Source organism: Esox lucius, chromosome 19 (assembly GCF_011004845.1).
Source record: "Esox lucius isolate fEsoLuc1 chromosome 19, fEsoLuc1.pri, whole genome shotgun sequence".
Taxonomy (NCBI): domain Eukaryota; kingdom Metazoa; phylum Chordata; class Actinopteri; order Esociformes; family Esocidae; genus Esox; species Esox lucius.
In genome coordinates, this window is record NC_047587.1 from 36,265,305 (window position 1) to 36,323,809 (window position 58,505).

Consider the following 58,505-nt stretch of genomic DNA (forward strand, 5'->3'; position numbering starts at 1 on the left):
CTATTGTATTCCTTTTTAAATGTTTCCAGAGTTGTATTTTGTGTAATTCATTTGTGACAGAAACAACCAAATTACTGTGTTTTCGGTAATGAACAGTTCTTTAGTATTTTGTCAAAAGGAGTAATTTGAATGAACTATACACACTATACACACACACAAAAACCGCCCAGGTCAGTTATTTGGTAACCCAATTCAGGTTAAATAGTTGACAGAAGACATGGTGTTTTTTGACCCAGCAAGTTGGTAAATAACCCAGCATGTTGGTTGGTTAGGATAAGAAAAGATGTGTTAATATAACCATCGGTGGTGTTACCCAGCAACCTGGTATTATGCACTTATTCAACAGGTTGTTTTCAGGGTGCAAGACCCAGTAGGGTTGGCTTCAGATTAATGACATCGACCACCAATGATTAAAACAAAGCAATTCTTATTCAATTTTGTAGAGTGAAAATTTAAATTGTCTCTGAAATATTTGCATAACATATCCTAATTAAAAATTAATATCCTTGTTTGCATATCCCAACATTCAGATATGATGTTAGGCTATTAATTATTTAAATTTCACATCCCTGAGACACAATGTTGGGATATGTATTAATTACATTCGAAGTGCCTTGTCATGCTGAGACAAGTTAGTGTCTATCCATAACAGCAATACAACTGAACAAAGGAACCAGAATGTTATTTACTCTCATGAGAAGCCAAAGTGCCCAAAAGCAAACCCCTACAATCTTTCAGTTTGACATTCCAAAATCTTCAAAATCCACCATCAATAACAAACCAACTGGAACATCTTAACATCTGCATATATCTTTTTTTTTTGTAGATATGTTTTAGTTATATATGCCTTTACTCTAGTATCTGTAAGTCAAATGGTTAATATGTAAGCCCTGCAAAAAAACTCAACCCGAAGGGTTGGGAATGCCCTGCCCAGAGGAACATTGCCCCTTGATAAGCCAGCTGGTGTGGAGTCTTTGGACACGAAACTGGACAATTACAGTTGTACTCGTAATGTCAGTTTGACTGGGCACACATCATGGCAGGAACACACTGTGACTGAACACTGTAGCGCATCGCGTGCCTTGGTTGGACAACACAGTTGGCATTTAATACTCCTAGTTGGTCGAAACATCACTTTCTACTGAACCAGATTAGGCTTAATACTTCTGACCAGGTATCAGACCCTGACCATCCTGAGCCGTTACCCTGTTAAGTCGTCATGGAGGCTGGAGCCCGGGTTCAACTTCTGCACCTAGATGTGTATGTGGACGAGAAGACGCCTTGCGGCGGAGTCCTACAGCTCCTTGGGAGACTAAGGCCCCAGTGGAAACCAAAGGACATCAAAATGAAGGCAAGTGACCAGTATAAAGGTATCATGGCACATTCAACGCATCAGTGTCCCAGTGGACAGAAACTGACAAAACATGTACAATTATATCATAGCAGTTAAATTTCAAGCAGGGCTTGCTGTTTAAGAAAATGTCAACTACAAACTGAAGGTGAAAAGTATTTCTATTTTGAAGAGCAACATTCTACCTTGGTTTTCTGATCTTGGGCATTGAACCTTGTACATTTTTAACTGACATTCCCTTTAAACCTCAACCAGATACTCAGAAGTAGTATCTTCTGCCGGAAGTTTGCACATCAAAGAAACCATACATATCATATTACAAAAAAACGTCTGTCCTCGGCTATCCTAGTTTCTCTTAAGAACATCACTCCATTCGTGCAAACAGTGGGCCAATCTCCCAGAGAAATAGGGTCTGTGTTTGTCAGAGTCACAATGGAGAGGCACAGTGACCTCTCTAAGCACACAATTACTGAGAGGTGATGGCTTACCCCCAGAGTTCCCAATCACATATTGTCTGTGTCTTTGGGTTTCTAGGGACTTCTAAAAAAAAGATAGACAATCTTTGTTTATATTGACAAAACTAGGAAAAAGGGTATACATACAGTATCTCACAAAAGTGAGTACACCCCTCATATTTTTGCTAATATTTTATTATACCTTTAAATGTGACAACACTGAAGAAATCACACTTTGCTACAATGTAAAGTAGTTAGTGTACAGCTTGTATAACAGTGCAAATTTAGTGTCCCCTTAAAATAACACAACACAGCCATTAATGACTAAACCGCTGGCAACAAAAGTGAGTACACCCCTAAGTGAAAATGTCCAAATTGGGCCCAAAGTGTCAATATTTTGTGTGGTCACTATTATTTTCCAGCACTGCCTTAACCCTCTTGGGTATGGAGTTCACCAGAGCTTCACAGGTTGCCACTGGAGTCCTCTTCAACTCCTCCACCTTCCTATTGAGGATGGCCCCCAAATGCTCAATAGGGTTTAGGTCTGGAGACTTGCTTGGCCAGTCCATCACCTTTACCCTCATCTTCTTTAGTAAGGCAGTGGTCGTCTTGGAGGTGTGTTTGGGGTCATTATCATGTTGGAATACTGCCCTGCGGCCCAGTCTTCGGAGGGGATCATGCTCTGCTTCAGTATGTCACAGTACATGTAGGCATTCATGGTTCCCTCAATGAACTGTAGCTCCCCAGTGCCGGCAGCACTCATTCAGCCCCAGACCATGACACTCCCACCACCATGCTTGACTGTATGCAAGACACATTTGTCTTTGTACTCCTCACCTGGTTGCCGCCAAACACGCTTGACACCATCTGAATCAAATAGGTTTATCTTGGTCTCATCAGACCACAGGACATGGTTCCAGTAATCCATGTCCTTAGTCTGCTTGTGTTCAGCAAACTGTTTGCGGGCTTTCTTGTCCATTATCTTCAGAAGAGGCTTCCTTCTGGTACGGCAGCCAAGGAGACCAATATGATTCAGTGTGTGGCACATAGTCTGAGCACTGACAGGCTGACCCCCCACCTCTTCAACCTCTGCAGCAATGCTGGCAGCACTCATACATCTATTTCCAAAAGACAACCTCTGGATATGACGATGAGTACATGCACTCAACTTCTTTGGTCGACCATGGCAAGGCCTGTTCTGAGTGGAACCTTTCCTGTTAAACCACTGTTTGGTCTTGGCCACCAAGCTGCAGCTCAGTTTCAAGGTGTTGGCAATCTTCTTATAGCCTAGGCCATCTTTATGTATAGCAACAATTCTTTTTTCCGATCCTCAGAGAGTTCTTTGCCATGAGGTGCAATGTTGAATTTCCAGTGACCAGTATGAGGGAGTATGAGAGAGATAACACTAAATTGAACACACCTGCTCCCCATTCACACCTGAGACCTTGTAACACTAATGAGTCACATGACACCGGGGAGGGAAAATGGCTAATTGGGCCCAATTTGGAAATTTTCACTTAGGGGTGTACTCGTTGTAGTTGCCAGCGGTTTAGACATTAATGGCTGTGTGTTGAGTTATTTTGAGGGGACAGCAAATTTACACTGTTATACAAGCTGTACACTCACTACTTTACATTGTAGCAAAGTGTCATTTCTTCAGTATTTGCACAAATGTGAGGGGTGTTCTCACTTTTGTGAGATATTGTTTATCACATGGATGTCTGAAAACACCTCAAACTGAAAACTTCCTCAAGTTTCTTTGCTGTGACTCGCTGACCAACATGTTTCAGCATAATTCTGAGGATGAGTTGAATATATACAGTTAGGTTCGGAAAGATATTGCACACTGAAACAAGTTTTGTTATTTTGTCTGTTTACCAAAATATATTCAAGTTACAATTAACAACACCGATCAGCCATAACATTATGACCACTGACATGTGAAGTGAAAAACATGGGCGGCCAAGGCTCATTGATGCACTTGGGGAGCAAAGGCTGGCCTGTGTGGTCTGATCCAACAGACGAGATACGGTAGCTCAAATTGCTGAAAAAGTGAATGCTGGTACTGCAGACAGGTTTCAGAAAACACAGTGCATCGCAGTTTGTTACGTATGGGGCTACGTACCTGCAGACCGGTCAGGGTGCCAATGCTGACCCATTCACTCCTGAAAGCGCCTACAATGGGCACGTGAGCATCAGAACTGGACCACGGAGCAATGGAAGAAGGTGGCCTGGTCTGATGAATCACATTTCCACCAGGATGCTCTATGGGAAGGAGGCAAGCCGACGGAGGCAGTGTGATGCTTTGGGCAATGTTCTGCTGGGAAACTTTGGGTCCGGATATCATGTGGATGTTACTTTGACACGTACAAACTTCCAACGCATTGTTGCAGACAATGTGCACCATTTCATGGCAATGGTATTCCCTGATGACATTGGCCTCTTTCAGCAGGATAATGCACCCTGCCACAAAGCAAAAATGGTTCAGGAATGGTTTGAGGAACACAACAATGAGTTCAAGGTGTTGACCTGACCTCCAAATTCCCCAGATCTCAATCCAATCAAGCATCTGTGGGATGGGCTGAACACACAAGTACGATCCATGGAGGACCCACCTCGCAACTTACAGGACTTGAAGGATCTGCTGCTAATGTCTTGGTGCCAGATACCACAGCACACCTTCAGAGGTCTAGTGAAGTCCATGCCTTTACGGGTCAGGGCTGTTTTGGCGGCAACAAGGGGACCTACATAATATTAGGCAAGTGGTCATGATGTTATGGCTGATCGGTGTATGTTCATAATCTGTAAGTAGAATCACTGTCATATCTCAGTTAGCCATGAAACTTCAAGATTGAATACAAATATTTTTGATGACAAGGGGTCCGTATTGGCACATACATGATGTATACAAATTTAGGGGACCAGTTTTGGCTTAACAGCAAATGCATCTATAAACTATTAGATAGCGACAGCTATCTTTGACTGACTCAATGGACGGTGGAACCCCATTCTGCATTTACCCAATTCATGTTAAAATATAAAATGGTTACAATAAGGATTGACTATTAACTTTTGTTAAAGGTCATTGCAGAGCATATCTATTATGTCAAAAGCCTCTTCTAGACTGTGTTTTGTGAACAGAAATACATGTTTCGCCCAATTGGCGTAGTGACAGTCACTGCCTTTCAGTTAGATGCGTCATTGCAAGACCAGGGTTTGAATACTGTTCCAGCCCAGAGGTTCTGTGTAGGGAGGTGCAATTGGCCAACACTCTCCAGTTCTGGGAGGTTAGCAACCAAATATGTTTCCTTGCCTTGTCGCGCTCTACTTGTGGCCTTTTGGATGGTTGTTATCTCAGTCGAGGCTCAAAGAGTTCAATCCTTCACATAAGATTCCATTCTAAACTTTCTGGTTGAATGAGCAGCATGATAAAGACCAGAACAGCATTGGATGTGCTTCTGAAGGCTCATACAGTGCCTTGCCGAAGTATTCCATCCCCAACTCTCTTATATTACAAATAGTAATACAAGTAATACAAATGCATAGATTAGATATAGATGTTTTATATCCACGTTTTTGGATATCCCAGTGTGCATAAAATCTGATTAAGAAGTGGAAAATTCATCAATACACAGTTACTGCCAAAAAGGCAGTCCATCAAAATTCAACATTCATACAAGGAGAAGCAAACAGTCACTTTGAAGAAGCTACAGAGTTCAGTGGAAGGCAAGTAGCATAAGAGTGCTCTAGTCAACCATAACAAGACCTTTGCATACGGCTGGTTTGTATGGGACGATGGGCAAGAGAAAAGGTGTTCCCCATGTTCGCAAGAATGCAACAGTTTGAATGCACATCAGATGGGATCAAGATAGAGCATTTTGGCAAAAACTCTAGGTGCTATGTGTCAAGCAAAACAAACAATGCCCATGCGTCAACACACAATGTCCCTATAGTGAAGTTTGGTAATGGCGGCATCATGCTGTGGAAATTGTCACCAGCAGGAATTGAGAATTTTGTTAAAATTTAAGCAAGAATAGACAGAGAAAAATAGATGGAAATACTGCTTCACTCTAAAGAACTGATGCTTGGAAGGAAATTCACAAGATAATGATCCTAAGCACAAGGCCAAAGTAACACTAGTTTCTGATGGACAAAAAACTCTATCAGTGGCCCAGACAATATCTTGATCTCAATACCATTGAGAATCTGTGGCATTATTTGAAAATGTCCATCTACAAGCATTGTCCCACCAACCAGAAAAACCTGGAGTAAATTTGCCAAGAACAATGGGCAGAAATCCCTCCAACACTATCTGCAAAGCTGGTACATACCATCCAAAAAATACTTAAAGCAGTAATTGCAGCAAAAGGTGGCTCTACCAAATATTAATGTGTGGGGTTGAATGTGTTACCTTTGCACATTGTTCTTACAAATATTTCCCAACAAAAGGTCACTTTACAAGAATTGAGTTTGAGTTTCAGTGTTTTCAAATAAAATATCAAATAGAAAAAATGGCAGTGCACCATTTGAAATTCAGTATATGAGAGAATTGGGCAGGGGTTTCAATACTTTTGGAAGGCAATGTATTTGCCCATCAACAGTCCAAAGCCTGATAATTGGACATGACAAAAATTTGTTAAATATTTAATATAATAAATAACACTGATTGTGAGCCCACAAAAGGTTGATTCTAACTAATATACCACCTCACACAGAGGCTTTGTGAATGCATGTTCCATGGCTTTATAGTGAACAAAATAGGTTACAACTTTGATTTCCTGCTCAGACATACCAGGCCAGTCTGATGACAAAAGCCTGTCGAATTTGACCCAAATATCTTGTGTTAGCTGTGGTGTGTTTGTTTAAGTGGCTTTCAATTCAGCACTATGAATACTTCATCAAATGTCAAGACAACCATGTTTGTTCTCTGCCGCTCTCGATTAAACATTGTGTTACATGCAGCCCCTTCTGGGTTTGAACAGACCATAAGGGACACTGGGAGTAAGACAATGCTGAGCAGGGAGTGAATAGAAACAAACTTGGAATGATGATCCCTTGCTACAGTAGCAAACACGGCCATTGCAGACTAGTCTGAAGACTTGAGTTCTGTGTGGAGGTTCAGATATCACTGACTGTGTCATCCAAAATAAAGGCAATGTCAGTTATGCAATTGCTTTTAAAGAGAATGTATGACAATGTTAGGATAAACATGTATGTTCTATTAAATCCCCCAGAACATGACAGGGCAGTAGCAATATGTGGTTGCGAGTCAAGATTGTTTCGACTCGTCTACTCCATTATCGCTATCCTGTCGCTGTTGTCTTGTGTTAAGATGTTCACTGAGGGCATCACCAACCAGCTGGTGGGCTGTTACGTGGGCTCGCTCCAGGAGTCGGAGATTGTGCTGGTACGTGTGTACGGGAAGATGACTGAGCTCTACGTGGACCGGGACAGAGAGGTAGAGATGTTCAAGATACTGCACGCTCACGACTGTGGCCCACAGATCTACTGCAGCTTTCAGAATGGCATCTGCTACGAGTTTGTGAGGGGGACCACATTGGAAGACTCGCTGCTCACACAACCATCCATCTATAGGTATCTGTCGAAAGTTATAGCTGTAAACATTCATAGATCAGGAAGGAAACATAAACCGAATTAGAAAAAATACACTTTATGTAAAGGCCATATGCATAACACATTATATAGCATTATGCATGTACCCATATTGCAATATAATACAGTAATAATGCAGTATAAGCATTATAGACACTCGTAAAATCTCATGAAGACTTGTAATGCTCTATACAAATACTCATAATGCATATGTTTAATTATGTACAGAAACAGTTCTTCACCGTTACTGGGAAATCATTCCTCAACGATCATACAGCAATAATAATCAACACTGTGATTGATGTAAAAGATGGGGTCAATGAGCAGCAAATCCCTATTAGTGCATCATAATCTTTTTCATTGTGTGTTATGGCATTCTTATAAGCCACTATTAATTCATCTTTGATTGCTTCAGGTATAGTGATGAAATCTCTAATCATACAAACATAATACACCATATGACATTACTATAACATTATAAAGTTGTCATTGTCTGCATTCAGTAAAGTGAAATGTTCTGCACATTTTATATTGACACAACACAAAATCTTTCATACTCTACTTTATTCTACAAGTTGAATAACAAAACATTAATTGCCACACAGTCCAACAGCTAGTAATTTAGCACTTCAAATACATTTACAACAATTGTCCAAAAAAGAAAGAATGCAAATATGAAGACCTGCAAGTCTGTTTTATCCAAAACAATGTAACATACATTGTGTAAGGATCTACATTAGCAACAGAGGACCACAAGTCAATCGTATTTATAGAAAATATATGTTATTTAGCTCGCTGTATCCCAAAACATTAAAAGGTCTTACATTTGATGCTGTAAACCAAGTGTACGTTTTGTTGTTGCTTGATTGAAAGTACTGCACAAAACCCCTATTGAACAAGAGGCAATCAAACAGTCAGTAAGTCGCTCTTCTAGGCCGGCTCCACTTATGTGGTGCAGCAAAAAACGGATATGAAGGTAAAACACAAATTTCTCAGCACAGAGGTTGAAACATTTATAACCAATTGCCACTAGATGGACATAAAAATAATTTTACCATCTTGACAAAGAACAGAACGTCTATGTTGCACAGTAAGATAGGAGTTCTTAATATCTCTATCTCTCAAAACAATGGATATTTTGCATCCGGAACCTCATTTTCCAAGTCTATAGCAATGAAATGAGGTTACTAGACCGGAAACAAACTTTGTAAAATACATATAGCATTAATGAAAATATATGAAAATGCATTATAAAAATATTATTTTCTGATTCTGACATCCTTAGCTAGTAAACAAATTTTCACTTGAATGGACACTCCGAAACAGGCCTTTTCATGCAGTTTAGACCAGCAGAGAAGGCCTTGCTGCCCCTTTGAACCACTCTAGACTTTTCAAGTTCTGAACTAACTTTGTTTGAATTGGGTCAATTTCAACTGATTCTGTGTGCAGTTATATATCAACCTCCGAAATACAATAAGAACTTAATCTTTGACTTTTCTGAATTCCTGTCTGAAATGACGCCGAAATATGACTGGATTTCAATCTTAGGAGACATGAACATCCATGCATGTTGTCCTGCAAATCAACGGGCAAATGACTTTTTAAGTCTTATTGATGGTTTTAACCTTTCACAGTGTGTATCTGGTCCCACACACATCCATGGTCATACATTAGACCTTGTTTTATTGTGCGTTGTACCGGTTTTTAACGTAGATACATACAATGCTGTTTTCTCTGATCATGCACCTGTTTTATTTGATGTTTCCCTTCCCTGTCATACTGTAACGCAATACGCTCCACCTCGTATCTGCAGGATGACTAAAACCGCCATTGCTATTCAATTCTCTGATGCTTTTAATATTGCTAGGGAGACTATTGGATCCTCTCCTTGTCAAAATACAGCAGAGTTAGCCTCTTCTTTTATATCCACAAGCCACTACATTCTTGACACCGTTGTGCAACATAAATCCATGCACTCCAAACCTAAATCTGAACCGTGGATAAATGACTTAACTCGTGCTGAGTGTAGGAAAGCTGAGCGCAAATGGAAGAAAGACAACCTTATAAAATGGAAGAAAGTTGTCTTATAACATTCTTAAAGAAAGTTGGCACAATTATCAGAGAATTGTTAAAGCTGAGAAGACTCAGTACCTCTCAAATATTTATTTTTTTAAACTCTCACAAACCTCATGTTCTTTTCAGTATTATTAACACTGTTCTTAATACTCTCGAATCCACTTATCATGAACTCATCTCCTAAGGCATGTGAAAAATTTCTCCATGTTTTCGTGGACAAGATTGCCACCATTAGAGCAAGCATCTCACCTCCCGTTTTTGACCCCTCCATTTCCATAGAATGTACAGCTGTTTTCACCCAGTTTGAACTTCTCTTTTTCTACTTTTAAAAATATTGTTGGACAAACAAAACCCTCAGGTTCTCCCACTGACATTGTCCCACCTATCCTTGAGGTGTTCCATTCTGGTTTTAAAGCATTTAATAGCACAGAATCTGCACTTTTAAGAGTTTTTAACAATCTTTTAATCTCAACTGACTCTAGAGATTTGGCGATCCTTGTGCTTTGAGATCTCACTGTTGCGTTTGACACAGCTGACCACAATGTCCTCATTTCTCACCTAGAGCACGACGTGGGGATTAAGGGCACTGCTTTAGAATGGTTTAGATAATATCTGTCTGAGAGGGATTTAGGACTCAGCATTGGTGGCTCTACTTCACTCTCTTTGTCCCTCACTTGTGGAGTTCCCCAAGGTTTGATTCTAGGGCCAATTCTTTTTGCCCTCCTTTTGCTTCCCCTTGGATCCATCTTGAAAAGACACAACGTCAGCTTCCATTTTTACACAGAGGACTCTCAAATCTACTTGCCTATTAAAAGAAATGGTAGCTCCTTATAAAGATTGCTTGACTGTTTTAATGACATCAAAGCCTGGATGGCCTTACATTTTTAAAACTTTAATAAGAGCAAAACTGATGTCATGATATGTAGACTCAGAGGTGCTTCTGTTGCCTTTCAAATGGAACCCTATGTTAAGTCTGTTGCAAGAAACCTTGGCGAAAAATTGACTGTTATTATAAACTGGAGAAACAGATTAATTCTGTTGTGAAAGCTGGCTTCTTTCAACTTAAGTTTCTTACTAAGCCACTTTTATCCTTCACACATTTTGAGAGGGCTATACATGCTTTTATCACAACACGCCTCGTTAGCCAGTCTCCCTCTCTCGACTACAATTGGTTAAAAATGTTGCCGCTCGTCTCTTTACAGGAACTCGTAAGCGAGACCACATCTCCCCTGTTCTGACTGGCATCCAGCCTTCCTGTTTTGGCTTTTAACTCAGTATGAGAGTTGTATATTGCTTTTTAGTGATTGATTGTTTTATTTATTTATGTATTCATTTTCGTTTTTTCATGTGAATATACAGCACTTTGGTCAACCTGGTTGTTTTTAAATGTGCTTTATAAATAAAGTTGGATTGGATTGACATTTGACAACAACATACATATCACCCAGCAATCATCACTCCATATCTGTATTAAAAAAATATCAATATCAAATTATTAATTTAGTTAAATAGTTATTTATAGTTTATGTAGAATAAGCATATCATTTTGTTATAGATTGCTAGTGACTATTTTACCCAAGGAAATGAAAACCATGTTAGAAAAGGGTTTACCATTTGAGGGCATATATAGCAAATGGCTTCATATTCAATTTTATGTGAGTCCTTTTTTTAATATAGGCATATTTCTGAAGTAATAATCCATAATCCCACACACTCTATGGGCACTAGTGCGACTACACTGCCTGAATTGCCTATATTTACGCCTCTGTTCTAATAACCCTTTCTCTTAGTATTATAGTATTGTGTAGATTGATGACGAAAAAAACTAAGTATGTAATAATAAGGTTGAAATGTGCAGAATGTTTCCCTTTACTGAATGCAGACTATGACCACTTTATAATGTAATAGTAATGTCAGATGGTCTTTACTGAATGCAGACAATGACCATTTTATAATGTAATCGTAATGTCAGATGGTCTATACTGAATGCAGACAATGGCCACTTTATAATGTAATAGTAATGTCAGATGGCCTTTACTGAATGCAGACAATGGCCACTTTATAATGTAATAGTAATGTCAGATGGTCTTTACTGAATGCAGACAATGGCCACTTTATAATGTAATAGTAATGTCAGATGGTCTTTACTGAATGCAGACAATGACCACTTTATAATGTAATATTAATGTCAGATGGTCTTTACTGAATGCAGACAATGACCACTTTATAATGCTATAGTGATGTCATATAGTGTATTATGTTTGTGTGATTAAACATTTCAATTTACCTAAAGCAATCAAAGATGAATTAATAGTGGCTTATAAGTATGCTATAACACACCATGAAAAAGATTATGATGCACTATTAGTGATTGGCTGCTCATTCACACCATCTTTTAGATAAATCACAGTGTTGATAATTATTGCTGCATGATCCTTGAAGAAAGATTTCCCAATAATTGTGAAGCACTATGTTTCTGTACATAATTAAACATATGCATTATGAGTATTTGTATACAGTATCGTAAGTCTTCATGAGTCTTTACGATTGTCTATAACTATGCTTATACTGCATTTTTGCTATATAATATTGTAATATGAGTACATGTATAGTGCTGCATAATGTGTTATGCATATGGCCTTTAAATGAGTGTTATTAAATATATTTCCTAACACAGACTAAAACAAAGTAAAGTTTCCTACAAAAATCCATAATTATTGAAGCCCACTCATTGTGATATATGGGATAATATACTGTTGATTTGATACATTTAATATGCAGAACTGCAATTTTAGCTTTTCTGAAATCACTGGCAAGACAGGTGACTCATTTTAGAAAAGCTACAGAGGAAACAGCATGGAGCCATGTTCTTCTTTTGCTAGATAAGCCAGCATCATGACATGCTGTTTGTAATGTTTGATTTTCCATACACAAGTAATGGAAATGTCAATGACGCTGTAATTATTTAATGTCTGGATGTAGATATAGAGTTGGGTCATGTTCCCATTCATTTAATGAATAAAATAATGCAATGAGAAATTACATTTTGATCATTTACTGGGATGAGGATGATTTGTGGTTGAGTAGCGTTCAAAAACCATGTAAATCCTACAATTCACCAAAGCATGACTAGAATATCTGCAACCTGTTTATGTCTGACCTTAGACATGTGAACCATAATCTGAGTGAGACTGCTCTACAGGAGTGCAACAGACCCAACACAGATAACAATATAACATACAGTCATTACATTCATATACTGTACAGTTTGGTCCAGAAATATTTGGACACTGACAAAGTTTTCATAATTTTGGCTCTGTTCACCACCACAAGGGATTGAAACAACTGAGATGCAACTGAAGCGCAGACTTTCAGCTTTAATTCTAGGAATTGAACAGAAATATAGTATGAAACAATTAGGAATTGCAACCATTTTCATACACAGTTACTTTATTTCAGGGCCTCAAATGTAAGTGGACAAATCATTACACAATCATAAATAAAATGTTAATTTTTAATTATTTGTAGAAAATCCTTTGCAATCGGTTTGCAATGCATTTACTGCAGCTGTCTTCGTTTGGCTTTGGTTCGTGGGTCTTTCTGCCTTAAGTTTTATCTTCAGCTAGTGAAATGCATGCTCGATCAAGTTGAGATCAGGTGAAGAATATAACACTTCTTTGCCTTTAAAAACTCCTGGGTTGCTTTCACAGTGTGGTTTGAATCATTGTCCTTCTGTAAAGTGAAGCGCTGTCCAACCAACTTTGCTGAATTTGGCTGAATCTGAGCAGATAATCCCTATAAACCTCAGAATGTATCCGGCTGTGACTCAGTGCCATTGGAAGCCATGCATGGCCATGCCATCACATTGCCTCTACCGTGTTTTACAGATGATGTGGTATGCCGTTCCAAACCTTCTCCATACTTTTTCTTCCAATCATTCTGGTACAGGTTGTTCTTAGTTGTATCTGTCCAAAGAATGTTGTTCCAGAACTGGGATGGCTTTTTAAGATGTTTTTTGGCAAACTCTAAGCTGGCCTGTCTATTGAGGCTTATGAATGGTTTGCACCTTGTGGTGAACCTTCTGTATTTGCTCTTGTGAAATCTTCCCTTTATGGTAGACTTGGATAATGATATGCCTAGCTCCTGGAGAGTGTTGTTCACTTGGCTGATTGTTGTGAAGGGGTTTTTCTTTACCGTGGAGAGGATCCTTCAATCATCCACCACTGTTGTCTTCTGTGGACATGCCATTTTGTGTTGCAGAGCTCGCCAGTGTGTTCTTTTTTTTTTCAAATGGACCAAACTGTTGATTTGGCCACCCCTAACGTTCCTGCTATCTCTCTGCTGATTTTTTTTTTTTGCAGCCTGAAGATGGCCTATTTCACTTGCATTGACAGCTCCATTGACCGCCAGTTGGGGGTTCACAGAAACAGCTTCCAAATACGAATGCCTCAACTGGAATCAACTCAAGACCTTTTACATGCTTAATTGATGAAGAAATAAAGGAATGGCTCACACCTGACCATGAAACAGCATTTGACTCAATTGTCCAATTATTTTTGGTCCCTTGAAAAAGAGGGGGCTACATACTAAAGAGCTGTAATTCCTAAACCCTTCCTCAAGTTTGTGATTACTCTCAAATTAAAGCTGAGAGACTGCACTTTAAGCCCATATTCATAATTTAACTGTAACTTTAATATATTTTGGTATACATGTCCAATTATTTCCGGACCTAACTGTACATTCTGATTGGTCAAACTGTGCAATCAGGTTGTAATTACATATGTGGAATTCAATCATTGCCCTCAAATAATGAGTAGGCTTTACCAAATTGACTGTCTGTTTGTTGACAGAAATACTACCATATAAACTTGTTAAATGTCAAGTGAAGCTCCTTTACTATTTACAGAGTGTTCGACTGTGGAAATTAAATTTCTGTCTGACAGGGATATTTCGCAATTGACTCAAACTCTATTGACCGATCCTTTGCCCAGAATCCAGAGACGTCATCAGACTTTCAGACGTAAATGTTGCGTCATTGTTGTTTTGTTCAAACAAGGTTTGAGCTGTTGAAACAAAAAGCCCTTCAGCTCTTATTGCGCATGTTTCTGTGACACCATCCCAGCTGCCTTAAAGTGCAAGTAAAATCAACATCAAATCTTAGTAATGTTAATTACGTTTGTTTATACATCTGTGGATTGTGTCTGCATCAGGCATACACAGCAATGTATTCTTTGAAAGAAAATAATTGCGAAAACAGCTACCTTTGAACCATATATCTTTAGACATGCTGATATAATAATTTAGATGTGCTGATCATAAATCTAGAGCAGGTGATAACGGAAAACAGTCTGTAGAACAACATACCGGCCATACTTTTGATCTGTTTAAAACACATCTGCAACTAACACAAGAGTCTACCAACGTTAGGTTAATGTAGTTGGTGTCAAATCAATAACAGAGCGCTGTCTTCAAGAAAACTCATAAAGCTAGCTAGCACCTACCTACTTATAAACAGTGGCTTTCTAACTTTGGGTATATATGTTTGTTTTTGTAAGTCATGCAACGATTAGCCCAATCCCTTTCATTTTATACGAAGCAGCCAGGACTGAATTTTTGTCTTGGCAGCTTAGTACATTATGCTAGCATTCGTGACATAGTCGAACTTCCAAAAGTTCTGATCATTTATGCACAAAAAAACTTGATAGTTTAAAAATTTCAGAAAAATGAACTGCTTATCCATTTTTTAAATGTATTTCAATAACAGAGGCCATCCCTAATAAATACAAGCCAAAAGACAGACTTTTTTTAAGGGTCTTCAATGTTTTTGGGCACAAGATACTTTTTATTGCTTTTATTTAGATACATTCTACTCTTCCTTGCAGCTTTTACCTAGGTTAGTGTACAAGAGAAGTACTGCACTCCTATATTTACACATACCTGGGCAAATAAGGGTTAACTAAGACTATTAAATCCAATAATGATTTTCCCAAATATAATTTAGCAATTTTCCTAGTTCCCAGTTCTTTTTAATGATGTCTCTGTATGTATATTACTAATTAAAAGAAAAATTAATAAATGAGGTAACACTTTGTTTAGAGAGTCCAAAAGGTGTGCCTGCAGATGCTAAACAGATGGTTAAAGACATCCCAACCCTAACCATAATTCAATCCCTAACCTTAACCTTACCATGTCATTTATCCATTTGTCTCTCAGCTAATGTAGGCCTAATGTAGGCCTTCTTTTATATCTGTCGCGCAGATATACACTCACCTAAAGGATTATTAGGAATACCTGTTCAATTTCTCATTAATGCAATTATCTAATCAACAAATCACATGGCAGTTGCTTCAATGCATTTAGGGGTGTGGTCCTGGTCAAGACAATCTCCTGAACTCCAAACTGAATGTCAGAATGGGAAAGAAAGGTGATTTAAGCAATTTTGAGTGTGGCATGGTTGTTGGTGCCAGACGGATGGTCTGAGTATTTCACAATCTGCTCAGTTACTGGGATTTTCATGCATAACCATTTCTAGGGTTTACAAAGAATGGTGTGAAAAGGCAAAAAACATCCAGTATGCGGCAGTCCTGTGGGCGAAAATGGCTTGTTGATGCTAGACGTCAGAGGAGAATGGGCCGACTGATTGAAGCTGAAAGAAGAGCAACTTTGACTGAAATAACCACTCGTTACAACCGAGGTATGCAGCAAAGCATTTGTGAAGCCACAACACGCACAACCTTGAGACGGTTGGGCTACAACAGCAGTAGACCCCACCGGGTACCACCCATCTCCACTACAAATAGGAAAAAGAGGCTACAATGTGCACAAGCTAACCAAAATTGGACAGTTGAAGACTGGAAGAATGTTGCCTGGTCTGATGAGTCTCGATTTCAGAATTTGGCATAAACAGAATGAGAACATGGATCCATCATGCCTTGTTACCACTGTGCAGGCTGGTGGTGGTGGTGTAATGGTGTGGGGGATGTTTTCTTGGCACACTTTATGCCCCTTAGTGCCAATTGGGCATTGTTTAAATGCCACGGCCTACCTGAGCATTGTTTCTGACCATGTCCATCCCTTTATGACCACCATGTACCCAACCTCTGATGGCTACTTCCAGCAGGATAATGCACCATGTCACAAAGCTCGAATCATTTCAAATTGGTTTCTTGAACATGACAATGAGTTCACTGTACTGAAATGGCCCCCACAGTCACCAGATCTCAACCCAATAGAGCATCTTTGGGATGTGGTGGAACGGGAGCTTGGTGCCCTGGATGTGCATCCCACAAATCTCCATCAACTGCAAGATGCTATCCAATCAATATGGGCCAACATTTCTAAAGAATGCTTTCAGCACCTTGTTGAATCAATGCCACATAGAATTAAGGCAGTTCTGAAGGCGCAAGGGGGTCTAACACAGGATTAGTATGGTGTGAATCCTACACCTAATAACCCTTTAGGTGAGTGTATGTATCCACTTTGTCATTTCATAACTGTCAAAATACGCCCAAACATATAGTTCTGGGGAAAAAAAGCCACTGCACCTTTTTCTTTCCTTTCCAAAAAAGTTGTAAAGGAAGGTTTTGAGTGAGGAACAGATGGGTTAAAATGAAGAGACCACTGCAAATTGAACGCTTCTGTTCCTCACTCAAAACTTTCCTTTTCAACATTTTTGGAAGGGAAAGAAAAAGGTGCAGTGGTTTCTTAATTTTTTCCAGAGCTGTATGTTTAAGAGAATGATTGTGTAACATTACCTTTTATATGTGATGGTGGCAGTTGTGGTTAGTGATATTGTATTCAATTAAAAAACATTTGGTTAACCTTAACTCTATGTCATATTGTGATGGATGATAGACATTTAGTTAGTGTCAATTAATTCACTGTTAATTGGGAAATATTCTATCCCACTATCCCATTTGGAGGAGAGAGTTGTGGTCTTACAAATTGGAGAAATTTCAGTCTCAAGGTATCAATAGTTTTTTGTCAGCTTTAGTCTATACAAAATGAACAACTATTTACCCGTTTGGTTTCTAAATTAGATTTTTCTGAATTGTGTAAAAAAGAATTGATCCGATGGGCTCATGATCATGATCCTAGGACATGATCCTATGAACATGCATGGTTTTTCTACGTGTTCAGTTGTAGCAAATGGCATGTTTGTGCCAACATGAATGTACATGACATATTTTGTTTTTTAATTTTCAATGAATCAGCACACATTTCGAGTTACAAATTAACTCTATAACATTACAAAATGTAGAAAAAGTGAAGAGGTCTGTATACTTTTAGACAGCACTGCATGCCATGACTAAGTACATAATTAGAATTTAATATTTGTCATATGAAGGAAATTGTAGGAGGAGTCAGCTAGAAATTACACTGAAAAACAGAAATGTCTTATAATTGGGTTTAATTATGGACATGTATTCATAACATATAATTTAAAAGTAGTTTAGGAGAGAGAAAAATGTCCCTAATTGAAAGCAAAAAAGTCGCTTATGGGGTATGATAAATAACATTTAATTTTTCTCCAAATTTCTTATGTCCTAAAAATGTTAGACATTCCAGGGTTAGAAGCACTGTTGTTTCTATCTGACTGTGGGACCCAAGGCATTAAAAAAATTATGAAAAAAGTAAAACTTATTTTGATTTCAACTAATGTCTCTATCCCAAATCGAGGGATTCATCTATTAGGGGTTGATAACTCAGCATTCCAAAGCTACAAAATCATCATAGTGCTTTTAGAGTTCATGGAAAGATAAAAAATATATTGTTTTATTTTTCTTGTCTACAATTTTTGTGAGCAATATCTTGGCTCAGACTCCTCTGTAGTTATGTAATAAAAGGATACAACTTATTTTTCTACTGTAGATTGATTGCAAAAGAAATGGGAAAAATTCACTCGATCAAGCTTGAATCTGACAACCCGGCAGACAATATTTTGTGGAAGAAGATGGCTCAATTTCTCAAACTTGTCCAGAATGCTCATGGCAACACAACAGAACCACAAAGGTGAGTGAATGCATATCCATCCACTATTTTTTTGTTAAATGTTTTTTGGTCATGAAAAGCTGTCTAGTTTTTGCCCGTCGTCAGAGTTTGTTGATGGTGAAATCTAAATCGTTCAGCCGATCTTTACTGAAGTCTGAATCATTTAGACAGTCTTTTTCTGTCGCTATTAGTGCACACTGTATTGCCATCTTGGGACAGTGAAATTAAGCAGGGATTGGCCTATGGAGGAGGAGGGGGGAGTTATGTCTGTGGGAATAACATTGTGCTATCTTTGCAGGGGTCTCAAGGTGAAAGGTTAGAGGTTACTTCCAGACACTACAAAGAAAAACAGACATTAACTCGGTTTCCTCAAACACTCTCCCTTATCAGCCAAATGTCCAACATTGTTTAAGTTTGCTGCGAGGGGTCGGAAGTCCATACAAACTAGAGTCAAACTAGAGTCACAAAGTACTGGTCTGCTTTAACTCTTCAGATTAAAAGAACATCACTAGATTAGTCTACTATGTTCTTTCTGTTCTTTGTGTTTTGAAGGAAAAAGACAAGGCAATTAGCCATGGAGTAGGTCATCCATTTAACAGAGAAGAAGGATATTGGGACCTCTGATATCTGAGATGGAGTTAGCCTGTCTCTAGCAGTTTTAAAAAAAGGAGAATTTCACTTTTTCCACTTGACAGACTTCTTCACCCTAAAATAAGTTAATGGACCTACTATAATCCATGACTTAATTTTCTAAAATATAGCCATTACAAACGGCAGCCAACTTTAGCCACTGCTCGCTAAAAACAATGGAAGTAATAATAGCATGTGAGTGTGTTTTAAAGGCATACAATTAAATCTGTAGTTTTTCCATTCACTTAAAGGTGATTTGGCCAGTAAAAAATAAACATGTTTACACAGTCCCATTACTTTCATTTATTAGTAGCTAGCAGTCTAAAGTTAAAGTGTCTAAAGTTAGTTGGTTTATAAAGGCTCTTTAAATATAACTGAAGAATGGATTACAGTTTCCTGGCCAGTAAACTCCAGGGTGAGGAGCCATCCAATATCAAGTAATTAAAAGTGGTTATCTCTTTTAACATTGCTGAGAGGACAGAGCCAATCAACCTTCTGTCCTCTTCTAATACAGCTCTATTGTTTTGTGGTGTGACATTACACAGGGAGTGATATTTCATTAGGATCATTTCATTAAATATAAGCAATATAACAATTTTAATTTATACAGAAATTATACAGCCAAGTATTTTATATATAATGGTTTATGTTTAAGTTGTAGGCAATTAAAAAATGTAAGGGATTTCTACATTTTGCAGTGTTTCATTTTGCCAGCTTTCACCACAGTTGTACCGCATTCAGGAATCCAATAGATGGGGCTATATTGTGATACAATTTTAAGCAAGATGAGATGATCCACATTAAACTGTCAAAATATGAAATTGTTTACATAAATTATTCAAAGAATATGTTTGTGCTACAGCAAGGTTACACTAACAGGGTGAACACTGTCTTTAGACGTTTAGATGTATGGATAGATATTGACTTAACGGTGTTGTATTAACGGTGCAGTATCGTCCATCCATCCAAATCTTTTATTCTAAGTCATCCCACTTATGCATGAAATGTAAATTATTTATAGAACATTAAACATAACATGTAATTGGGCAGTAATGCTAAACATTTTGAAATGGCTCTTCACTACAATATTTTGGAGTTAGAGTGAGACTGTTTTCTTTGTTATGTTTAACCCAACAGGAAAGTGACATGAATTCATGTTGTTTTAAGTTTCATCTGAAGCCTCTACCAAAACCAAACAACCTTTGATTGTTTCCATAAGATACAATGTGTGCTCCTTAACCTAGAATGGATGTCCATACAAAGTTCAAATGCAAAGTGCAAAATATAGAATAATGTTCTATATATATATATATATATATATATATATATATATATATTGTGACATGTGACATGAATGAGCTCAAGAAAGCATTTTCATTGTTGCAAGGAGAAATTGTGCCCCTGTGCACACATATATTAAACAAAGAGTACATAATTCAATGTACAAGTACATATGGTTTAAAAACTGTATTTACCATGCTACACCCATGTTCAATTCAAATTTTCCTGCCAGCAACATCACCCACTGCCACAAGAGACCACACCCACTCACCCCATGGAGGCTCAGTTTAGCCATTGTCAATTCACCCCATACCCGGGGTTAGTTGTGCCAAGAGATAACTTCTTTTGTGGAAAGAAGTTTTAAAAACTGTGATTCATTTCTATTTGTTAGAACTAATATTATCGTGACAAAGTGTCACTGAATGTAAAAATGTCTCCATGTCTCACACTCTCCTCTACCAATAATGGAAAGATTCTCATTTTTCAGGGGGGTACACTCTTTTAACCTCTGTCTCACTCTGCGTTCTGACTGAACCGAGATAATATATAGCATTTATTGTGAATGGTAATCTCTGAGAACATTGCCTTCAAAAGCCACAATGCACGTAACTGGCTTTCAGATTGAATCCAGGCCCTTGTCACTGAGTGCCAAGAATTTGGAACCAAATACCAAACTTTTAATAACACACTATAAGTGAAATGTGTCCAAATATTTATGAAAAGGGGGGACTAGATATATTAAGTGCTTTCATTTCTAAATCAGATAAGTATGAATATGCGCTCATATAAAAGGTTACATTCTCTACCATCACCTCATATAAACTATTTGCTTGACTATAGAGCCAAATAAAAAATAAAAAAATCCCTGTTCAAATACATATGTAAGGAGGGGGTGTGGTTTTGAATATGATGAAGGGAGCTACAGAGGGAGATGGTGAGAAGCCATGGACACAAAAAAGCATTAGACAGACTTTTGTACTTGCGGAATGCATAAGTGCTTGCAAGGAATTGTGTCTTCTGAGGAAATGGTGAGAGAGGAAGGGGCTGCACCTGCAGAAGAGCTCCTCAGTCAGTCAGTCACCCGCTGGGGTTGGAGGCGGGGGAGCAGAGGAAGGAAAGAGGAGAACAGGAGACAAGATACATGTGGTTTTGAGGGGAGGGGACGCCACGGCAGAACAGGAGAGGAGAAGAGGGGAGAGAAAAGGACAGAGCAGGACAGAGGAGAACACGAGGAGAGAGGAAAGCAGTGCTAGAGAGACACAGCTGCACTGCAGTTCAGAGCAGAGCGCAGAAGCCTTGGAGAGCTGCCTCCCGCACCGCTCAAAGCCCTCCCGCTAATTCTCCCATTTAACACTCAACACAAACCACAGAACACTGCCATTCTCACTGCTGCTCCACTAGAGCTGTTAATCAGATGTAAATTAGGCACATTGATAACGAGCTGCCAGAGGAGGAAATTCCTCTAATTACTGGAGCTGGTTCTCTAGAAACAGAGACGTGAGAGGAGCTGGGAGGCAAGCAGCGTACTCCACAAACCCCTGCATCTAAAAGGGAGAGTTTGGCAAGAGGAGGGGGAGTGAGCGCAGTTACCGGAGTGCCGTTGAAATGTAAAGTCCAAGTTGTTTTGGTTGTTTTAAGTAATTTGAGTTATTTTCAAGATAAAATAATTAATAGGAAGGAATATTGTGAGTCTGACCATATATTGGCCTTTGAAAAAGTATTTGTTTTCTCAAATAGTATGATATACTTCTGCAAACATACAGAAAAGTGTATGCATTTTTAAAGAGAGATGGAATTCATGAACCACATTTAATATTACATATTTTCATGAATATTGATGATATTAAGATACTAAGAAATTGGCTATCGAAAGCTAATATATGATGCTGAGGACTCCACCACAGTCAGGGTTTGGGCTTTGGTTGTGCTAATTACCGTTGTGGGCCAGGAGTCTGAGGGGAACGGTGCATAATGGCCCAGCACCAGCAGGCTGTGGGGAGGTATCGTCAGTAGATATTAACTTGACAGATCTCGCTCTAGCGGCTTCCTTAAGCGGGTCGGGAGCCTACAAGCTAAACGGAGGTGGAGCAGGCAGAGTGAAAAGAAGCAGAACAGCTAGGCCAAAGAAATAGTTTGTCTATAAGGTAAATAGGAAGAAACGTAACTTTTTATAGTGTGCTATGTCATTTTTTGAAGCAGTGCATACAGTAATATTTTTAAATATGTGGAAAAGTAAAATAAATATAATAATAATAATAATACAGATATATGAAACTGCAAAATGCTTGTTATAATAAACTATGTTGCGGCTTTTCCCAGAAGCCCAAATACCTTAATAGGGACTTAATAAAGCCTTTATGTGTTCATCTAGAGTATTTTTTTTCCCCACAACCATAACAGAAAAACAAAAAAACAATTGACCAGAGCAAAACGCGATAATCTCCCATCCAAATGAGTGTGTACTGCTCAGGTTATAAGGAGGCACTTTGGGAAGGGAACAGGAAAATCTGTCTGGATTGTAAACAAGGGCCTACGCCTCTGCTTTTATTGTGCGTTCCTCACAGACACCACTAAATTATGCCGACAACTGTGTATAATAGCAAAGCAACTGTTTGTCCCCTTGCATAAATAGGTATAACAGTGTTTAAATTACTGACGATTGAAAAGAGACATAAAAATCATTAGAACTACACAGCGCTTACACAGCGTTTCCCAGGTGCATTTTCAAGAGGCGTTCGTGAATGTAAGACCTTTTTTGATTGATGGAGCTATCTCAAGAAGGAAAAACAAGACATTGTGAAGGCATGTACTGTAACTTCACAAGATGATATGTGGAGTGGTCTCGAGTCATAAACAACTTGTGTTGCTGTAAACGCACGCTGGCCTGGAGAATGCATCTGCAGCAAGGTTTCCCAAATGTAATGGTCTGCAACACTATTTTAATATCAAAATGTTCTTGCAAGAACACCAGTTGCTGTTTTAGTTTGGGATATGAACATCTATTAACAAACAATCTGATGCAGATACAACATGGCTTATAATATTGCCAAAGATGAGATGCCATTAACAAAGTTGAAATCAGCTTCCTTCCCAATCCAACGTATGTTAAAGAAACAATATGCGGTCTGTTTACTGGAATTATAGTAAACAGCATAAAGTGCTATATGCTGCGGATCAAGCTGCCTCGTCCCCTACATACTGAGATATCTCTACCCGAACGAATGTGTGAAGCACAGATCACAAGGTATGAGAAACCTGTCAATGGCCTTATTAGTGATGTGCTCAACACACTCACAGATGTGAAACAAAACACTGCATAATGGTATCGTGGTGTATCCGCTGCTAGACTTGTTTTTAAATGCATTATTAAAAACTATTTTGTAGCTAAAGGGGGTGAACAAAATAATGAAAACACCTAACAATAAACTCTGATCAGCCATAACATTAGGACCACTGACAGGAGAAGTAAATAACACTGATAATCTCATTATCATGGCACCTGTCAGTGGGTGGGATTTATTAGGCAGCAAGTCAACATTCTGTCCTCAATGTCGATGTGTTAGAAGCAGGAGAAATGGGCAAGCGTAAGGATCTGAGTGACTTTGGCAAGGGCCAAATTGTGATGACTAGAAGACTGGGTCAAAACATCTCCAAAACTACAGCCCTTGTGGGGTGTTCCCGGTCTGCAGTGGTCAGTACCTATCAAAAGTGGTCCAAGGAAGGAAAGGCGATGCCCCTTCTTGGCCACTCTCCACTGCCGAAAGTACCTACAATGGGCACATGAGCATCAGAACTGGACCACGGAGCAATGAAAGAAGGTGACCTAGTCTGATGAATCACATTTCCTTTTACATCACGTGGATGGCTGGGTGCGTGTGCGTCTCTTATCTGAAGAACACATGGCACCAGGATGCACTATGGGAAGGAGGTCAGCCGGCGGAGGCAGTGTGTTGCTTTGGGCAATGTTCTGCTGGGAAACCTTGGGTCCTGCCATTCATGTGGATGTTACTTTGACACGTACCACCTACCTGAGCATTGTTGCAGACCATGTGCACCATTTCATGGCAACGATAGTCCCTGATGGCATTGGACTCTTTCAGCAGGATAATGCGCCCTGCCACAAAGCAAAATGGTTCAGGAATGGTTTGAGGAACACAACGAGCTCAAGGTGTTGACTTTTAATTTTGCAGTTTTTGTGATGGATGCATCTGCAATTCATGGACCAACTGTTTGGCTTCTTTGGAACTGGCAGTTACAAAGAGGTTTAATCGAGCCAATTATAAAATGTCCTCTACAATTATTCCACCCATCCTTCACAGTGGGATGAGGTACATTTCTGCATGGCTATCTTAAGTTCTACGCCAAAGCCACTTCTGGTGTTTGTTTCCAAAAAAAGCTCAATTTTGGTCACATCTGACCATAAAACTCAGTCCCATTGAAAGTTGCTGATCATTTCATTTCAGATCATTTCATGCCAAAGATAATTTCTTTGGGTGCAACCAAATCATGTGATGTGCAACTGAGTCTTTCAGTTGCTGGCACCAGCACATGATTTGGTTTGATTAAGCATGAGTATTAAATTGTTATTTCACAACTACTTTGAATGTCAGTCTATGAGAAGAACTGGACAGTATCCATAAAAACAGAGAGTGGGGCTTTAGGTGTTCTAATGTATTACAAAACGCTGACTATAGAAGCAACTTCTTATCAGCTCAAGACAAAACATGCTTGAGTATGAGGTACAGTTATAGAATATGTTCAGACAGTAGAGGAGCACTGTCAAGTAGGAATGTCAAACAAAAAGTCACTTCAGCCTGAGTCAATAACCAGAAGCTGTCCATACAAATAAAGAATAATACTGTGAATTGTATTGGTCTAGTGGGTAGTAGCAGTTTAATTCATGTTGTAATATTTAATTGCTAAATTATTTTGTAAGCCGTTATCTGAATTTCTACACCAATCAGCCATAACATTATGACCACTGACAGGTCAAGTGAGTAACACTGATAATCTCGTTATCATGGCACCTGTCAGTGGGTGGGATATATTAGGCAGCAATTGAACGTTCTGTCCTCAAAGTTGATGTGTTAGAAGCAAGAAAAATGGGCAAGCATAAGGATCTGAGGGACTTTGAAAAGGGCCAAATTGTGATGGCTAGACGACTTGGTCAGAGCATCTCCAAAACTGCAGTCCTTCTGGGGTGTTCCTGGTCTGCAGTGGTCAGTACCTATCAAAAGTGGTCCAAGGAAAGAAAAGTGGTGAACCGGGGACAGGGTCATTGGTGGCCAAGGCTCACTGATGCACATGGGGAGTGAAGGCTGGTCCGTGTGGTCCGATCCAACAGACGAGCTACTGTAGCTCAAATGGCTGAAAAAGTTAATGCTGGAACTGATGGAAAGGTGTCAGAACACACAGTGCATTGCAGTTTGTTGCGTATGGGGCTGTGTAGCCGAAAACCAGTCAGAGTGCCCATGCTGACCCCTGACCACTGATGAAAGCACATACAATGGGCATGTGAGCATCAGAACTGGACCACAGAGCAATGGAAGGAGGTGACCTGGTCTGATGAATCACATTTTATTTTGCATCACATGGATGGCTGGGTGCAAACCTGGAGAACACATGGCACCAGGATGCACTATGGGAAGAAGGCAAGCTGGCGGAGGCAGTGTGTCCACCCTGCCACAAAGCAAATATGGTTCAGGAATGGTTTGAGGAACACAACAACGAGTTCCAGGTGTTGACTTGGCCTCCAAATTCCCCAGATCTCAATCCAATCGAGCGTCTGTGGGATGTGCTGGACAAACAAGTCCAATCCATGGAGGCCCCACCTCGCAACTTACAGGACTTAAAGGATCTGCTGCTAACGTCTTGGTCCCAGATACCACAGCACACCTTTAGAGGTCTAGTGGAGTCCATGCCTTGATGGGTCAGGGCTGTTTTGGTGGCAAAAAGGGGACCTACACAATATGAGGCAGGTGGTCATTATGTTCTGGCTGATCGGTGTATATCTGTTAATTGTACTATTATGAGGTTAACTGTAATTGTGAAATGTGGCATAATAGACAGCTACAGTAACAGCACAGCAGAAATGCAACAGTTAACTACTAGAAGTCAGCAGTTACCATCCTGGAGTCTTACACTCCTCAAAACATGTATTTTATTGCAATTAAAGGTACACATTAGTATAGTGTGATATACACCGTTACCATCCAAAGATCTAAATATACCGTGTTATGGTTGTTAGGCCATGTAATCCATTTAGATAAATAGTTGTAGATAAATATAAGTAGTTGCTCTATAGTGTGAGGTTATCTGTAATAAAAGACAAGTTGATGCATTTTAAAATAAACTATTGCCACAATGATTTCAGGTTTATAGTCTAGTCAGGTAACTAAATTCCATTGGCAAGCTTAAAAATCTACAAATTATATAAGCCTAGTAATTCATGCTAACACTCCATGTATCTGCCAAACAAATATTTTAGCATGTGTATGCCTTTTTAGACCTACTTACTAACATCAATAGCTTTCCAAGCTTACCCTCTGGAAATAAAGTACCCTCTGGAATTAATGAGGAATTGGTACGAAACATGATGTCATTTTATCTAATCTATGAATAGCTAATCATTGCGTTCATAGCTCTGTTTTTGAATTTGGGAGAGGCAAATGTTCTCCAGCTGCCGCTTATAGACGTTTTGTGGTTGTTTGAATTTCCAGATTTTCTTTTGTTTTACTGCGTTTCATCGAATTTTTGACTAAATCATGTAATTTCTGGTTCAAACCCTGACCCAAGAAATGGTTTGTTATAGCAAAAAGGTATCTCAGTAGTTTGTGGTATATTGTCAATTCATAAGTTGTGTGACATGTTGTGCATAAGCCCTGTGTAGTCTCAAATGCAAACACGCAAAAAAAAGGTTATTCCCCAAACATACAATGAAATTAGACAGTACCCAAAAAAGTATGTGTATTTGTGTTTTAATTGCAAATATTTCTATAACTGGGGATCTTGTTTAAGAATGTAATTAATCATGACTTGCTTACAATTAGTTTGTATACAAAAAATCTGTGAAGATTTCATTGTGAATTGAAAAGAGTCCTTCTCTGTAACACCACTGATTAATTATAAGCCAATATGGACTTAATATGGTCCAGTTGCAACACTCTTGGCACCATTCACAACTGCACCTCCTTATATATTTCCAAACTGTCAATATTAGCCTTGGGAAAAAATAAATTATGTAAGACTACAATATAGCATAGAAATGATTATTGTAGGCTGCAGCACATGCAATTTAAACCAGCTAAATACAAATCATCTGTGGGTTCTTTGCATTTCCTGCCTACATATAACTAATTTATAAAGTGTGAGATTATTGGAAAAATGATGTTCACTATAATGGTGCTAGCAACACCTAAATGGTTTAACAGAGGGTTATGTATCAGGTAGCCTTTCAGAAATTCAACTCATCTGAATTTTTTGTCTGTGGATATTGTATAGATACAGCACACATTATTGTATGAACAACTTCCATTGAGAAAGCTTTGGAAATCAATTATATGAATAAAATTGATGGGCCAGTTCCGTAACAGCAGGTCAATTTGAATGGGATGAGACATACAGTGCCTGTAATGTGTAACAGCCATTTTTTTTTTTTTCACATAGTTCCAAAATGCTGCACAAGGTCTATAGCATCAAAACCCTGTCAGATGAAATGGAGAAGCTGGAAAGACACCTCTCTCAGATCAACTCGCCGACTGTGCTGTGTCACAATGATCTCCTGACTAAAAACATAATCTACAACCATAAAGAGGGTGGGTGAGAAGAAATAATGCATTACATTGTAAGGAATTTAGGTTGCACAACACTGACATGAAAGATTTACCAAGTAATTTATTTCTGTGGTTGAAAAGACAATGCGGCATGAAGAGTAACTGGATTCCTTAGGACTAAACTGATTGGGTATAGGATTTGTTCTGCCAATCTAATGTAATAGACCATCAGTATTGGGAAGAATACAAGATTGCTATATTTAAGACTGAATAACTTTAATGTCTCTTTAATTCCAGTTATTTCTGTGAAATGGTCCAATTGCAGTACATGTTCCATTTTAACACCTTAACAAAATGCCATTTTAAAAATGGTCACAATCCACAACATAATTTTCTTTTGCAATGTAGTCCAGTAGATAAGTTCCCAAATAAGACTATTGCATTCAATTTAGAATAAAAATGGGGCAATTGGTACACAATTTCTTTGCAATGAACAAAACCTGAAATAGTGCTGTCAACCAAATCTAGGTTTGGACTATAGTGCCCACTATAGGTTAATGGTTTACCTGCATGCATGTGTTGGGTCATGGCTTGCCTTGAATTGGGTCTACATGGTCCTAAAATAGATTAACATGTTTGTATTAGTACAGGGAAGAAAATGTCAACATCATAAATCATTTCCATTATAGTTTTAACAGAGAAGCAGGCTATTCCACATGGAAGATCCTGGATATAAAAAAGTACCTTTTCTGGCAGGCTACTGAATTTACACAAAAACATTAGCTCTCCTAGCTCTAGAGGCATGTTTGTGATTCTCTGTGTGGAAAGTAGTCAAACACAACACTGCCCCATGGAAGTACCAGCCTAAGCCAAGTTTGTGACACTTCACTCCTAAATTTGAGTACATAGGCCCAGTTCTAATCCGACCTAAATCAAGCTGTTCTGGGCTATTGGAAACTTGCTTTTGACTAGGTCATTTTAGCCTAAGAACCAGAAGGTGCTAGAAAAGTACAATCCTGTTTCCAAAGAAAAAAGAAATGTAATAAAAACAGAATGCAATGATGCGCAAATCATGTAAACCCTATATTCAATACCAAATATTACAAAGACAACTTATCAAATGTTCAAACTGACGCATTTCAAAAAAGTTAAGACAGACGTAACAAAAGACCAGAAAAGTTGTGTAATGCTAAAAAACTAAACCTGGTGGAAAATCAGACAACTAATTAGGTAAACAGGTCAGTAACATGATTGGGTATTAAAAGATCATTCCAGAGAGGATGGGTCTGTCAGAAGTGAGAATGGGGAGGGGTTCACCACTCTGTGAAAGACTGCGCAGGTAAATTGTATAAACATTTCTCACTGTAAGATTGCACATATCCAAAAATTTTGGGACGCTGCGTAAAATGGTAATAAAAACAGTCAAATGCAATGATTTGCAAATAATTAATTTCTACATTAAACTGAAAATAGTACAAAGACAACACATCAAATGTTGAACCTGAGGAATTGTGTTGTTATTTGGAAAAATACATGCCCATTCTGAATTTGATGCCAGCAACACGTTTAAAAAATGTTGGGACAGCAGCATGTCTACCACTGTGTTGCATCACCTCTTCTTATAACAATACTGAGGAGACCGACTGCTGTAGTTTTGAAAGTGAAATGGTTTCCCATTCTTGCTTGATATAGGATTGCAGCTGCTCCGCAGTTCGGGGTCTCCTTTGTCATTTTTCTCATATCATAATACGCCAAAAGTTTTCAATAGGGGACAGGTCTGGACTGCAGGCAGGCCAGTTTAGCATCCAGACTCTTTAACTGCAAAGCCATGCTATTGTGATACGTGCAGAATGTGATTTGGCATCGTCTTGCTGAAATAAGCAAGGCCTTCCCTAAAAAAGACATCGCCTGGATAGCATCTAGATGTTGTTCATCATTAATGGTGCCTTCACAGACTTGTAATCACCCATGCCATGTGCACTAATACCACCCTATACCATCATGGATGCTGGCTTTTGAATTGTGCCCTAATTACAAGCTGGATGGTCCCTCTCCTCTTTAGTCTGGAGGACGCGGCGTCCTTGATTCCCAAAAAAATTTCACATTTTGATTTGTCAGACAACAGGATTTGTCAGACAACTCCTAGTACAGGACTCCAGATCATACTTAAATCTTGGATTCAAAACAACTGATTCTGCTTACATTTAATTTGTAAAGATTTTTCTCCACAAGATCAATGATTCAACCATTACCCATCACAATTGACAGAAAATAATCTCCATAATTTCTAACCCATAACCAAAAGTGTGATCATATTCTACAATCATTGATCCAAGAAAGTAACTTTTACTGCAATTTTTTTTTGTCTAACCAATTGTAATAAATACTATCAGAAAGAAGTAAAATAAATGTCAGTGTTTAGCACCAACTACACTAATTTGCATCAATTCTGTCTTCACCATTTGGCCAAGATATCTTGTCCATGTCACAATGAATATCTTCCTTTTGCCATGTACTGCGGGAAAAATATTTTGGCACTGCAAACCCAAACGTGACACTGGTCACCAGTAATGTCATGACATGGCTTATCCATGAGCTGGAGGAGGGTGACATGCTCATGGGGATGGCGATCATACACCTTCCACCTCCATAATGAAAAGGAGATACAGTAATGGGGTCAGGTCTAGGATCAGGAATCAATGATTAGCCCACAACCATTCCTGAATCACCTCTGAATGGTGGAAACTAACATTTTCACCCACAATTTCATTGAGGAACTCAATGAGGTATGCAGCCAAAGCATTGTAGACCCAATAAGTGGCTTATCTCCTATCACCCCATCTTCAGATATGGCCACACAGGAAAATGTTTCCCCCACATCGTTCAGGCATATGGATAATTGCTCATTGGCCAATGATATTGCACCCACACTGTTGAATTTTGACTCGGTAGAAGCCTGCTTTATCAACAAAGATGTGCTTGTGATGGTTCACAGCAATTCAGTTTGTAGTTTTGACCCTGTCCAGAAGCTCTCTGATTTATTCCGCTGCCTTGTTGTCCATCCTGCTCCATGTTCATATGGTTTATATGGTTATTTGCTTACCAGTTGTGGTACTACTGTTGATGGCAATTATGTCATGTTTATGAGAGTATTGGATAGTACATAAGCAATGCAGTGGTCTTGTGGCTCACACTACCAACACCAAGGTTGTTGAATCTCACTGAGGTCATATACAAATTGAAACTAAAGCAAACAAGGGCAACTAAAATAGGGTCTATTAAATAGGGTTTGTACATTAAAAAAAAAGTCAAATGGATAGCTTCTAGTTACTGACTGCGGATAGTTTCTAGTTACTGACTGCGGATAGCTTGTAGGTACTGACTGGGGATAGCTTCTAGTTACTGACTGGGGATAGCTTCTAGTTACTGACTGGGGCAGCGATGTCTGCATCACGGCTTCATGCTTGACACCGACACTACTACTTGACAATGATCACATTCGACAACTTTCCTTACTTGCACACGTTTCATCTTGAGGTTATATGTATTACCACAACTTTCGCTTAACATACAATCATGAAAAAAGGAAACTCATATATTACATATTCATATATTTTAATCTTCATTACAATTCAATTGACAGATAAAGGTAACCTAATTTAACAAATGAGCATATCAGAGTTGCAGATATTTTCTTCTTTTCATTTACAGGTGTCACAGGTGGCAGCATACTGCTGATTTTGTAGGTTTGCCCACTGACTGGGGTTGAATACTGCATTTCACAAATGCTAATCAATTTATAATATTTTTGACATGCGTTTTTCTGGATGTTTTTGTTGTTATTCTGTCTCTCACTGTTCAAATAAACCTACCATTAAAATTATAGAGGGATCATTTCTTTGTCAGTGGGCAAATGTACAAAATCAGCAGGGGATCAAATATTTTTTTCCCTCACTGTACATATGTTACAGAAAAAAATTATTGAAGAACAAAATGTCTCTAATACATAGATGGACTAAAACATTAGTAGATTTACATACAGCTATCCTTCAGTCATCCAGAGTAACTTGCAACAAATGTTGATATTCAACCATGTTATTCTATTTTATATATTTTTTTTATTTTAATATTTTTTACAAATTATGACTTTTGACAAATCAGATCAGCCCAATCATTAGGCAACGAATTGTTGGACTTCCTGTGTAAACTAAGGTTGGTAGTTTGGGGACTTTTCTATTGGTTTATTAATCAATGCATTGTCTCTCCTTTAGGCAAGGTGAGATTCATTGACTATGAGTACGCTGATTATAACTACCAAGCCTTTGACATAGGCAATCACTTCAATGAGTTTGCAGGTAAGTTCCTTTGTTGGTTTTTACGGTTGTTACTAAGGTGTATCTAATGGAATGGAAATGATGTAGAACTCTACACTGGACTTAAAGCACATCACATTAAATGGCCATTACACATTCAAATCTTTTTGCAGATGTTCAGATTCACATGGTAATGAGTAGATCAAGCTGTATGCGTCCTCCCCAATTTCAATGAAAGATTTAAGCTAACTATGTGTTCGAGAAGTTCTCATTTGATTGTGTGTTTGAGCTATCTCCAAGGTGTGAATGACATCGACTACAGCCTATATCCCAGTCCTGAACTCCAGAAGGACTGGCTGAGAGCTTACCTGAAGAGCTATAAACACAGTGTGAAACTGGAGGCCATAGTTACAGAACAAGAGGTTCAGGATCTCTATGTTCAAGTCTGCAAGTTTTCATTGGTGAGAGTCTCTGGCACAGCATCCTTAACCCTATGGAAAACACAACTAAATGACATGAGTGTATAATTATCAGCTGACACCTATTGCCCTACAAAGGGCAAAACGGTAACTATGGAAATGATGAAACTGACAAAGATTGCTTTAAAAAAAAAATCCTTGCTAGTCAACTGTTGATAGTTTGTGACAATGCGCTGACGTATCAGCCAGGCCTGGCATCATAGGGGGGCAAAAGGGGGCATTGCCTCCCCCCCCCCCACACACACTTTTGTTTCCCCATAAACACTGCAAATGGTAAATGAATTAGATATGCCCCCTCATTTATAAGATATGCCCCCTCTGTCATTTGATTCTGCAGCCGGGCCTGGTATCAGCTTAATATGAAGTAAAACAACCTTGTCAACTGATCTGAAGTTGACCCCTAAAATGTATATACTGCACTTTGTATGATCATTTTATGGCCAAACTGCAGTATCTACACTACATGTCTTTAAATCCTACTTTCTTGTTATGTTTTTGATGGATATCTCTGACTAAAATCCAATTGTATATTTTTGTTTTCATCGTTTATTTTTTGTTCTTGTGTTTATAATGTTCTGTTGTTGTACACTTATGGCTTTTTGCCATTAGAAATAGATTACTGTAGATGGTTAGCTAATAGCTGTGTAGTACCTGTAATGAAAAAAATTACTCCAGTTACTCCATGGCTGGTTTGTTTCTTTAGAAAACAATATCAGTTGAATAGCTAACAACTACGCTATGTGAACAACGCTATGTAATTGAAATCAAGAGCAATATGTTCATTGTCGGTGCAGTTCAGTCAGTCAATCAATCACTCACTCAGTAAGAGACATTCGCTCTTCATGGCCAGATCCGCTCACGCCGTGCGGCAAAAATGAAATACAAGTGTGGTTATCCACATTTTTTGTGGATTTTCAGTTTGGGTTTATACATTTGACTTTGGAGGTCTCAGGACAAACAAGTGGTTGTCATTAATATTATAAATCAGTGCAAATATAGCGACTTATGCAATGCACAGTATTTGGCTGCATACCATACTTTTTTTCTAACCAAGTACGAGTACTTACAGCTGTGCTCAAAGGTTTGCATACCCTTGGAGAATTGGTAAAACTTGTACCATTTGTAAAGAAAAATTTAGTGAACAGGCAAAACACATGTCTTTTTTTTCTTATGGGATTCACGTTCAACTGTAGGTCATAACAGAACGGTACAATCATAAAACAAAACATGGAAACAAAGATATTTTTTTTACTGACGCCAATTCAAAAGTCTGCATACCCATAGTTCTTTATATTGTGTATTGCCCCCTTTAGCATCAATGACAGCATGCAGTCTTTTGTAATAGATGTCCATGAGGCCCCAAATTCATGCAGGTGGTATACACTCATCTAAAGGATTATTAGGAATACTGTGTTTGAACCCCCTTTCGCCTTCAGAACTGTCTTAATTCTACGTGGCATTGATTCAACAAGGTGCTGAAAGCATTCTTTAGAAATGTTGACCCATATTGATAGGATAATATCTTGCAGTTGATGGAGATTTGTGGGATGCACATCCAGGGCACGAAGCTCCTGTTCCACCACATCCCAAAGATGCTCTATTGGGTTGAGATCTGGTGACTGTGGGGGCCATTTTAGTACAGTGAACTCATTGTCATGTTCAAGAAACCAATTTGAAATGATTCAAGCTTTTTATCCTGCTGGAAGTAGCCATCAGAGGATGGGTACATGGTGGTCATAAAGGTATGGACATGGTCAGAAACAATGCTCAAGTAGGCCGTGGCATTTAAACAATGCCCAATTGGCACTAAGGGGCCTAAAGTGTGCCAAGAAAACATCCCCCACACCGTTACACCACCACCACCAGCCTGCACAGTGGTAACAAGGCATGATGGATCCATGTTCTCATTCTCTTTACGCCAAATTCTGACTCTACCATCTGAATGTCTCAACAGAAATCGAGACTCATCAGACCAGGCAACATTCTTCCAGTCTTTAACTGTCCAATTTTCGGGCAAATTGTAGCCTCTTTTTCCTATTTGTAGTGGAGATGAGTGGTACCCGGTGGGGTCTTCTGCTGTTGTAGCCCATCCACCTCAAGGTTGTGTGTGTTGTGGCTTCACAAATGCTTTGCTGCATACCTCAGTTGTAAGGAGTGGTTATTTCAGTCAAAGTTGCTCTTCTATCAGCTTGAATCAGTAGGCCCATTCTCCTCTGACCTCTAGCATCAACAAGGCATTTTCGCCTACAGGACTGCCGCATACTGGATGTTTTTCCCTTTTCATTCTTTGTAAACCCTAGAAATGGTTGTGCGTGAAAAGCCCAGTAACTGAGCAGATTGTGAAATACTCAGACCAGCACATCTGGCACCAAAACCATGCCACGCTCAAAATTGCTTAAATCACCTTTCTTTCCCATTCTGACATTCAGTTTGGAGTTCAGGAGGTTGTCTTGACCAGGACCACACCCCTAAATGCATTGAAGCAACTGCCGGTTGATTAGATAATTGCATTAATGAGAAATTGAACAGGTGTTCCTAATAATCCTTTAGGTGAGTGTAGTTGTCCATTTGTCTTGGCAAAATGCCTCCAGGTCATGCAAAGTCTTTGGCTGTCTTGAGATCTCCCCAGAGTGGCTTGATGATATTAACGTCAGGAGAATGTGATGACCACTCCAGAACCTTCACCTTTTTCTGCTGTAACCACTGGAGGGTCAACTTGGCCTCGTGCTTAGGGTCATTGTCAGGCAGGAAAGTCCAAAACGTCCCATGCACAGCTTTCGTGCAGAAGAATGCAAATTGTCAGTATTTTCTGATAACGTGCTGCATTCAACTTGCCATCAATTTTCACATTGATGGCAAGCCTTTAGAGCTCACACATCCCCAAAACATCAGTGAGCCACCACCATGCTTCACAGTGGGGGTGGTATTCTGTTCACTATAGGCCTTGTTGACCCCTCTCCAAACATAGAGCTTATGGTTGTGACCATAAAGCTCCATTTTGGTCTCATCACTCTAAATTACAGTGTGCCAGAAGCTGAGGCGTGTCAAGGTGTTGTCAGGCATATTGTAACCAGGCTTTTTTGTGGCACTGGCGCAGTAAAGGCTTCTTTCTGGCAACTCGACCCTGCAGAACATTTTTGTTAAAGTATCGTCATATTGTGCTCCTTGAAACAATCACACCGTCTTTTTCAGGAGCAGCCTGTATTTCTCCTTAGGTTACCTGTGGGTTTTTCTTTGTATTTCTTTTTACATATAAAATTATAATAGAAAATTGCCCCTGATCTATTCATCTGTAATTCCGTTCATGCATTAAAGCCATCAAAAAATATGATATTGTTGATTGAAAAACGCAAATGTTTTGTGTCCTCGGTGTGTCATTCAAGCAGCAGATCTACTTATTATTATTTGGAACTTGGGCATTTTGTGTGTGAGCCCACCGAGGGAGAGAGAGTGAGTGTACCGGTTACAGGTCTTGTCATTGTTGCCATCTGATTCTGGCAGCTCTGAATATAGGATCAGTTTTATGAATCATTATTGTAAGAGCAATATAAGAAGTGCAGCTGAAGAGTAGGGCTTCCTGATTATTTGAAATCATACTGAAATCGTGATTTCGCGGATAGCTGCGATATTGGTTTTTATTTTTACACTCAATCAAAATAATTATTCGCTATAATCATTTTCGTATTTTTATAAAATATTTTAGGAGTTGTAAGTGAACGGTACAATCTTGTCAGTCAACACATCTACACCCCTGTTAAAATGCCAGGTCCTTGTGATGTAAAAGAATGTGACAAAGATAAATCATGTCAGAACCTTTTCCACCTTTAATGTGACCTGTACGTATTATATGTTACCTAGAACAATTCAGTTGAAAAACAAACAGAAATATTTGAGGGGGAAACATTTTAAATTTTAAATTAACTCACAATAATCAGCAATTTTAAAGAGTGTAAATTGGGGAATATGAACACTATGGGTAGAGGTATTGAATATTGTAAATATAATGAGTGTACGATGCCTATGAATGGTACATTCAAAAGAATATTCTTGTGTACATTGAATGTACATGGAAAGACATCAGAGCATTTGGAATTTGAGTCTGGAAGTGCTTGCCCCGATGCTCTGGTAGCATCTACCAGACGGCAGCAGTGGGAAGAGACCATTGCCTGGGTGGCTGCAGTCTTTGATGATGTTCTGTGCTTTCCTAAGGCACTATGTATGGTAGCTGCCTTCGACAAGGAGAGATGGCAGCCAATGATGTGCTCCGCAGACTTCACCACCCACTGAAGTGACTTGTGATCAGCAGCGGAGCAGCTGCCATACAATGAAGCAATGCAGCCTGAGAGGACACTCTCAATGGTGTACCTGTAGAAGTTGGTGAGAGTTTTTTCTGACATGCCAAACATCTTGAGTCTCCTCAGGAATTTAGTCGCTTTTGGGCAGATATCACTGTCGAGTTTGCTTGCCTGGAAGTGAGGTGATCTTTGAACACACTGAGGAACCTGAAGTTGGAGACTCTCTACACATCAGCTCCAGCGATGTGTATGGGGGCATGACACCCCCCTCTGCCGCTTCCTGAAGTCCACGGTCATCTCCTTAGTCTTGCAGACGTTAAAAGAGGGGGTGTTGTCCAGGCACCATGTAGCCAGGTTCTTTACTTCCTCTCTGTAAGCGGTCTCATCATTGTTGGAGATGAGACCCAGGATGGTTGTTTTGTCCGCAAACTTAAGGATGACGTTGAAGATGTGTGTGACCATGCAGTCATGTGTGAACAGGGAGTACAGGAGGGGACGTAGTACACAGCCTTGGGGGGCTCTGGTGCTCAGGGTCAGCGCGGAGGAGTGGTTGCCCATTCTTACCCTGGGGTCTGCCCATAAGGATGTCCAGGATCCAATTGCAAAGGGACGTGCTAAGTCCCAGGGTCCTGAGCTTATGAACAAGCTCAGTGGGCACAATAGTTTTGAATGCTGAGCAGTAGTCCACGAACAGCATCCTCACGTATGTGTCTTCAGGGCGATGGCATCATTTGTAGATCGATTGGGGCAGTATGTTAATTGTAAGGGTCCCAGGTGTCAGGAAGGGTGGAGCAGATGTGGGTTCTGACCAGCCGCTCGAAGCACTTCATGATGATGGATGATGTTCACTCTTTTAAGAGCTCTCCTGACGTCAGCCGTGGTTAGGGACAGAGTGCAGCCGTCCTGATCCTCAGCTTGCCTTCCAGAAGGAATGGTGTAGGTCACCTCAAACCGAGCATAGAAGGAGTTGAACTTGTCGGGGAGGGAGGTGGCAGGCTGGGCATCATTGCTATTGCTCTTTCTCCCTTTATTGTTAATGTTGCAGTCTACACAACATACATCCCGGGTCAGAGCTGTGGTAGTTAGTCTCAACTTATCCCTGTAGCCTCTTTTTCCATCTCTGATAGCCTCTGTTGGTCATATCTAGATCTCCCCAAAGCCTCCAGGTCCCCAGAGGTATAGGCAGAGGACTGTGCTCTGAACATAATACAGACATTACCATTAACCCAGGGCTTTTTGATTGGGGAAAGTCTGAACATTTACTGCATTGTTTCAAAACAGTCCTGGTGAGTGGTAATGTATTCCTCATTCCAGCATTGAACTGCCCGAAAAAATTGTTTATCCTGTTTTAGGTATTGTCTATAGGATGGGAGCAGCAGAATCAATGTTTGATCCGCCTTACCAAAAGCTTAGCGGGGGAGGGGTTTGTAGCTTCGTATTTGTGAATAACAATGGTCAAGAGTCTGATCCCCATGGGTAGGAAAGTAAATGTGCTGGTGGTATTTTGGCAAAACTTCCCTTTTGAAGTCGTTAAAAAACAATAAAAGCCGCCTCAGGGTGTGCGTCCTCTAGTCCATTATTTACTCCATATAGGTCCTTCAGTGCAAGCGTTCTATCCGCCCTTTGGGGTATGTATTCCTGAATTCCCACGGAGGGTAGAAGGGCTGTACTTTTACAGTTAGTGGCTCCAGGTCTGGTGAACAGTGTGGTGAAAGTACTGCAACATCCAAGCCCCAGCGAGAGTTAAGCACAATGCAGACCCCTCTTTACGTTTACCTGACTCCAAAGTTCCGTCCTGCCAGTAGATGGAAAAACCAGTGGGTTACAGTATCTCGTCCAAGATCTACATAAGAGACTAGCACGTTTACCTCTCTTCTTTCTCTGTCGGCATATTGGTAAACAAATCGGCGGCAGAGCAAAGGAATCACAGCAAGCACTCTGGTACGTAATGTAAGTAGTGAGGAAGTCCGTATTCAGTGATGAATGAATTTCCAAAAGTGCTAGTCAATCATACTGTATGAGCGACGGTGCAGCATGAACAAAAATAAAAATATAAACAATGTCAACAATGCAAAATGCAGAGCCTTTGTCAGTGCGACCATTCTATACTCGGCACAGGAAGCTGGTGCATAAGGACCTAACTGCCCTTAGAACTGCTTCAATCCTTCTTGGAATTCTGTCATACAATTCCTGAACTGTGCAGAGTGAGATATTGCCCGATTCTTCAAGAAAAGCCACCAGTTCTTTGAGGGATATAGGACATGGAAATATACTCCATATTCTGCGCACCAGAACTTCCTATGATGTTCAATGATGTTCAGATCTATTGATTGGGGAGGCAATGTAAGGCGTTTGACGTCATCCTGGTGTTCATAAAACCATTCTGGAATTTGTTTAGCTGTTTGTATGGGGGCTTAATCATCCTGGAATATTAGAACATCATGAGGGAATAGTGTTGGCTCCACAGGGTGCACCTGATCCTATAAAATGGCCTCATATTCCTTGGCCGTTAAGCGATCAGAGCGATCATGTGTTTAAGAGAATCTAAGACATTATGAGGCCTTACATTTGGGACATTCTAAGGACCCACGGACACCATGCATGCAGAAACAAAGGTACTGTAGTTTGTGCAGGAGTGCCTAAATCACAACATTGTAACTAACACTGGCAAGGTTCAGAATTCCAATTTATATCCAAAAATGGCCATGTACTGGTCTAGATATCCAAAAATGGCCATGTACTGGTCTAGATATCCAAAAACTCCCACCTATTCTATATGATCGAGCTAGAATTCTACGCATTTTGACACTCCTCGTTGTGGATTTGAAGCCACTGCAAGAAAAATGACAGAAAGCAGCCAAGATGTGTTTTTTAATAAACCACAATCTTCAGTTGTTGGAGGCCCAAGTGGTGTTGGACCAGACTAATGGTGCTTTCATAAGTCAACACAATACACAGAATTGTCTTAGTTACTACTTGGGAAGTGTCAATGTCTCTCAAAATAGCCCAGAGATGATGAGAAAGCAGTTTCATTTTAAAATAACTCTGCCTCAGCCAAAACATGGAGGGAGTTAGAAAAAAAAACACGGCCTGGAAATGAATAAGAACAGTGATAACATCTTGTTGATTGAAATCAGATTTCTATGACAAACCGAGAACTCTGGCTTGGTGAAGTGGGAGAAGTCACAAACTGACAATTAATGGGGGAGTCAGGTTTCCTGTCCAAGATATTTACAAGTCTGGCGTATACTTTATGTCTATGGTGAATATGTTGTTTATCAAAAACAATCACGAGAGAAAAGCATGGCTTAGCTGTTTTTCATTTATATCTGAGGAGATAAAACTAGAACATTCCCAATATTCCTAACATACTCAGCTCTTTATTAGTTATTTGACAGGATATTTGAAGTTTGTTTGAAGTGTTTTCAGAGTACAATGTCAGTTAATAGGAGAACATAGGTCCACAGAAAGAAATCTTACGTTGTCCATTAATTACAACTAGATGCCCTATTGAACTACAGAGTCTGTTATATTTCCCATAGTCCTTTAAAGGGGAATTTTGCAACCACATGTTAGATGGATTCTCTCCATGAGAGTAGTCTATGGGCCAAGAGAAACTCTAATCCAAAGTTTAGATTTCTTTTAACTGCCATTACAAACTTCAGCTTTGTGCAGTTCTACTAGGTTTTAGGTTTTTATGTCACATTTGTTTTCAGGTGATTTTGCAATTCTTGTTCACATACCCCCATCGGTTCCATGGACTGTTAGCAAGAGGTGCCTACATTAGTTAAAGTTTGTAAAACTGAATCGTGTCAGTTTCTCTTAGCTCACTGACTACACTCAGGGGGAGGAATCATTAAGTTGTAAATTAGTGAAATTATCCTTTAATAGGGAATACGATGCTATTGCATCAATAAAGAGTGTCTCTGGCTAAGATCTTGGGAGGCAAGCTTCTCTGCTGCTCCTTCCCTTAAGCTCATACAGAGCAGTTTGAAGCACAGTAGGCTCTTCACAACTTCTCATCCTCGGCCCCTCGGGAAACCCCCTGATGTAATGAAGGGCCAAAGACTGTGACTGTAATGTCACCCCTCTATCTGGTAGTATTAGTATGTTTAATCTCTGGCTACCTGTCATTGTCATCCGCTTAGCATTAGACTAATGGCAACTTAATGGAGGGGAGTTATTAATCATAGCAAAAGAACAGACACACTCAATCTCCATCTAGTTCGGGGAGAGACGTTGCAGATGACAAATTGCCAGGAAAAAAACCGAAAGGGGAAACCACACACTGCAACAGTATTTCATTCCGTCCTTCATTTGATTATCAAATAAAAATGTGATTATATCACTCGGCCACAGAACAGAGGTCCGCCTGGAACTCGTTAAGAAATATCAGTGGTCCCACCATACAGTATTACAATTAGGGTGGATGACAGCTGAACAGTATGGAGGCGTGGAGGCCTATGAACCTATGAGAGCAGTTATAAGAAAACTACTTCATATGAGCAGTCTCCCTTTTTCTTGATAAGCACCAAAAGAGAGATATGTACATTTTCATGCAGTTCATGGGAGCCCCTAATGGAAAATAACAATGTTTTCACAACTGATAATGTTATTTGACATGAAAACGACACAGAGAGGACAACAACGTGAAAATTGTGCAAAAGAACATCTGAAAACAGATGACAGTGTTAGAGTGTAACAACAGTTACACACATGCCTACATATCTGATACAGGTAGTATCAAAAGTAGTCAAAAGGGTCTTAAGTCCCAGGCCATGTAGTATCTAATACCACCTGACTAAGTTAAAAGGTGTATAGGGTTGTGGGGTAAATTGGCCTTAGGTCTGCCGTCACTGTAAGACATGGGAATTATGGGGATGGGACATTAAAAGGGAAATGTTAGGTTTTGTGTTTTCAGAGAAGGGACGTTTTGCTTTGCCTCCCACACGGATATATCGCCGATCGACGGATAGGCTCTACCTCATGTGAAGCTCTGCTCCTTCACGGATATGGATATTTGCCCCAGCCAAAGGTTTACTTACCACAGGGTGACATCGTTTTGATTTTCATATTTCTTTATTTTTTATTTTTGTGTGCCACGCCGATGTTTTCTTTATGCTGGCGAAGATGCGTAATGAAGTTGGACTTTATCACCATTATGTTAGGGTGGACATTGGGTAGTGGACATTGGGAGTCGAGTGATTTGGGTGGAAGTAGAGGAACTTATTGGCTGTAGGCTTTGTCCTGTAATATAGTTTGAAAATTTTCTTATTGATCAGCGTTGTGTTTTGTTCTTACCGCTCATACACACTAAGATACATATGGACACAGCGACTGGTTACCTATAGTTAGTATGAGTTTCTATAGATCGAACTCGATGTGTAATAGTTATTGCTGGGGTTCAGGAAAAAGTAAACGTTACAAGAGTAGTATGAATTTTCCTTTGGACCAAACTCACAACCTCTACCTACCTGACATTCCCGCTGTCATAAGATCTAAAAGGAGATTAAGCTGGTATTACAATATACAATGAAAGTGTGTTGCTGTATTCTGATTTGAACAGCAAAAAAAAAACATTTTAAACCTATAACCTCTTTGCCCCTAACAACAAGAAATGTCTTGTCATGTCATGTTACGCCACCGGAACTGTGAGCATGAAAAGATTTGGCCGCAGACTAATAGTACATTCATGGCCAAAAGTACTGATACCCTTGTACTTTATACAAAGAATGCACAATTTATTTTAGAAAACTATTAAACATTTGTATTTTGGAATCCATGAATATATATCTTTTGCTGTTGAACAAAACCCTAGAATTTAAATAATTCACTAAATCTTACTAAAGCTCATTCCACAAAGACATCCTAAAATGGCCCGAACCAAATTATTGAAAACTTTCTAGAAAATGTTGGAAATAATTTGATTTCAAGCAGGTGATTCTCCTTCTCTTTAGAACACAAGTCGGCTGTGGTGAGTTGAAAGTGCCTGCAATATGAAAATCATTAATTCAACCAGATTGAAAAAAACAAGATTCTCATGTTTTGTGTGTACCACAATCAGCATGGATAAAAAACTGAAAACCAGAGAATGTCTAAGGAGGTCAGACACAATATTGTAGCCAAGCATCGACAATCTCAGGGTTAAAAATCCATCGACAGAGACCTTGATGTTCTGGTTTCCAACATATGTAATGCAATCAAGACATTTAAGGCCCATATCACTGTAGCCATCTTCCCAGGACGTGGCCACAGGAGAAAGGAGTGCTCAAACGGTGGAAATACACAATGATCAACTGCCACACAGATAAAAGCTGACTTTCCGACATGAGGCATTCAAGTTGGCAACTCAATGACCTCAGATGGTTTTGCTTATTCTGGCCTTGAATGTGTGTAGGCTGGAGTATGACATCATGAAACCAGGTGAAAACCAAAGCATTTTGGAGAAATGTAATTGCAATTTCAATTATGAATTCAAACACTTGGGTAAAAACAGTGTAGATAACCTCATTTCTAAAATTCAAAGCCTACATAATGTGCAAACTGAATAAAAAAATTGCAAAAATTACTTGCTTTTGGAACATTTAACACTCGGGCTACTAATTTTAAGGCACAGCCTCTCTAATATGTTGTAGTAGCCTAGGAACTCATTCAATGCAAATTAATTTGCATGGTTGACAGTAAGCTAGTTAGGCAAACCGTTTCAACCCTTGAGCGATATTTTCTCTCATATCAAGCCTATGTTTGAAGGCACCGACCATGAAATTTTAACTCTTAATAACTATGCTGTTGTGTATGTGAGTATCTTAGTGCTATTGTTGCAGTGTGAAATCTTAACATTGAAAAACCATCAAGTATTTGAAAAAACTATACAAATTGCCAAGAAACATACAGACCAAGTCTCATTTAAGGACATAGAAATTAACTTACAATAATTATCCAAATATTATCGTTCCTCATTCCAGATTGGAATGAACAATGCTGATTGTTCATTCCATCTTCTTTAATAATCGGATATCAGCTTTTTATGAGTCCTAATAATTAGTATCTGTATCCACTTTGAAAAATGATTACCATCAACCTCAAACGGTAAGCGTTGTACCTTTGGACTATTATGTAATACTTTTGTACCTTTGGCCTATTATGTAATCATAAACACTCTAACTTTTTGTTAAATGTTACTGTGAATGTGTTTTGTCTTAACTTGAAAATATTCTGTGTCAGAATAATGATTAGCTTGCAGCCAAAACATTTTCTGTAACCTACATGAAACTTGATGCCACTGACAGTATGTCCCAGTGAAACTAAATGACTCATCTGTTGACAACATGCAGACAGATATGCTTGATTGGCAGCATACTGTAGCAGCAGCCTATCAGAAGCTTCCCCTTTAGGACAGCCCCTGTTGATCTCAGTTTCTTGCAGTAACAGAACTGACTTTGATTTTGGAGGTGCTTAACCTTGATCCACGTAGTGACAAACGTTACATATTGTTACTGATGGCTGACACAAATACAGTAGGTTTAAGGCCATGCTCCCAAACATGATATCGAGTCCTCAATAATAAACTGCCTCACCTACATTTCAAAGAGTTCGCACATCTTGGTAAAAAAAATATTTGAAGCCAACCATACATTTCTAATATCAGACATTAGAATATTATTTCATGGAATATTTTTATAGATGAATATTGGAATATCAGACACTTCTACTACACAAAGTGACAATTTAAACCTAACCACTCTGTCGTGGAGATGTGTGGGGTATTGGCATATGAGGCCACCAGTATAGCAGTTGGGTTAATTGCCTTGGTCAAGGGAAGAAAATAGAATTTTTTTTATTTGTCAGCCTCAAAATGTGATCTAGCCAATTTTTTGCTACTCTACTTGCAGGATACTATTCGATTTTCTGTGTTTCACAACTCCTCCCCCGAAAAAATTTAAACTGGGTAAAATACCCCACAATTAGACAACATTGGTAATAGTCAGATGAACAGATAAGTTAAATAGCAGAGCAACTAGCTTTCATTTGCTAAGTGCATTCAGGGTAGGATAGGTTACTTTTTAAATGTAATCCATTACAGTAACAAGTTACCTGACCACATTTGTAAACAGTAATGTAACTTTTGATTACTCAAACTCAGTAACATAATCTGAAAATATTTTAGATTACTCACATATTAAGAGGCATTAGAAGAGTTTAGATAACTGGCCAAAAACAGAATTAGCATTTTACCTTATGTACAGTGCATTTAGAAAGGGTTTCTAAACCATTGCTTTCTACTTCAATATGATTGGGCTACATCTCTACATTACACGCTACAGGTCTGTCAGATATTCATTCCAATTAATCCAATAACCCTCGATCTTCCAGAATCTGACTTTTTATCTGAACATGACCCAAAATCTAAGGATGTGATAGGCTATTCTGTTATTTGTTTTGTTCATTTTTTTTTATTGCTTCAAAACATCTTTGAAAAATTAATGGCAATTTCTCAAAAATGGTGTTGACATTACTCTATATAAAAATCAAGATGTCCATAGCTTTTCGCACGTACACTAAATCTGCAGTAGTGTGATGTTTTGCTCCACAACCACCAACATTGTCAAAACATTGCAGAAACACCAGGCACGAATGCAGGTTCGCAATTGTGAAAACCTGCACACAAATAGCCTACGTTTCACCCCAGCAACAATAACCTGCAATTATTAGGACCACCAGCAATGGATTTTCAATACGCAAATTAATGAAATAAACTGTGATTATACACCTGCACTCTTAGCTTACAGTCAATGTCATCAGCAGCCAATGATAAACAATTAACGCAATTATCTGAGATGCAAAGCAAGCAGAATCACACAGCCTACCTGTGTGGAGTTGAGGTGGCTGCATCAAATGCAAATCATCATCCTTTGGCAGAGTGACTCTTCACACACATTTTCTTCTCAAATATCGTGATAAATTCCATATGATATTTCTTCTTGAATGCAGCACCACGAATAGCTATCTAACAAATAGTTGCCTAATCTTCTAAACAATTCCTGTCTGAAGAAGATAGAACACCAGGTAGGCCAATCGCCTATCATTGTTCTGAGAAACATGTGTCAATACAAGGCCGTAGCCATGGAGTCAACATTGGGGGGACCAAATCAGCCGGGGGTCTGGGTCCCCCCCCAAGAAAAACATTCAAATATGTTTAAAATATTTATACAGTCTAGGCCAAAAGTGTTGACATTTCTCCAGAAAATCAAGTATTTCTCACAGAAAAGTATTGCATTAACACATGTTTTGCTATACACATGTTTATTCCCTTTGTGTGTATTGGAACAAAACAAAAGAAAGAAGGAAAAAAAGCAAATTGGACATAATTGCACACAAAACCCCAAAAATGGGCTGGACAAAATGATTGGCACCATTTCGAAATTGTGGATAAATAAGATTGTTTCAAGCATGTGATGCTCCTTTAAAGTCACCTGGGGCAAGTAACAGGTGTGGGCAATATAAAAATCATGTAAGACTCTTAACCATCAATATTCAAACAACCTGATATCACTGTGTGGGTGTTATTCCTACCATATCATAATTAATGTTGCTCCAGGACCATTATTACAACTGACCTGTAGTTAGTTGGTTACCCCAGTCCAAAGACAGAATATTCTCTTGTTCCCCACCCTTTGACCTAAACTTAACCTTAGTGGTACTTGTGCCTAACCCTAACCTCAGAGACACCTGTGCCTAAATCTAACCTCAGTTGTGCCAACATTAAAAATGATGTCGCCGGAACAACACCAACATGGTGATATCAGATTGGTCATCAATATTTGCTCATTTTCTCACTCACTTCCATGTCACATGCTCTCTCTCTCTCTCTCCCTCTCTCTCTTTACTCTGAACGCACCAAAGTGAACATGAAATATATACTATCAGTAAACATGTTGTGTTTCTTACCATGATGTTCAGGAATGGATTACTTACCATTTCTGATCTGAATAGCAATGATTATTATATCAATAAACATTGACTCACCTCTTGTGTTCCTGTATACAGTGGGGAGAACAAGTATTTGATAAACTGCCGATTTTGCAGGTTTTCCTGCTTACAAAGCATGTAGAAGTCTGTAATTTTTATCATAGGTACACTTCAACTGTGAGAGGCAGAATCTAAAACAAAAATCCACAAAATCACATTGTCGGATTTATTTATAATTAATTTGCATTTTATTGCATGACATAAGTATTTGATCACCTACCAACCAGTAAAAATTCCGGCTATTACAGACCTGTTAGTTTTTCTTTAAGAAGCCCTCCTGTTCTCCACTCATTGCCTGTATTAACTGCACCTGTTTGAACTCGTTACCTGTATAAAAGACACCTGTCCACACACTCAATCAAACAGACTCCAACCTCTCCACAATGGCCAAGACCAGAGAGCTGTGTAAGGACATCAGGGATAAAATTGTAGACCTGCACAAGGCTGGGATGGGCTACAGGACAATAGGCAAGCAGCTTGGTCAGAAGGCAACAACTGTTGGCGCAATTATTAGAAAATGGAAGAAGATCTGGTGCTGTCGCTGGGCAATAAAAAGGAAAGAAGATCACGAGGTGAGATCTTGCATGGGCTCCATGCAAGATCTCACCTCATGGGGCATCAATGATCATGAGGAAGGTGAGGGATCAGCCCAGAACTACACGGCAGGACCTGGTCTATGACCTGAAGAGAGCTGGGACCACAGTCTCAAAGAAAACCATTATTAACACACTACGCCGTCATGGATAAAAATCCTCCAGTGCACGCAAGGTCCCCCTGCTCAAGTCCAGGCCCATCTGAAGTTTGCAAATGACCATCTGGATGATCCAGAGGAGGAATGGGAGAAATGAATGTGGTGTGATGAGACAAAAACAGAGCTTTTTGGTCTAAACTCCACTCACCGTGTTTGGAGGAAGAAGGATGAGTAGAACCCCAAGAACACCATCCCAACCATGAAGCATGGAGGTGGAAACATGCTTTCCATGGAAAGGTGGAAATTCTGCAAAGGGGACAGGACGACTGCACCGTATTGAGGGGAGGATGGATGGGGCCATGTATCACGAGATCTTGGCCAAACAACCTCCTTCCCTCAGTAAGAGCATTGAAGATGGGTCGTGGCTGGGTCTTCCAGCATGACAATGACCCGAAACACACAGCCAGGGCAACTAAAGAGTGGCTCCGTAGGAAGCATCTCAAGGTCCTGGAGTGGCCTAGCCAGTCTCCAGACCTGAACCCAATAGAAAATCTTTGGAGGGAGCTGAAAGTCTGTATTGCCAAGCGACAGCCCCGAAACCTGAAGGATCTGGAGAAGGTCTGTATGGGGGAGTGGGCCAAAATCTGTGTGTGCAAACCTGGTCAAGAACTACAGGAAACGTATGATGTCTGTAATTGCAAACAAAGGTTTCTGTACCACATATTAAGTTCTGCTTTTCTGATGTATCAAATACTTATGTCATGCATCCATCCATCCATCATCTACCGCTTATCCGGGGCTGGGTCGCGGGGGCACCAGTCTCTCCCTAGACACTTCCTCCAGCTCTTCCGGGGGGACACCGAGGCGTTCCCAGGCCAGCCGGGAGACATAGTCCCTCCAGCGAGTCCTAGGTCTTCCCCGGGAAGGCGTTCCGGAGGCGTCCGAAACAGATGCCCAAGCCACCTCAGCTGACCCCTCTCGATGTGGAGGAGCAGCGGCTCTACTCTGAGCTCCTCCCGGGTGACCGAGCTTCTCACCCTATCTCTAAGGGATCGCCCAGCCACCCTGCGGAGAAAGCTCATTTCGGCCGCCTGTATCCGGGATCTTGTCCTTTCGGTCATGACCCAAAGCTCATGACCATAGGTGAGAGTAGGAACGTAGATTGACCGGTAAATCGATAGCTTCGCCTTGCGGCTCAGCTCTATCTTCACCATGTCATGCAATAAAATGCTAATTAATTACAATGTGATTTTCTGGATTTTTCTGGATTTTTGTTTTAGATTGCGTCACTCACAGTTGAAGAGGACCTATGATAAAAATGACAGACTTCTACATGCTTTGTAAGTGGGAAAACCTGCAAAATCGGCAGTGTATCAAATACTTGTTCTCCCCACTGTACTTCTATAATCTGACTGGTACTCATTTTCTCACTGCTCTCAGCTTACTATTCTTTTCTGAGGCTGCCCAAAAAACTGATGAATGTCACTGCCACCCTTCCTTGTGCTCATGATAACACTCACTGTGAATGAAAGCTGACTAATAAGCTGACTTGCACTTTAATCAAACAAACACAAATAAAGCTATTTATCATACAGTAAGCAAATACAACTATACAGTATACTATACGAATATGCAATCAATGCACACGATTACTGTCTGCATAAATTATACATGCAGCGCAACATAAATGATTGACACTTTACTCAGACTTCACGCGGGCATTCTGACAAATCTAAAAAATCCTTCACGTAAGACATTTACGTCAGTTGAATACGCACATGAGCACCATTGTGGGTCGCTGGGTGAATGTGTGGCTAATTAGCTTTAGGTAATAGCTATGGTAGATAACATTAGTGACTGTTTATTTATTAGCACTCGCAAATCGGCCCTTTTTCACCCAAAACTTTTGTTTACACTCCATGCAATCACTGAAATTTTTTAGGAAACTTTCCACAATTACAGTTCCTGCGCAAAATGACAATCGGCAGAAAGAATGGAATGAGTGATAGCGTAACACTCACATTGCATTGTAGTTTCCCACGTTTGAATACATTTGAAAGTAATGAGATTAATTGTACCTACCAACAGCACTTACAGACAGTGTTGCCAAGTTAAGCAAAACATTTCGAGAACAACGACTGCCCAAAACCAGGCCAAAATCCCTGAAATCTTGCCCAACTTTTTGTTGAAAATTTTATAAGGGAGTCCCCCAACCCCGGGAACAAAACTTAAGATGCGGTATAGCCTACGCATGTGATGCTGCGGATCCTACCGTTGCTGACGTCAGACTGTGATAATGGCATAAAAACACTCGATATAGCAATTATAAAGACAAATTGTGCGGCCCAAGTAGCTAGCCCAAAGACCCGCCGCCAATAAAATTTTCAGAGACCCGCAGAAATGCCAACACCGCTTAAAGTAGTCGACCACTGTACGGCTTCTGCTGTGGTACGGCAACTGGACATACACGCAGAACTGCAGTAAACCGTATAAAACTAGAACCGGTAGTAATAAAATCGGCAATTGTTGTTTAGTTATGATTATGTTTACATTTGCTAATTATTTTTTTGGACCGTGGTGCATGGTTCCCTGTCCTAACATAGCGCATTTATTTTATTTGTAATTTATATATTAATTTATTGGGTGGGACATTTTGAGCATATTTGAATATTGGGGTGGATGTGTCCCCGTCAATATAAATTGTAATTACGGCCTTGCAAGAGAAGGTAACAAAATCACATTTGATATGGGTTGGCTATAAGATTAGCGTAGATATACTCCGTTTTTACCAGCTATCCAACCAACCGAAACCGGAGAGAATTTAACTAGCTCATCGGACACTAATCTGGTTGTGCGCGCCCGCCTCGGCATGCATGACGATCACACACACAACACCGAAATTGTTATTTGGGTTCAAATAATAATTATAAAACATAATGTTTTTAAAACATTACATTAAAAAATATATAACATGCAAAGTATCATAGGTTCATAATTTCGTGCACCTATTCTTTTTCAATTGAAGTAATCCAAGAAATAATCATAAATTTTTTCAAAAGTATCTGTAATCCGATTACAATATTTTAGATGATAAAATAACGGATTACAGTTACTGTTTTTTGTAATTTGTAGCTCGTTCATGTACAGGGGAATACTACAGACTTTGTGGTGCAGCAGAAAAATCGGTACAGCTCACAACCAGATTGTGAGTTTAAACCACAATTTATAAATCATGGATTTGTTTTGCTTATCAGTGTACCACTATAAACATGTATCATTAGAAGTATTCCAATAACTATGTTTGCATGAGGGAAATGTCACATTTGGTTTGAGGTTTTTCAAAGCCATTGTTTCACTTGCAATTCTTGCAAAAACCAGATGTGATATCTTCTTTCCTGTAGGGACACAAAGTCTTGTCATGTGAAATAAGACACCTCTGGAATGTACATAATGTCATCAAGTTTATCTACAAATTTACAAAACTGTTAAAACCTTTATCACATATGAGGCTTACATTAAGTCTTGGTGATGCCCCAACACATCCTAGATTGAAAACAAACAATCTTTTTCTGTTTTCTTTTTTTGTTGTTGAACTGTTTTTTGACAGTCTTGACATGAGGCATGACCCTTCTAACAGAGTTATCCTAACTGTTGTTTCTTTTGCTTCTCCTAATCCTGTTATTCCTCACAGGCCTCCAATTTTTTCTGGGGACTCTGGGCCATCCTGCAAGCCAGATACTCCTCCATCGACTTTGACTTTGAAAGGTGAGTCTCCTGTCTAGACCATTGGACATCAGTCTTACAGGCCAATAGGCCAATACTTTTATTTCTGAACAGAAAATGTCCCTCTCGTTCTCTTTTTCTGCCTCCTCTTTTGTCCCATGTCCCATTGTACCCTGCAACACCAGCAGTCGCCCTGTGCTCAAGTTAATCACTATTGACACACGGCACCCTCCCCTCAGTGTGGCTTCTCCGCCCGCTCTGAGGATCAGTGACAGGGGCCCCACCACTTTTCTATCTGAACCCTGGAGGAAATGCGATCCAGCAGGAGCAGATGGAACAGAGGCAGTATTGTTCCAGTCTCATTGGTCCTCTCGGTCTGTCTCTCATCCTTGGTTCAGCTGTCTAGCCCCACTAAGCTCCAGGCACAAGTTGCCCCAAAGTACATAGCGAGGGTCAGGTTACACCCATATACCCCACATTTAAGGTTAACCATAAAAAGGTGGAAAACAACAGAGTTAGCGCCCGCCGCTTATGGGTAAAGCTTTTCTCTCGAGCTTCCAGCAAGGAGCCTATGTCCTACACTGAAAGGGGGACGGTACTCATGGTGAAGGTCTGTGGGGGGATTTCTTTCTCTGCCCATTTTGTCATTGCATTATCCCTTTAATAACACATGATTCTACTTTTTAATAACTTTGTTAGGTTGTTTCTCACAATTAAGGTATTCTATAGGGCAGGGGGATCTGTCCCATACCATGTGAAATGTAAGAAATTGGATAAGTAATGTACTTCAAAACAAATAAATGTAAAAATGTATGTCACACAAAATTTACAGTTTTATATATTTCACATGCATCCATGCAGCCCAAAAATATATATTTTATGTGTAGGGTGCTCCATGAGCAGGTTATCTTTTAACAGCTTTTAGTCAACTTCAACCTGCCTCAAAATTTATGTAGGACGTATGAGCAAATGTACTGTGTATAAAAGAAAGACCTGAAATGGCTTTTGAATTTAAACATGATTTTGACATACAGCTCGGGAAAAAATAAAGAGACCACTGCAACTTTTTCTTTCCTTTACCAAAAAAGTCACAAAGTAAAGATTTGAGTGAGGAACAGAAGGGTTAATACAAAGACACCACTGCAAATTGAATGCTTCTGTTCCTCACTCAAAACATTCCTTTTGAAATTTTTTGGAAAGGAAAGAAAAAGGTGCAGTGGTTTCTTCATTTTTTCCAGAGCTGTAAATAAGAGAATATGCTAAGAGAATATCAAACAATAAATAAGAGAATATCTATCAGTTTTGTTCATTTTGGCCCATAGACTACTTTTAGGAAGAGGAGCAATTGTTATAAAATCGCAACATTCTCCTTTAAGCCAAATCACTGCCGACTGCTCAACAAATGACAGGCGACTACTAGGCCTCACGCTTAACCAAAGACACATGTGCAATGTGACAATAGGGAGCCATAAGGGAAAGCATGCGCCCCACCCTCCCCGGCTCCCACCCTCCCCGGCTCCCACCCTCCCAGGCTCCCACCCTCCTCGGCTCCCACCCTGCCGTTGATACTGAATGTATTTATTTTTGGTTTCATTTGTGTCTGCGAGGCAGCGGTTGAGTTTGCGGACGTGTTGGCAAGGCAGCGGTTATTCCATACTTCTAAAGCCAATTTTACTAAAGACATTATTCTGAGGAAATGAGTAGGAGGCCCACTGTTTGGAATGGGTGACGGGCACAAAAAGCACATTGTGAAACAGCATACCTGCTTTTGAGTGTGTGAATTACCCTGCCTTTAAGAATAAATACTAAATAGGAAGAATATATCTAGTATATATATATATATCATTCAAATGCGAGACAGGGTTGGATATTTCCAACTGAGTTATAATACGTATAATACTGTTGAAGTTGAATGTAGGTATTTTTAACTCGGCTTTATCAGGTCAGATAACAGAGATAACGTAAGTCTTTAACCATAGACTTATGTTATCTCTAGAGACACATTGCAAATTACAAGAGATGCATGGATGGAATAAAAATGAATATTTGTAATCATTCACTCTCAACTAGAACTTCTTTCTGGTTCAAATGTAGATCCGTTGTGGTAAAACTGCCATACATCTGCACTATTAAAACAACAAAGCCATCAAAGCAAGCAATTGATTTATATTTTCCATAACATCTTTGCACATCGATGCAAATAAAGGGGAGTACTACGAAAGTTGAATCACCATAAAACATGAACAATAATAAAAGCTCTTTACTCACAGAATTTAGATGACAAACGTAGACTGAAAATCTAAAACCGTTTCAACCCTTTTCAAATGAACAACCTTTTAAAAAACAACAACAACAATATATTTTCCATTTATTTGCCAGTTGGAGTCCTATGTGGACATTTTGAAGACTGTCAAATTAATCTAAACAAAAATACAACTAAACAACATCAGTCACACACAAACATGGGCTGAGTGTGGAGTGTCAGCAAATAACTTTTTCCCAGACTCATTTGTGATACTACCATTTTACGCAGTGGGGACCCAACCAGTAATGTTCTGTCTTAGACCCTGGCATTTCTCAAAGTGGTTTTGGTGAAATGTCATCAGATAAGTGGAGGAACTGGGACATAACTTTTGATAAACTAGCACGATCAAACCCTGAATGTCTGTTGGATGAAAGTCATAGTACTGTATATGAGACTGTATACCACACATTAAAACATACATTATATTGTAATTGTGTTGATTACCGGTTAATATTTCCCTGTGAGTTAAAGCAGTTCAAATTGTATCATAAGAAAAAAAAGCATTGTCAGAGACATTCAGGTCCAAAGCTTCAATCAAAGCTTATCACACAGCACTTCTATGAGCTACAGTATCAAGGTCCTCCGTTCTTCTCTTTCTTCCCTTGAAGTCATTGTCATGGCAGTCCAAACTAACTGCGTTTCAGTGAAGACCACGGGAGACATTGATGAAACTAGCTCAGCCAAAAACCACAAAAACAGAACTATAGAAATTCTTCAAAAACTAAAAGTAAGCAAACTTTTTACACAGAGCGCTCTACCTAAGCCTCCTCATAGTGCCCTGTCAATCAGTGAGCCCAAGGTCAGATGGTTGTCAATATGGGCATCAGTGTGGATCAGTGAGGTTCACATTACTGTATAAACTGAGATAGCACTAAGGAGTAAATGACTCTCTATTTCACTCTGTTTCGATGACAAGCACAATGGCCAAGGGCAAGAGCAGTCACAGACTTCAGACTTATAAGTGTTAACCAACGTGGTTTAAACAAATACAAAACCACTTTTCTCAGGGTTAACTTTCCAACAAGTTGAAGCTTTGGTGCAACTTTGAATGAAACAGCAATTTCTTGGGAAGATAAAAGTCAAAGCAAACAATGTAATGAAAGGCAAAGAAAACCAAAGCAAATGCTATTTTCTGCGAGGATTCAACGTACCATGACAAAAGGTTAATCAGTTTGTCCATACAAACAGAAAACATTTTCCCATGGAATCAAAAAAACGGGTAACATATTGATTATAAACTTTGGTCTTAGCAGTTTAATTTGATCATATGATTTTTCTCTGTCCCATAATCAGCTTATCCAAAAGAAAAAAAGAATGAATGACAATCATTTATTGGATTTGTATCCTGCCTTTCTACCAACTGAGGTAGTCTACACAAGGCATAGTAACATTAAGTACTAAGTTGGAAATTCACCTCTTCCACCTACAATTTGTGCCATTAATTAGCTATGAGTTAAGAGGTGAGTATGGTTATGTGCTGATTATGAATGATGGGGCTTGATTCGGTGGCCTTGAATCGAACAGGGCCAGTTTGGAAATGTAACCAATACATTAGGTTTAACACCATAATTTTGCCAAGTGCCATCACATTTTTTGTGAACCCTAGAATGTTAGACAGTAACAATATCACAGCATATTAATTTGTTCCTTTAATTGCAATAACAATCATGTTAAAGGAGTACTGGATTCCAGGACGGTAATTTATTTCTAGGTGTTAACTATTGGGTTTCTACTGTGTTGTTCCGTCAGTATGTTGTATATTAGGCCAAATTTCCCAGTACATTCAACTTCAGAAAAACTCAGATAAAGTTCTTCAAATAATAGCTTATAATTTAGTTCTTAAGAATTCCAACACAAATTGAACTTCTACTGCATAAAAAATGCAATTCACAATTGTATTCTTAAAATAAATATCACCAGGGGATAGACAAGTACACCTCATCTTCTTGTGCTTCATGTAGTCTGACTGTTTGACAAAAGATTTGCAAAGCTGAAGCAGAGGAGCACAACATTGATGCATGCATACCTAAGAGAACAAATGGAGTCATGATGACAGAAAAGGAAAGCACTCAAGCACGCTACATTTATCATAAACAACTGTGTCATTGTCTGCTTTTCAGAGAGTTCGTTGTATTTTGAACAGACTTCATTAATGTTCAATGCATGGTTGTAATGTAACAATTAATCGATTTATCAAAGTAGTAATCAATTTATCAAAGTAGTAATCAACTGAGACAACCTAACGTAGGTTTACATCAACACAAAAATTGATTCTCTAGCCTACTGCTGCACATATTATTACAACTGTACTGTTAATGCTGACCGTACCAACTGTCCCTAGTCTGGACAACTGTTTTATTGTCCCATTTGATGGCTTCCTTTGGAGGCCAATCTCCCCTACCACTACTTTGGGGCATTGGGATTTGATTGTAAGACCAGAGAGAAAGGGACACAAACTTCCTTAGTTTTAAAGTCAAGCTAGCAGTGGGATGCAGGATGAAATGCAAAGCATTTTAATTTATATACAGAACTAGTGAAATGTTTGGGGACACAAAAATACATTTCTCTGTGAGAGGCCCCCTTACAAAATCTCTAGGGCCTACAAAAAGCTGAGGCGGACCCTGGTTGTACCAATATTTGTACACTTTATTTAGATTTCATCACTCTCCTTTCTCTAAATCAATTAAGCAGTGTAACGTTTTCTTACTGTTTTGTGTTGAGCCATCTGTTTGCATAGACATCTCCTTTCACTTGTTTCATCACATTCTCTCTCTCTCTCTCAATCATTACTGACATTCAACCTGATTCTACCTGATCTTTCACCGCTCCTTTTTGTTACTAATTACTCCCTGTATAATTACACATGTTTTTCCTCTGCTGCCGTCTTCCCCTCGAAAAGGAAAGGCATAGAATGAGGAAGATGTGAAGTGCTTTCACTTAATTGCTTCCTTCTTCACGCCTGAAACGAGCTACTTATATCTGGCCTCATCGAAATAAGTTTGTGATAATTGTTATCAAATGAATAATGAACCCCCCCATCCAAAAAGCACTATGGCAACATACCACATTTGTGTTGATGAAAAGGTCTCTACGGTGAAATCTGAAGCACAGTGTAATAGAGCTTGAAAAGGGAATCTATGGCCAAACAAACAAAATTAGGGCTGATCCTAAATCATCTTCTACACAGTTTCTAATTCTTTATATATATATATATATATATATATACACACACATTGCAGAGCAATTTGGAAGTTGAACAATAAAACCCCCTTCTCATCTATTTGCTTATCTAGAAGTAAAGCCATGTTTTAAAAACTCATTGGAGTTCAGGTGAAGACATTTTCTTTGAGTGAGCACCAGATGTGTAATTTCTTGTGTGTTTTACCCCATAAGGAGCTTAGCTCATGTTTTAGGTGGGTTATTTGAATTTATTTAGCTGAACTATAGTCAAATGTTGACAGTAAACTGATATGTTTTTTCTGTAAAGGGTTTTCCATAAATCCTTACTGGAGGATTGTAGGAATCCTCATGGTCTTTCTTTCTCTCTATCCTCTATCTGCAGGTACGCAATGGCCCGATTCAAATATTACTTTGAGAAGAGGGATGAATACTTTGGATTGTCTGTCAGTTAGAAACTCGGAGCCTGAAGAAATTGAAAGTCTTCTACATATTTCTTAGTATTTTATATAGTAGGTTTTGTTGGTAGATGCATTTTAAAATGTTGCAAACAAATGACAGGAAATGTAACCCTCTGAATTTCCTGAATATGTATACTTGATTGCGACAAAAAAAAATTGGCAAAATTCCCAATGATTCTCCAAATAATTGTTTTACCACAGTGAGTATGGAGATGAATGCATTTGGCAAATTGTGATTCCTTCCAGGCCAGAAAGACGTTAATTGTTCCTGCATTTAGCCAAGTTACTCAAAGCCACAAGAACTAAGAATGATCATTAAAACCATAAGAGGTTTATTTGCAGGCTTATTCAACATTAAACTCGGTTGGGAAAAAAGAACAATTTCCACTGGTGGCACTGGCACTGTTACCACATCAGTGTTATATTATTTCAAGATGGTATTATCAGCATGCTCTGCTTCCATTGTTTTGTTAGAGGTTTGCTCTTTTCTGTGATTTCACCTATGAATGCAAGATATAGAAATTGCTTGTACATACTATAGGAGTGGTTGAGATGAACTGCATTTCATTACAAATAATTACAAGTGAATGAAACACAGGAATAAATGTGTTGTTTATTCTTGTTTATTCTCTCTTCATAGCTATAGGAGGTATTGTCTATGGTCTCATCTCCGAGGTACTAAAATCTACAGATTGCATTCAGTGTTGTATACATCTACCCTAGAACTCTTAACCAGAATGAAACATGAGTCAATAAATCCCAAATATTCAAAGTAGTGCACCCTTCATAACAAAGAACAACATGCCTCCATAACAGCATGTACTGAACATAGTTGAGGGTGATGTGTCCTTTAAGTTGTAGAC

At 39.2% G+C, this 58,505-nt stretch overlaps 1 protein-coding gene across 3 annotated transcripts; it reads left to right on the forward strand.

Moving 5' to 3' along the window:
- The first annotated feature begins 953 nt into the window (after nt 1-953).
- Nucleotides 954-58,263, forward strand: LOC105018465 (ethanolamine kinase 1). Of its 3 annotated transcripts, none has more exons than XM_020040526.1 (8): nt 954-1,351; nt 7,139-7,401; nt 18,367-18,507; nt 28,063-28,211; nt 32,441-32,524; nt 32,783-32,943; nt 51,668-51,741; nt 51,939-52,765. In XM_020040526.1, exons 1-8 carry the CDS (start codon nt 1,220-1,222, stop codon nt 52,144-52,146), a joined length of 1,212 nt encoding a protein of 403 aa, XP_019896085.1. In that variant the 5' UTR covers nt 954-1,219; the 3' UTR covers nt 52,147-52,765. The 3 variants fall into 3 exon arrangements, with proteins under 3 accessions (XP_019896085.1, XP_019896086.1, XP_010882207.1); XM_010883905.4 differs by lacking the exon at nt 51,939-52,765 and adding an exon at nt 57,567-58,263 and having other exon boundaries at nt 955-1,351; XM_020040527.1 differs by lacking the exon at nt 18,367-18,507 and having other exon boundaries at nt 51,939-52,768.
- The last annotated feature ends 242 nt before the right edge of the window (nt 58,264-58,505 follow it).

What these genes read in the sequence shown, in the direction of transcription:
- LOC105018465 (XM_020040526.1), top strand. Translation starts at nt 1,220, where the DNA reads ATGGAGGCTGGAGCCCGGGTTCAACTTCTGCACCTAGATGTGTATGTG. An exon ending in AATCTACAACCATAAAGAGG is followed by an intron (nt 28,212 to 32,440) that starts GTGGGTGAGAAG and finishes TCTCTCCTTTAG; the next exon opens with GCAAGGTGAGATTCATTGAC. An exon ending in TCACTTCAATGAGTTTGCAG is followed by an intron (nt 32,525 to 32,782) that starts GTAAGTTCCTTT and finishes GCTATCTCCAAG; the next exon opens with GTGTGAATGACATCGACTAC.